Consider the following 55,400-nt stretch of genomic DNA (forward strand, 5'->3'; position numbering starts at 1 on the left):
TAATATAAAATTCAATTAAACAAAAACATTTCCATAATATTAAAATTCATTTAAAAACCACAATAAATATTACAAATTATAAATAAAATTAAAAATTACATAATTAAAATCCTAAAAATAAAAAATTACATAATTAAAATCCTAAAAATTAAAAATTACATAATTAAACTCCTAAAAATTAAAAATTACATAATTAAACTCATAAAAATTGAGATTTAGAGAGTTGTTTAGTATAGTGTCATTTTTTGTGTTTGAAATGAGAGTATTTATAGATGAAAGTATGAATTTTGGGGTAAAAATAATGAAAAAAAAATAAATTAAAAGTGTGGAAAAAATGGATATATTTTATTAGGAAGTGAGAAAATATTTTTTTTATTAATTTTGAATTTTTCAGATTTTTTCGATTTTATTAAAAAAATAATAATAATAAATGATAAATCAACGGGCCAATCAGAAGCTGCCACGTCGCCACCTCGTGCTCTTGCCGCTGGCACGGACGTGCTCTTAGCTAAGAGCACCACCCTGCCAGCGGCAGGGCGCATCAACGGACGAGCTTCGTCCTTGCCAGCGGCAAGGACGGCGGTGAGCATGCTGCTCACCGCTGCGGATGCTCTTACTATGTTTCTACTGGTTTTTTATCAACAATTTATTTGTGCATGTCACTAAACTGTATATACCAAGATTTACATTTCATTCGCAGTCGATCAGGGTAAACAAATCTTATCACTCTCAATAGCTCTGCCCTTTATTCAAAGTTGATTTTTTTAAATTTTATATTGTCATTTAATTTTCATTCAGATATACAGTACATTATAGTTTTTCAATTTGAAAAATTCTTGTTTCATCCTTGTTTTCTTCCAAATAATCTTTTTTCTTGTGGGGTTATTGATTTTTGAACTTACCTTGCATGATGGATGATTTTATTCTAAAACCTGTCATGGTGGTAATTGTTCTAGCTATTCTTCCAGTTGATAATACCCAATTAAAAGGGGTTAGGTTAGTATAATGAATTTCTTTTCATAGAATTATAGTGGAAATTAGTTTATTATAAATACATAATTTCAATACTATTTCTTTGAAAATGATCTTTCTTTACCTTTTTAGACTTTATAATATTTCGTGTATTTCTCTTTGAGATTCTTTTCAACTTTTTGACCCCTTCCGCAAAGATTTTTTTCACTTACCTCTTCCACAATTGTGACTTTATATATTTATAGATTCCTTTCCTCAATTATTGGTTTTTTATAGACCGTGAAGATGTACATTTACGTGTACCAACCCCCACCATATTAAAAATAGAGGGAATATATTCTTTTATAGAAAGTGAAAAAGTACCTTTACGTGTAACAGCCCCACGAAATTAAAAATAGAGGGGATATAATTTTTTAGTAGAACTCTGTAAATTATTATTTTAGGCACTTTGAAAATGATTTAAGCTCTGTCAGCGCCAACTATAAACTAATATCAATCGATTTATTTTCAAAAAAAATTCGGACGAAAATACCCTCAATACCTTGAATGGTATATATTTTTGATAAACTTATCGATACTCATGTTTTTTTTATAAATATCTTTAGTATATATTTTTGATGAATTTTCTACATATAATTTGACCTTCAATATTATCACTTAAATTTGTGACTAGCAAGAAAAGTCCTTCAACTTTTTACAATTAAAAAATTTTAAAATATTTTTGAGGTATGAATACTCGTAAAAATTAATGTCACATCATGCATGTCACAAAATTAAGTGGAGTAATATTGAAGGTCAAATTAAATGTAGAAAATTCGTCAAAAATATAGTATTAAAGATATTTATAAAAAATATGAGTATGTGATAAGTTTATCTAAAATATATATACTCTTCAAGGTATTGAAGGTATTTTCGTCCAAAAAACTTGGAAATAGTAAAAAAATATTTCGATTGATATGAACTCATAATTGATAGACCTCAGATGATATTTTCATAATTCACGAACCTAAAATGATAATTTGACAAAGTTCATAGACCATAAAATATGTTCACAAAACTAGAGGTACTAATAACCTTATTGATTATCCTAAACAGGGACGGATCTAATGTGCAAGCCGGAGGGGCAAATGCCCTCCCTCTAAATTTCATATCTATGTATAAAATATATTGTAGAAAAACATTAATATTAGTTTCTTCTTTAAATGCCCCTCCTCAAATACTTCAAATATCCTCAAGTGTATTTTTTCTCCTTCAATAATTATTTTCTGGATCCGTCCCTGATCCTAAATTACTAATTAATTGATCTTTTCAACTAGTCCTCCTATACCACGCAATATTTTGTTTAGTGTAATAATACATGCTATTTGGTAATAAGTCTTTGTGGCTCGAAAAATCTACTTTTAGTCTTCATTGCAATCCTATTTTACTACTCTATTTTTATTTGATCCCCCACTAAAAGTCGAGAAAAAATTTCATGGTTTAAGTATACCACATTAAAAATATGATTTGATATGTCTCCCTAATATTTCTTTGTCAAATGAAATTATATTAGGTTCCACTTCCAGCTAGCTGGAGCATACATGGCCAAATTGATTTTAAAGGAAAAATGTGATTATTTATGAAAATTTCTATAATTCCCGTATAGTACTAATAGTACCATGTATACAACCATATATTCATATTTTATAACTTCAGTACATATTTATTCGTTTTTTATACTTCACCACATAATTTTGTACTGTATAATCGTATGCATCAAAATTTGGTGTTCATAATTTAATTAATGTATATATCAATAAAAAAATAATCCCATCAAATAAATAAATTTAATTTATGTATATATATAAAATAAAAGCAGTCTCAACAAAAAAAATTGGTGGTAGAATATTATAACCATTTTTAAGATAAATTAATGTTCACGATGAAAAGACGTTACTACATGTTAATGTGTGTATACATGGGTATATATATGAGACGTCTATATATATGCCCAAAAATTTGGGATAGTTTCCATAATACAGGAGATTGCCTCTTTCTTTCTAAATTCTTTATGATTTCAGCTAAAAGTAGGCATTGTGTTGTGTATATATTTTCACGTGACAAAAATTTTTCTCCTAAAAGTCTCACTTCATTTTTATTGTTATTGTTTTTGACAAGTGAATTTTACATTCTATTAACTTATTTTATTTATATAAAAACTTTTTGATAACAATTTCTTAAAATATTAGACCAAAATATCAGTGTTGAGACAACCGAAAAGTCTACGATGTAATAGTTGGTGAAGTAAAGTTTAAACTAAAAATAAGAGGAGCACATCACATTGACTTTTGAGCAACAACTCTTCTCTTTCAAAAGCTCAGCAATCGGAGGAGATTAGATTGAGATGGCGGAGGCGGCAGTGGCATTCCTGCAGGAGCAGATGAGGGAGGTTGTGGTGGCGTACGCAGATCTGATCGCCGGAGCGGAGAGAGAGTTCGATCTGCTGAAACATAACCTTGATTCATTCAAGGACTTCCTCAATCAGATGGCGAAGAACAAGAAGAAGGATGAATCGTTGAAAGCACTGGAGAGGCGGATAAGGGATGCGGTGTACGAGGTGGAGGACAGCATCGACACTTGCTTGACCAAAGCTATGGCGCTCAAGGCTAAAAGCTTCATACGACACCGTATAGGCATTAAAAGTGCCAACCTTGCCAAGGAGGTCAGGGCCATTAGAGAACAAACGGTGCTTCCTTTGGTTGAGGATGTCGCCAAATTTGCTATTGCCGATGGAGCCAAGGGCGGGGATCAACCACCCACTGAGACGCCAAAAAGGGTAACACACTCATTGAATTCCATCCCTTTTTCAATTTTATTTTCAATATTCTATTTGGTTTACTAACAAACAACAATACAGAGATATACTCTATGGTCATATAAAAATTTTTAGTAGATGAGAACTACATACTAGTGGAGTAATATTTTTGTATACATAAATTTGTAAAATCAAACTAATAATACCAACGTGAACTAAAATATTAGTAGTAAATGTGATGGTGTGTTTCTTGATAAAGGTAGAATCACATGTCTCTGTGTATACATGTACAAATGGGGAGGATCACATAAAAATCTTTCTTACTCCACTTTGTTAATTCAAAACTAGATTAGTTCATAAATCTTGATTGATGGATGGTCATAACTGATTTTCAATTAAAATGGTGTTTGTATACATAAATTGTAACTTTTCTGTCTGGATACTTTTCTATTTCCTTATCTAAATTGGTGGTGGCTCTTATAATTACATGCTTTTAACATTCACATAGGTTACACCAATCAGACAAAACAGAGTAATAGGTTTTGATGCGGAGGAAGCTGATATAATTGATCATCTCACGCAAAGTAGAGACAAGCTTGACGTTATGTCCATCGTGGGCATACCTGGTCAGGGGAAGACAACCTTGGCATGGAAGATTTATCAGAACAAGTCCATCTGTACTCATTTTCCCATTCGCATTTGGGTTTCAATCTCTCAAGTGTTCAACAGCAAGGACGTGTTCCTCCAAATCCTCAAGATGTTCAGCCCCTCTCTAGACATCTCGAGTCTCGATGATGACGAGCTGGTCCATACAGTTCGTGATTGCTTGGAATATGAGCGGTTCTTGTTAGTTTTGGATGATGTCTGGAGTGTCGATGCATGGGAAGAGATCCAGAAAGTGCTGCCATTCAACAATGGGGAGGGTAAAGTCCTCATCACCACCCGAGAGAAAGACATTGGAAACAAATCTCGAGTTTATAGAGATCCCCACAATCTCAAGTTCCTAACTCCAGAGGAAAGTTGGGAGCTCCTCCAACATGAGGTGTTCGGAGCTTTGAATACGTGCCCAGATAATTTGAAGGTCATTGGGGAACAAATAGCCAACAAGTGTGGTGGAGTACCACTGATGATAGTTGTGATCGGAGGCATTCTTTATGACCAGCTCCTGGATTCTCCATCGGAAGGTGTGGATGAATGGCGAACAATATCTCAAAGTGTGAGTGAAGCCTTACAGCACAGCGCAAAACATATAACACAAGTGGTGGAGTTGAGCTACCACAGATTGCCCGATGACTTACGAGAGTGCTTTGTTTTCTTGGGTGTATTTCCAGAGGATTATGAGATTCCAGCTAAGATGTTGTGTGGGCTATGGATTTCTGAAGGATTTGTACTGCCCAGAAAAGGGAGAAGCATTGAGGAAAGTGCGGAGGAGAATATGAATGATCTCATCAGCAGGAACTTGCTCAAAGTCGAGAAAACCAATCACATGGGTAAAGTTAAAACATGTCGTGTTCATGATATGATACGTGCGTTCTGCATATCCATAATTAAAGACGAGAATTTATGTGATGAGGTTATACCATCATCTGAGATCGGGGAACTTGAACCTTCAGCTTCTCAGCTACAAAAGTCTCGTCGTCTTTGTTTCCGCTCAGATCTGTCTACCTTCCTGTCTAAAAACCCATCTGGTCCCCATGTTCGTTCGTTTTTGTGTTTCTACGAGAGGTCTGTCAAGCTGGAGTCGAAGCATCTAGAAGTTATACCAGACGGATTCAGAAAGCTTAGGATTCTGGAGTCCAAGTGCATCATATCGGAACAATTCCCTAGAAAGGTTGTCGAGCTAGTCCATCTTAGGTACCTCACCTTATATATTGAAACTCTCGAAACTCTTCCTGAGGCAATCACCCAGCTATGGAACCTACAATCTCTTGTAGTTGAGACCAAGTTTCGTTTAATCACGATGAAAGCAAATTTGTGGAGAATGGTGCGGCTGAGGTATCTCAAGACGAGAGCAGCTATTCTCCTAGATAGTATTAAATCCAATAGCGAAGCAGGGCAGAACCTTCACACGTTGAAGAGATTGGCACCCGAATCTTGCACTGATGTTGTCTCCAAAAAGGCTGTAAACCTCAAGAGCTTGGGGATTTCTGGGAAACTGGACTCCATTTTTGAAAAGAACTTCCTAGAAAAATTGCATCATCTTGAAAAGCTGAAGCTTTATGAACAGCCATCAGAAGATATGTTGCATGGTCTTCCCCTCCGAAGCTGTTTCCCGCCAAATCTCAAGAGGCTGACACTAATGAATACATCCTTCGAATGGAAGCACATCTCCACGTTGGCCATGATCAAGACCCTCGAGGCCCTTAAGCTAAAAGACAACGCATTTGTTGGATTGTCCTGGAATCTAGGTAGTGACACCTTTCAAAATCTCCAACTCCTGTTGATCGAGCAAGCAGATTTAGTTCTTTGGGATGCCACGCCGGGGTCCTTTCCCAATCTCAGGTTTCTCGTGGTTAACATCTGTGAAAACCTCATAGAAATCCCAGTGTGTGTTGGAACGAAACTTGAGAAACTGGAAATAGAGCGTGTTCGCCCTTCTTTAGTTCAGTCTGCCGTGAAGATTGAAGAGCAACGGAAGCAACGGCCCCCTAGCAAATATGAGGTGCCTCTTAAACTCATTGTTGGTCCGGTTGCAGCAGCATTCATGAGGTGAGTTTGAAATTTTGGTATATGTTTGTGTGATGCGTTAAAGAGGTTTGATATTCTATAGATTTCATTGCCAACTACCTGTTCATCCGTGCAGGGGACTAGTCTGAGATCAAGTTCATCAATGCTGATGGTGTGATTGGTCAATTGCACTTAGTTTGAATAAATTAGTTTTCATTTGTGATGAAAAACTTTCAAGACTCATTTGTGACATTTCCATATTTAAACTTTGCATTTTTGTGATGTATCGTTTGTCTAACATCCTGACTTTTCATATCCAGCCTTTTTAATTGATTTTGAAGGGTTTAGCCGAATGTTATACAAGAGCCCGAATTATTTCTTTCGTTTTAAAATTTTCGATTTTGCGATTAATGTGAAAGATGCGAATGGAATAAACGAGATACTATGTTTTATTGATGCTGAAAAAGGAATTTAAAAATGTAGAAAAGAAATCGGGTTTAATTTCTGTTCATTGATCAATTGTAGGGATTTAAACACTTTAGGAAATACATGTATACATGGGAAAGCCTAAATTATGGGATTGCAATATTCTAAATTTCTAAATCTAGGCAAGGTCGATCATTCCCCTAATTAGTCATTCATCTATGTGTTTCTAGGATTTGATTTATTTCTAACACTCTCTCTTGAGTTAGAGCGACAAGATTTATTTAACTTGCCCAATACTTCGTGAAAACTCTTCTAGTTAGTTGCTTTTGTCATAATGTGTGTCAGTTAATCTTCAGATTTGACAAATCTACTACTTTTGTTTCAACCTTTTTCTTGATAAAGTATCGGTCTATTTCCACATGCTTTGTTCGATCATGTTGGACTGAGTTTTATGAGATTCAAATAGCCGCCTTATTGTCACAAAATGGTTTGCTCGTGTTCGCTGACTAAAGTCCTAGCTTAGTCATCAATCTTTTCAACCATAGGATCTCGGTCAAGCTACTCTAAATACCTCGGAATTCGGCTTCTGCACTTAAGAGCTCCACAACGTTCTACTTTTTACTCCTCCATGTCACCATATTTAATCCAAAGAAGGTAAAATATACGGTTGTGGATTTTCTGTCATTTGGATTCCCAGCCTAATCTATGTCAGTATATCCATGTATTTCTAAATGATCATTTTTCTTAAACAGCACTTCATGCCTTGCCGTTCACTTCAAATATCGAACGATCCTCAATGCAGCTTCCCTCTATGGTCAGTCTGTGACCCCTGGATGCCGAAGGCACCCTTGGGGTGATCTCGTAGTTCCTACGGGGTGAAGATGATGGGGTCGGTCCATGGATTTCCAGGGATCCATGCCAAAGTCGATGATGGGCATCTCTCCACTAAGGGCCGCCCGCCGTGGATAGCCCATCCCGTGGTTTGGAGGGGCGGTGACGTCCACTCGCCTCCCATGAGTGGGCGCCGATTTTATGATCGTTCTTTTAAAAAATTTAAAAAATAAAAAAAATTGGAAAAATATAAAAAAATTCACAATTTCCCAAATATAACCGTTTGTCCACATTCGTCCTTATCTAATAGAATCGATGAAATTAGAAATAAAGCATACACCAATTCTAAGGCATAAATCACAAGGGAGTTCTTACAGAATACAGGTACCCCACAAAGGGTATCACAGGAGCAAATAATTGAAGCAAAAAATTTGTTGGGCATCTCACACGGTCGTTCTCAACAAATTTTAATCTCACTAAATGAGGTCTAAATAAAAGGGAATATAAACCTGCATGGTGTTGGACTTAATACTGACGAAAGACAAAAATATCCTCATTCGTATAATTAATGTTAAAAGAGAAGGAGAAAATAATATAAAAGCCTCGAAATAATTAAAAAGTAAAGATCCTTACTAACTATATGTTGTATTTCCCAATTTATTCTACATTTATATTCTGAATACTAAAATTCAAAATCTATATATTATACAAAATCCAAACTATAATATGAACTGTTAGAAAATGTCAATAAATGATAAAATAAAATTAACATAAAATGCCAACACAACGTCAACTGTTGAAACTTACTTGGTTATACTCCCTTTGTCTCATACTCCATCCAATAAAAACTATTTGAAACGACACGAGTTTTAATTTAAAATTGAAAAAAATAAGAAAGAGATGTGGAAAGAAAAAATGTATTAGTGAAAAATAAATTCTAGTAGCTCATTAGATAAAAAGAAGTTTTCTAAAATTGATTTTTTTTTAATAAATGAACTAAAAAAAAAGAAGAAACAGTAGTAGTATATCATTGCAATACAATTGAAAAGTCAACAATCAAGCCTAACCACCATATTATAAAATGCCATCTCTGTATTTCACTAACCACCAATCGCTTTATAATTGCAATTGGTGAAGTTTAGATTAAAATAAGACGACCATATCAAAGTAACAACTCATTTCATCAGTCTCTGGCTGGCTCTCTCTCTCAGTCGGAGGAGATTAGATTGAGATGGCGGAGGCGGCAGTGACATTCCTGCTGGAGCAGCTGAAGGAGGTGGTGGTGGCGTACGCAGATCTGATCGGCGAAGCGGAGAGCGAGTTCGAGCAGCTGAACCACGACCTGGATTTACTAAAGGCCTTCCTGAAGCAGATGGCGAAGAACAAGAAGAAGGATGAAATGTTGAAATTATTGAAGAGGCGGATCAGGGTTGTGGTGTACGAGGTGGAGGACACCATCGACACTTGCCTGACTAAAGCTATCCAACTCAAGGCCAGGAACCACCCCATACTAGGCTGTCTCACTGATACTAATAATAGTGCCGGTCTAGCCCTAGCCAAGGAGGTCAGAGCCCTTATAGAACAAAAACTGGCGCCGTTGTATAAGGATGCTGAGAAGTTTGCTATCATGAGGATTATTGCCGATGGAGCCAGGATTGCGGACGAACCATCCACTGACATGTCAACAAGGGTAACATTTACATATATACTCACTCTCTTCTTTTTTTCTTTTTAATTTTCAATTTTATTCGCAGTCCTCAAATTTGGTGTAGTGAGTATTAGTTTGTGCACAGATTAATTAACAAACAGTGATAAAAAAAAAATATTTTGAACCAAATTCACATTTATCAAAATTGATATTTATTTAAATATAAAACTAATGAATTTGGGTTAGGATTTGAAAATTGGCCTTGTTGGATCTTATTTTAACCAAAAACTCCAGCTCATGTCCAGTTAGTTTCACTGGTTGGGCTAGTCCATATTGTGCTTGGATCAGACTTTTGATGGGCCTAGGATTGAAATTTGGCCCAATTGAAATATACTTTTACCAATAAATTCAGCCAAGGTCATTTTATTAAACTGATAGACTTGAGCTCCAGTTGACAACTCATCACCTCACACATCTCACGGTGTATTAGTTTATATAGTAGTGTAGTATAAACGAATGGAGAAGATCACTATTTTGAAATAAAATTATTAATTTTGTTTAAGAGTTATTGATGTCTAATTTTAAGAAATTTGTTTTTTCATATTAACTTTTGAACTTGACATATAATATTACGAATTTAAATAATTATTGAATTTTTCTCACCACCAGCTACAAAATCCGGCTATATTTCATTTGTGATTACATCACATAAGCACATAAGCACATGGTTACTGCTGTAAAATGATAGCATCGTGATTACAAAGTCCCTTGAAGTTAGATATGATTATTCATCCTATTTTAATGTAGTCAGAAATTGTTAAAAATTCAGCAAATATTTAAATTCGTGATATTATTATATATGTCAAGTTCAAAGTTCGTGGGTAAAAACAAATTTTTGAAAAGTTTCATAATATTAAAGGCGTGGCGCGAATACCCCTTTTTTTAATGTTTAAAATTGTTTTCTTAATGCTTTTCTAGGCACATATCGATTAGCAACTTCTTAATTATATATTTGTTAATGTTTTTCTATCTACATCAATGTTTTTATAGTGACATGGTCGTGCAATCACGCAGGATACACTAATCAGTCAAAACAGAGTAATAGGTTTTGATGCGGAGGAAGCTGAAATAATTGATCATCTCACGCAAAGTAGAGACAAGCTTGACGTTATGTCCATCGTGGGCATACCTGGTCAGGGGAAGACAACCTTGGCATGGAAGATTTATCAGAACAAGTCCATCTGTACTCATTTTCACATTCGCATTTGGGTTTCAATCTCTCAAGTGTTCAACAGCAAGGACGTGTTCCTCCAAATCCTCAAGAAGTTCAGCTCGACTCATGACACCTCGAGTCTCAATGATGACGAGCTGGCTCAAACAGTTCACTCGTGTTTGAAGAATGAGAAGTTCTTGTTAGTGTTGGATGATGTATGGAGTGTTGATGCATGGAAAAAGATCCAGGCAGTTCTTCCATCAGACAATGTGGAGGGTAAAGTCCTCATTACCACCCGAGAGAAAGCCGTTGGCGAAGAATCTAAAGTTTTTACAACTCCACACTATCTCAATCTCCTAGCTTTGGATAAGAGTTGGGAGCTCCTCCAACATGAGGTGTTTGGAGATTTGAATAAGTGTCCAGAAAATTTGAAGGCCATTGGGGAACAAATAGCCAACAAGTGTGATGGAGTGCCACTGATGATAGTTCTCATCGGAGGTATTCTTAAGACCAAACTCCTGAATTATCGATTCACAGTTGAGCAAGAGTGGACGACGATAGCTCAAAGTGTGAGTGAAGCCTTACAGCACAGAGCAAAACATATAACACAAGTGGTGGAGTTGAGCTACCACATATTGCCTGATGACTTGAGAGAGTGCTTTGTTTTCTTGGGTGTATTTCCAGAGGATTATGAGATTCCAGCTAAGATGTTGTGTGGGCTATGGATTTCTGAAGGATTTGTACTGCCCAGAAGAGGGAGAAGCATTGAGGAAAGTGCGGAGGAGAATATGAATGATCTCATCAGCAGGAACTTGCTCAAAGTCGAGAAAACCAATCACATGGGTAAAGTTAAAACATGTCGTGTTCATGATATGATACGTGCATTCTGCATATCCATAATTAAAGACGAGAATTTATGTGATGAGGTTATACCATCATCTGATATTGGGGAACTTGAACCTTCAGGTTCTCAGCTACAAAAGTCTCGCCGTCTTTGTTTCCGCTCAGATCTGTCTACCTTCCTGTCTAAAAACCCATCTGGTCCCCATGTTCGTTCGTTTTTGTGTTTCTACGAGAGGTCTGTCAAGCTGGAGTCGAAGTATCTAGCAGTTATACCAGACGGATTCAGAAAGCTTAGGATTCTGGAGTTTAAGTGCATCGAATTGGAACAGTTTCCTGGAAATGTTGTCAAGCTAGTCCATCTTAGGTACCTCACCTTATATATTGAAACTCTCAAAGCTATTCCCGGGTCAATCACCCAGCTATGGAACCTACAATCTCTTGTAGTTGAGACCAAGTCTCCTTCCATTACGATGAAAGCAGATTTGTGGAGAATGGTGCGGCTGAGGTATCTCAAGACGAGTGCAGCTATTTTCCTAGATAGTACTAAATCTGATGGCGAAGCAGGGCAGAACCTTCATACGTTGAAGAGATTGGCACCCGGATCTTGCACTGATGTTGTCTCCAAAAAGGCTGTAAACCTCAAGAGCTTGGGGATTTCTGGGAAACTGGCCTCCATTTTTGAAAATAACTTCCTACAAAAATTGCATCATCTCCAAAATCTGAAGCTTTATGAACAGCCATCTGAAGATATGTTGTGTGGTCGTCCCCTCCGAAGCCGTTTCCCGCCAAATCTCAAGAGGCTGACACTAATGAATACATCCCTCGAATGGAAGCACATCTCCACGTTGGCCATGATCAAGACCCTCGAGGCCCTTAAGCTAAAAGACAATGCATTTGTTGGAGTGACCTGGAATCTTGGCAGTGACACCTTTCTAAATCTCCAACTCCTGCTGATTGTGCAAGCAGATTTGTTTCGGTGGAAGGCCATGCCCGGGGCTTGTCCTAATCTCAGGTTTCTCGTGGTTAAAAAATGTGAAAACCTCCAAGCAATCCCAGAGTGTCTTGGAACGAATCTGGAGACATTGGAAATAGAGAATGTTCGTTCTGATTTGGTTCAGTCTGCCGTGAAGATTGAAGAGCAACAGAAGCAACCGCGCCCTAGCAAAAATGAGGTGCCTCTTAAACTCATCGTTGGTCCGGTTGCAGCAGCATTGATGAGGTGAGTTTGGAATTTTACTAAAAAAAAACATTTGTCAAATGTCTGGATTTCATTGGAAACGACTTGTTCATCTGTGCAGGCAGGCATGAAGCAGCATGAAATGAAAATCAAGTTCAGCAATACTGATGATGGTGTGATTGGTCTTGCGCTTTGTTCGAATAAATTACTGTATTTTCCAATTCAAGATGAAAGACGTCATTTGTTACATTTCCATATTTAAACAATGCATTTCTGTGGTGTGGTTACTCAAAAACATTCTACTTTCACCGTTAATAATCATCGTTTGTTTGTTTGTTTGTTTGTTTGTTTGTGTCTAATCTGTTTCACTTGCACATTTGCAACTAGTGTGGTCCTCAGTCGTTTTCAAGTCCATTACTAGTATATAGCACAACTGCACAAGAAACAAACGTGTTATACAAATAAGTAATAACTCACTTTGCCTAATTATTCATCTTAGTCTTCTAATGAGCTAATTGTCATTTTAATACTAATTTCTTTTACTTTTAATCATTTCCATAATTTTATAAGTTGGAAAATAAAATTATCTTTCAACAATTGTCCCACATATCAAAACTGATGTGGCACAAAACCACATTATTCGAACAAAATAACTTCATTTTACGTTTACATCAATCATCATATTGGATTTTGTCATAATCCCGGGCCCGTCTAATAAAAACAACACATCTTTAGATGACATGTATTTTAATATATAATTACTAATGTACGAGACACTTATAAAATCATATGATTGAAGTATTTTTACTCATATCACGTTAGATGGAAAAGTACTTACAAAAAATGAAATTATCCATTTATATGAGACTGTACTTTAAAAAAATAATTAAAAGAACATAATCAAAATGAATTGGGAGTGATACAAAGACCTAATAAAATAGGTTTGCAGGACCTAATGAATAAAATGTACTGGACCTCTTAGATTCGTTTTTTCTATTTATTTTTATTTGATTGTTCAAATTGTTCTTTTCATTCATGTATTTGAGTAAAGGGGTAAAAATGAACTTTAGGTAAGTATGCAAAATTAATTATACTAGTAATAATTTTTGTACATATTGTGAACTAAATGCTATGCGGCCGTGTATATAAATGAAAAGAAATGCCATTGTGTACTAAAGATCACATAAAAGTTATCCTTTGCACTCGTATCTTTTTATTAAAGAAAAGCTTTTCATTTTTATGGAATTTGAATTGGAAATATTCTCTTTTGTGAATAGGGTAAATATGTAAATTAAAAAATACAAAAAATGGATTAATATCTAAACTTTGAAAAATTAATAAATATAACAAAATTACCCCATATATACAATTATGTTGATTTATTAATCCATATTGAAAAAATTAAACCATGGCTATTCAAATTAAATACCACTACTACTAGTAATTATTTATGTATCCAATTAGATATGTTGGTTCTATATTTTTGAATTTGTTTAAATAGTGGAGTAGAATATTTAGGAGATTTTAAGATCAGTTAAACCCTAAACCTTCACCACCATTCCGCATTTTGTCGAACTTATACTGCACAAAACTTGTTGCTGTCGATCGACATGGATTTGGACGATCTCGACGACGGCCCGAAGCAGGCCTCGACCCGGGCTTCTCGCTTCGCGCCTAAGGGAGCGAAATTCCAACCCAAACCCAAGCCGAAAGCGGAACCTCCATCTTCATCGGCATCTTTGTCACTGCCGCCGCCCAAGAAGGAAGAACTCGACGTCAAGCCCGATATCAAGCCCTATATAAAGCCCGAACACGACGATAACGGTGCAGCAAAAATGGAGGTGGATGATGAACCAGAGGATACTGAATTCAGAGATGGAGATGAAGATGAAGTTGTTCGAGAATTCGATGTCTATTTTTCTCCTTCGATTGATATCGAGACACAGGTAATTAGCCGTGATTGTTCTTCTTTTTGATGAACTTTGCATTGACGATGGAATTCTAATGATTGTGCATTATCGATTTTTATTCCTTAGTTATATCTGCTTCAATATCCACTTAGGCAGCCATGGAGACCGTATGAATTGGATTTGGATGGTAGATGCCAAGAGGTTTGCAAAACTTTCTATAAATGACTGAATTGGTAATGTTTGTAATATTGCCTAAATTTGTGAAATATTTTAGGTGAGAGTGAAGCAAGCAAGTAGAGAAGTGGAAATTGATTTAGCCATTGATGTTGACTCCGCAAATTATGATAATGATGCTGATCCCCAAATCCAGATGAAGAAACAGGTTTTCTAATTTTATGTTTAAAAGTTTGTCATTGTTATTGCTTTCTTGAGAAAGTTACTGTTTACATCATATCCTTATATTTTCCTCTCTTGCTAGACTATTGCAACATCATGGATTCCACACCGAACTCAAACAAATGGATACACAATTGCTGAGCTTACTGGAAATAAGGCACGTCCCGTTGATTTAATGTTTGTTAATCTGATCTCCTTGAATGCTGGAAGAGTTGCTCATTTGGATTTTTCCTGTTGTGCAGTTACACTTAAATCGTATTCATGCAGCTGTACAGCTTCGACCTTTGATGCATCATATTAGTGTGGTGGAATCTAAGAAGAAGACTGCCGTGTCCAAGAATGTTGAGGATGTGGTGAAGTTAGAAAAACCGCAGGAAGCAAAACCTTCTGGGACGTCAAAGAAACTGGTTACGTTTCTTTCTTTGATATATACATAGTTTATACAGATTACTCATCTTTATCTGCATCTCTTCGTTTTGTCTCTTTTAAGTCATATGATTACAGCGATTGATGATAGGTTTTATACTCATCTTATTTTCGGTTTCTTGTTAAGTTAACATGACAAAATATTGTTGTATACTTGTATTGGTCCAAGCGGAGATCCTTGTGAGATCCTTCTCGTTTTTGTCTATTATTTGTATTCCTAGATTGCTTATGTTACATTTAACTTTTATTGATTTTAGCTACCCACTGAATTGCAGAAAGCTCCGGAGCAGACCAATGGCAGTGTAGAAGAGGTATGCAATTGTTTACCTCCCATTCTCTATAATGATATAAAGCCACCATCCTTGCAGAAGGGTCTGAACATCTGTCTTCTTCAATCAATGCATTAATTCTATAGTTTGTGGCAAGGGCATGCTGAGGAAGTCAAATGGTTTGGAACTGTTTATGCCTACTTTAATAATTGTTCTTTGTTTCCTCGTCAGAGCTGGATTCAGCTGAAGTACCATAACACGATGAGTGACATAACAGCAGGATATCTTCAGAAAATGATGGAACGAAAAGGCTCAGAGATTTCATTATCCATGAGTTTGTATGTTTATGTACCCATTTTTCTTAATGTTTAGGTTCATATATTCACAATTTCATGGTTTCTGATTTCTTTTCGTTGTTTGAAGGGATAATTATCTGAATAGCTTGTGCCCTGGCATTTCTGGTGGCGGTTTGAGGTCCAAAGTTCCTCAAAAAAGGTAGCCTGATCCGTATTTGGTTTTTCTATTGCCGACATACACTTAATCCAATTTGTTAGCATGCCTAAGTCACATAAAGTTCGCTTTATTTCACGTTGCTGAGTTGATTTAGTGAACATACACACATGATGCTCGTGTTCGTCTTACATTGTGACATTGTTGCAGGTCCTTGCTGGCTAAACCACTGAAAGAACAGTTTAAAACTTGGCTTCTTGAGGTCTGTGACCTCTTCTTCCGTTCTGTCCATGATCTTGTACCATCTTCCTTCTTGGAAAACTAGTTTATCTTGGCATCAATTGATTTTGTGATGATTCTTGAACAGGACCCTCATCAGCTTCACAGATTCGGCACTCTGAGGCGCCTAGCTCCGGATGAGCCCATCGAAGAAGTGTTAGCAGTCTTGCAGGAAGTCGCTTTATTAGTTCAAGGACTTTGGATCATTAGAACCTCATTGTGTAGGGAGATAGGTAACAGTGACGTTAGGAATTACGTTCTTTTTCTATTTAGCAAGGACGTGATCATTAGGAATGATCAAATACTGAACAAAAAGGCTGGTTGGAGTGAAGCAGTGAAGCAATTCCTGCGTAACTTGGCCAGAGAGAGACATACCTTTGGACACTGGAAACTTAAAGAGCTTCCAGATTCTAAGTTCATGGAGCTCTATCCTGCCATTGTAAAGAAACAACAAGAACAGTGGGATTGCATGGAGAAGCGTTTTGATCAAGATAAGAAGAGGCATGTTGTGAAGACCCCAAAATCTGGCACTTAGTTAGTTGTTGAGAATTAACATCATTTTCTGTGTTAGATTGATTGGTTAATAAGTACTCCTACATTTCTGAACTAAATATATGCACGTTTTTTTATGGACAAATGAATTAAATTTAAAGACCGCTCCATGACTTGAACTCAGCCAATTCACACACACACACACACACTAAATATATGCTCTTTGTTTTAGAAGCTCCATGGAACTTCAACTTACTATAAGGTTGCATGTGAAGAAATCTCTTGATTTTTTAGTCATAGCAAAAAAAAATTATGAGCAAATGAATATAAATTTTTAAGAGATGAACTTCTTGGCCAAACTCACACATACGGGAATCAATGTTTTAATCTGTTTTATTGTAGCCACTGTTTTGTTTAGAATATAATTAAGTCTCAAATTGTTATTATTTTGCGATTACTAGTTTGATTAGTTAGCATGTACTATAAATTACCTATAATTATATTTAAGGTAATAGTTGAGTAATTATATTTCTTTCCTTTTACAAAGTTTCAATTGATTATATTGTGATGTGAAATAAAATATGAAATCAAGAACGCATGTATAAACCATTTCCATAAATAAAAATAGAGGATTGTGGAGAATACGGGAGATGTCATGTAAAATATTTAAATATACCTTTTTAATTATACTAGAAGTTTCTCTGTCGTCAAATTTGAAATTACTAAAACTTTATTGTGTTAAACTTTTAAGCGTCACTAGAGGGACAATTACACTTAAAAAATATCAACACCTTCTAATTTTAACATTTGTTATAAAATTAAAACATACTAGTCACATCTGGTCGATCCATTAATATTGTCAAAAAACTTTATTAATTATTACTTTAATTTGGATGACAATGACATCCGTCCAAACAACAATAGCGAGTCAACTACGGCTTTCTTCAGCCTACAAATTCCAACTGCACGATTTATGTTTCCTAAACTCATGTCTCCCAAAAATAAATCTAATCCGAAATCCGAATTATGAAATTTGATTTGATCCTTAAAATCCCAAATTGCATAAAAATTAGAAAATTCAATACAAAAAATCTGAAAATTTGAAAATTCAATATCAAATACTATACCAAAATAGGCAAAAATATTCTAATATTTTGCCTATTTCTAATTTCCATGATCATAGTTTGCGATGCCTCCCTCACCTCCGACACATTATGCCCAAATATACATTTTTTCCCATAATAATTGAAAAAAATAATTATTTATTTGACCAAATCTTTCTCTCTCTCAATACTCTCTCTCTGTCTATACATTCTTGTGCATCACGCATATTTGGCATTAATCTCTTATTCATTCTCACTCTGTCACAGGGTTTAACCTTTTTCACCCAAAACCACTCGGAAAACCTCCCCAAGATCTCGTCTCCGCGGCAGTCTGCGTCTCTGCAGATGACTGTGGATGCGGATTTCCTCGTGAGCGGAAAGAGATTCCCTCCAGGGTTCAGATTCCACCCCACCGATGAGGAGCTCGTGCTTTACTATCTCAAGAGGAAGATTTGCTGTAAAATACACCATCCCGACGTCGTCTCTGAGATCGATGTCTACAAGTGCGACCCCGAGGATTTGCCTGGTAGGGGTTTTATCCCTTATTTAGGTGTTTGCTGATTAGAAGCACTTATTTTACTGTTTTTGCTTGTTGATCGATTATTAATCATGTTATCGAGTTGAAATTGATTGCTAGGGTTTTGCCTGGCTTTTTAGGGATTGTTTCAATTCATTGGTTTGCTATGAATTCAGAGCTTAGGGATTATTGTTTTTTTGTTTTTTTCGTTATTTGATTTGTTTTAAATCTGTGATGATTGTGCTGACCTATCGTGTCATTGTGTGTATACTAGTATTCATGTGAATGAGTTTTTTTAGTTTCACTACTAATCTTGATGGCATGATTGCTGACTTTCACTTTCTGATGCACAGTGATGTCGAAACTGCAAACTGGTGATAGACAATGGTTCTTCCTCAGTCCCAGAGACCGGAAACATTTAAAGGGAGCAAGGTCGAACAGGGTGACCGGGTGTGGTTACTGGAAGGTGACGGGGCAGGACCGTGCCATCTCATATGATTCTCGTCTTGTTGGGATAAAGAAGACTCTGGTGTTCTACAGAGGTCGCGCGCCTAAAGGAGAGCGCACGGATTGGGTGATGCACGAATACACCATGGCTGAGGACGAGTTCAAACGATGCCAGGATGCTAAGGAATACTACGTGCTGAACAAAGTCTACAAGAAAAGTGGCCTCGGTCCGAAAAATGGTGAGCAGTATGGCGCACCGTTCAGGGAAGAGGAGTGGGATGATGATCTTGAAGTTCAGTGCTCCATTGAGCCGGAGAAACCAACAAAGAAAGCTCATGAAACTGTTGATTGTCAACATCAGTCCTCATTAGATGATCTTGAGGAAATAGTGGGACGAATAGCAAATGAGCCCGATTCCGTTCAGTTACCGGTTGTTGATTGCGAGTATACTCTGGATCAGTTTCTCGGTGAGGAGGAAACTGAGAGTACATTAGTTCACCATTCTTCTGTTGATGTGTCTGCACCAGTGGTTTATCCAGCTCATTGTGACCTTACTGAGACAACTCGATTACAGTTGCAAGCAGCACCTGAGCTCTCCTATGACACATTCATTAATACGGAAGATCCTAATGTGACCGGGGAGGACTTCCTCAAAGATTATCTTGAAATGGATGATCTAGATTCAGACCCAACCACACAAATTCTTGATAACTGGGGGAATAATTTTGGGAGTCTGCAGTTTGAGGGTTTAGATGATGATTTGAGCATTCTGTATGAAGACGCTTCTTCTTTCCTTTATGAGCCTGTTGAGCCCTGGCATTTTCCCCAGCCATCTTCGAATAACTTTGAGAATGGAGCCATGGACCCGAGTCCAAGCTCATATCAAAGTTATGTGATGCAGCAACAAAATAGCAGTTTAGATGGAGCGAGCTCTCAACTGTGGAGGGGTGAGCCTACTTACAGTGTAGTGTCCACACCGGAAGTTAATCAGGACTTCAATGCACCATCAACTTCAGGTAGGACTTTCCAGTGGAGCAACTCTTGAGCTGCTTCAACTGTATTTATGGTTTTGCGCAATTTTGTGATGATGTGCATGCCAGTTATTCTATGATCTGACCCAATCGGATAGAGCTCTTGTCATATTCAGGGTGGTGAAAAACTCTTGTTCCCCAACTGGAGATGGGGGAGTTTGAACCAGCTTCAAGAGCTCTTCTTATGACGTTGTAACAGCCTGTTTCACTAATGTTGGTGGGTTTTGGCGTGTTTAGGTGCAATGTATCAGAACCAAAACAACGGTTTTGTAAATCATCCTACTGGGGGGAATGAGAAAGGGGAGGGCGAGCAGGGTGATGATATGGAGTCATGGTTCACCTCTGCCGTTTGGTCTTTTGTGGGGTCTATACCGACATCCCCCGCTTCGGCTTCTGAAGGTTTTTTGGTAAATGGGGCGTGTGAGCGACTGTCTATCTTAAGTCGGGTAAGAGTTGATGCCAGAAACACTGCAGCTCCAAGAAATTCTGGCAAATCCAGAATTGGTTTCTTATGGTTTTCTACACTGGGAATAATATGTGGTATTCTATGGCTGCTGACTGGAATCTCAAAGAGAGTTATTGGTTTGTGCTCACACTAGTAGCATACACATGTAATTATTTGCTGTGCCTCATTGAATTGCCGAATTTTTTGGTAAATCAAAAGCAGTTGGAAATACTATGTATATATTAATTTCATGAGATGAGTTGCAAGATCTTTTGTAACAGAAGCAAGCAAAGATCCTTCCCTAACTCAAAAAAATAATCTGGTCTCACACAACTAAACAAAATTTGAACGGACATAAACAAAGAAAAGTAGACTGAGAAAGAAATATATTGAACTTAATTAATATTTTTAGCCTCATATTGGATTATAATCATTATACTAATCACTATTTATTGAGTATGTCAAAAGTGATTAATAAAATGAAAACAAAAGAAAAAGAAAAGTCGGAAAATCTGCAAAAAGCGAAGCTCAGTCAAGAAACAAAGTCAACTGAACCCCACACAGAGCACGGTGCACCTGCCTCGCAGCATATCAAAACTCCGTACCACAAAGCTTCCAAGAAATTTCGACTCTTTTTGATCAACATCTCTCATTTGACTGATCGTTTCCTTCTCCTCCACTCCTCTTTCTCCCCCAATTCTCCCTCTCCTAGGTTTTTTCCCAATCTCAGGAACACACAGAAACATTTCCCCCTCTTTTTCCGGATTATTCGTTGGAAATATGATGGTGAAATCGGATGCCTCCGGCGACCAGGACGTTTTCCCGCCGGGATTCCGATTCCACCCGACTGACGAGGAGCTCGTGCTTTACTATCTGAAGCGGAAGATCTGCTGCAAGCGCCACCTCCTCGACGTGATCGCCGAGACGGATGTTTACCAGTGGCATCCCGAGGAATTGCCTGGTAGGTTTTATCCTTCGAAAGTTTTTTTGTTTTAATTTATTGGATTTTAACGTTGACCGTTTGTTTGCGAGTATGCTGGGTTAGATTATTGTTTTTAGACTGGCTTGGGATGTTTGATTTGGTCAGATATTTGATCAATTGTTGTTGTGGCTAGATATGCTCTCGATTGTTTTGTTTGTTGCGGATTTAGATTTGGTGTTGCTGCTACTCTAATTGAAGTCAACGATATGTGGATTAGCTTGTTTCTAGTTCCAATTGCATTGTTTTGGCCGGCAATTTGTGTAAATCGGAAGTTGTAAATGTTGTGATATGTTCGAACCTGGATATATCTATTTGATTTTGTGAGATTGTAATCTGTGACATAGGGTTGCAAATTGCATGAACTGAGTTGGATAGTTGGTTTCTGTGATCTGATTTTAGTTCCGTTTTGGCAAAATTCAGTTCATTTATTGTGCTTCTTTACTGATTTGTCACATGTCTTAAATGCAGGGCTTTCGAAACTTAAAACTGGTGATCGACAATGGTTCTTCTTCAGTCCAAGAGATAGGAAATACCCTAATGGAGCTAGGTCCAATAGGGGGACAAAGCATGGGTATTGGAAAGCAACTGGGAAGGACCGTGTCATCTCATGTGGTGCTCGCTCTGTTGGTTTAAAGAAGACTCTGGTCTTCCATAAAGGTCGTGCACCTAAAGGAGAGCGCACGGACTGGGTGATGCATGAATACACCATGGATGAGGAAGAGCTGAAAAGATGCCCGGCTGCTAAGGAGTACTATGTGCTGTACAAGGTATACAAGAAAAGTGGGCCTGGTCCCAAAAACGGGGAGCAATATGGCGCACTGTTTAGGGAGGAGGACTGGGCTGATGATGATGTTCGAGAACCATCTCCAATTGTGAAGGGAATCCTACAAAAGCCTGTTAATGAAATCACACCTATCAATAGTAATAACTTAGTTGATTTTCAAGACCTTTCCTCGTTTGATTATCTTGAGGAACTGAACCAAATTTTAAATGAGCCCCTCCTTGATCAGCCACCAGTCCTTGCTCTTGAGTATAACCAGGATCAGTTTGCAGTTGAGGAAACTCATAGTTCGTTGGTTGACAATTCCCCGAGGGAGGTTTCTTTGGCAGCTCCCCAACCATTTTTTCAGCAACCTATTGTAGAAAATAGTTTTGACTTCACACAGTCGGGCGCATTTCAATTCCAGATCGCTGAGGCACCTGAGGTCTCTTCTGCTCCAGTTGCGATTGTGCCAAATTCTCGCGTCATTGATGAGTCCTTCCTCGAAGATTTTCTTGAATTGGATGATTTGGGCCCAGATCCAACTGCAGAAAACCCTGGTGAACTGGTTAATGATACGGATAAATTTTCAATTGATGATTTTGATTGTCTGCATGAGCTCGAGCTGTTTCAAGATGCACCCCTGTTCCTTTGTGATGCGGGGCACATTGAGTCCAGACAGACATCTCAGCCATATGTGCACAATTTCACAAGTGGAGTTATTGATACAATCTCAAGCTCTTGTATGAACAATCTTGAGAACACTACAAGCTACATGCTGCAGCAACAGTTCAACAATTTCGATGGGATCAGCTATCAGATGAGTGCTGATGGCCAAAGTTGCGGTGTTGTAACGGAGGCACACACGAATCAGGGATTCGTTCCTCCATTGACTTCAGGTACTGACATTAGTAGAATCCCTACTGATGCAATTTCTGAGCTGCTACAGAAGCATCAATGGCTTTATACATTTTGATCTGCTAAAGAAATGTCTATGACTACACATTTTTATCTGCTTTAAAAGCATCTATGACTATTCGTTGCGTGCTACTACAAAACAATATACATACCTGTTCATTAAGTTGCTGCAAAAGCATCTATGATTTTGTTTATGTTGTCATGACTTGCACACTGTTTATCACTCCCTATCTTGTTCTATTTAATCTAAGAGTGAGCTCTTGGTCAGATGGATGGTATGGGAAGACCATGTCATCTTCAAGATGGTGAAAACTCTTATGCCCAAGTGGAAAATGGGGGAGTTTGAGCCAGCTTCAAGAGCTCTTCTTGTATTGAAGCTGTTTAGATTGTTTATTAATACTACCAGATTTTGTCATATGTTTAGGTGTTTTACATCAAAACCCAAATTATGGTTTTGTAAATCAAAACGAAAGCGGCAAACAAGATGATGGTGGTACGGACTCATGGTTCTCCTCTGCTCTCTGGTCCTTTGTGGACTCTATACCAACAACCCCGGCTTCAGCTTCTGAAAGTGCTTTGGTGAACAAGGCTTTCGAGCGAATGTCTAGCTTCGGCAGAGTGAGAATGAATGCCGGGAACTTAAATGTTTATGCAGGTAATGGCATGGCAACTTCAAGAAGCTCTGGCAAATCAAGAGCTGGTCTTGTGTTTTTGTCTTTGTTAGGAGTTATGTGTGCTGTGTTATGGATGATGATTGGAACATGACTGAGTGATGGATAACATTATTACGTGGTATTAATGTATGTATAGGGAGATTTCGGTCCGGTGCCTTGCCGGATCATCATTCGAAATATGAAGGCAGTTTTGAAATATTCAACATTTTGCAAATAGCATTTACATGACTGGGAGTGGGGGTGGGGTGCTTCAGATGATCGTAGCATCCATAATTAAGATTGTTTAGTTATATTTTTCTAATTTTACTTATAATATGACATTTTATTGTTCATCTCAATACACCCAAACTATTAACTAAAATGCGATAAGTTAATTTTTAATAGTTACAATTAAATTAGTCGCATGAAATGAATAATATCAGATCAAGTTTTTTAAAAGTAGGTAACCGAACGATATAGATTTTGATTTCATTTTGTTTTACTGTTTAAATAAGGTACCCAACGAAAATTGATCATTTGAGTACGGTGGTATAAACTTTTCTATATCCACTAAATAATTTGTTCAATCATGGAGTAGTAATTTGTTTTAGTGGAAAGTCAAAATTTCATATGCCCCATCATTTAATAAGTTCTCAAATCTGTCGCCACTTACTGCACTGCACGTCTCCTTGGTTCAATAAAGCCAATCATTTTGACTTCATTCGTATTCATTTTTCACTCCAATTCGAAAATCATTACTAAGGTCATTCACAATGCTGTAACGGTACAATCTCTTAACCGTCCCTTAAAACACTATTTATCGGGCCCACTGTACTTTTTTACTCCATTCCTTAACTAAGGGACGGAGCCTGCAACCCCGTTCCTTAACCATCCCTTAAATTACTATTCATTCAATTTCATTTTTTTTTATTTTTTTCCCAACAAATTCAATTAATTAAAAACACACTTCATTAACCATAAAATAAAATTACACCATAAAATAAAATTACAACTTAAAAGTTAAAAAATTAAAAAAACACACAATTAAAATCCTAAAAAAATAAACGTGGCATAATTTAAAATACAAATTTATAGAAAATAAAAAAACTACTCCGCCGGCGAATCATCCCCCGAAGGTGGTGGAGGTGCACTAAAGCCGGTAGGAGGCGGAAGGCCAAGCTGTGCTGCCATAAAGGCAATTCCGTTCCACCAGGCTTGGTACTGGGCAGGCGTAAAGCGGGAAGTGTCCGCCATTGTGGCGGTCATATACATAGCCATAACGGAGTTCGAGCCTCCCCCGAGCCCGAGCCAGCCTGCCTTGATTTTCCTCGGCCCTTCCTCGCTCTAGCCGCCTTGGTCCCTTGCGGCCGACGGCGCCCATGGGAGGATTCCCAGGCATCGCCGGCCGTGCCCTCAACCTCCTGCGAGGCACCCTCTTGTGCGCCGCTGCCCTCACCGGCGTCACCAGACGAGTATTGGCCACTCGTCGTGTGCTTCGTGCTCTTGGAGGTTGAGCCCGAGCTGGAGCGGACACCGCCTGCCCACCTTTCCTCGTCCTTGACGAACTGCCAAACATCAACATTTGAATTGTTTGCCGGTGTCGTCGTGGCAGACGCGCAAAGCCGACCTCAGAATGTCGGCGCCCGTGGATCCGCTTTGGTACTGAGCCGTTTCGTTCGTGTAGATACCGCAGAATCTTTTGACCTCTCTGTCGATTCGGTCAAAGTGAGCGCTAAGTATCTTATATGTGCGGCGGCGGGACCCCTTCGGCTTAATCTGGTGGTAGGCCTCTGAGACCTTTTCCCAGAAACACTTCCGGCTTTGTTGATTCCCGACGATGGGATCGTATGAAACACGGATCCAGGCGTTGTACACCGCCATCGTTTCTTTGTTGCTGTACGGATGTCGGCCTAGATCCTCCTCCTCTTCCTCCTCCTCCGCCTCTGCCCTGGAGCTTACACCGCATCGGCCTCCTCCCGGAGTGGGTTCAACGGAATAATCCTCCCAAATCTGGGATAATCCCTGCGAATACCACGGGGCAGAGGGACTGGCGTATGCATCCACGTCAAAATTGGGTGGTTGGTACCCCCGGCGTCGACGAACCCTGGGTGCCCGACGTCGACGAACCGGAACCACCCAATGTGTTGTACATGCTCGCCCAGTCGCCGAACGCATTGAGTTCCCACCCGCCGGAGTTTCCGTCGCCGGACATTTTGTGCTGAGATGTTAGATGAAAATTGGAGAGGAAATGGAGATGATTTGGGGAGAGAAGATGTGTAGTTGTGTGTGAAATGAGGATGAATTAGAAGTATTTATAGAGTAAAAAAAATGGCTACTTAAACGGTAATATTACCGTTTACAATTTTTATTTTTTTAAAAAAATTTGAATTAAAAAAAAATGATTTATTACGTCAGCGTGACGATGCCCACTCGCGGGCCGGCGAGTGGGCGTCACGCATGGCGCCTGGGCGCGCCACGTCGCCTCGGCGCGTGACGAGACGGCTCGTCACTCGTCACGCCGTGACGGGACGCGGATGGGATCGGGACGGGACGGGACGGCGGCGCGACGCGTGCGGGCCGACGAGTGGGCGTCACGCATGGCGCCTGGGCGCGCCACGTCACCTCGGCGCGTGACGAGACGACTCGTCACTCGTCACGCCGTGACGGGACGCGGGACGGGATCGGGACGGGCTGGGGACGAGACGGGGCGCCGCAACGCGTAGCGCCGCCGTCCCGTCCCTCCGTGACGGAACGCGGGAAACAGTCTCTCAAGTGTGAAGCTCATGCTAGCGTAGCGCCGCCGTCCCGTCCCTCCGTGACGGAACGCGGGAAACAGTCTCTCAAGTGTGAAGCTCATGCTACATGTATATATCCGTCTCGTCCCTCCGTGACGAAACGCGGGAAATAGTCTCTCAAGTGTGAAGCTCATGCTACATGTATATATCTAACATTCGTAGGCTGGTGGTCTTCCTCATCTCCACCGTCAGCACTCCATCTTGATCCCCTCCACCTCATCATTCTCCAGCAGGCGGAATCTCCTCCACCTTCACCACGCTTCCGCCGCCGCTTATATGCAAAAAATTCCCATCCTCCGCCTCCACCTCCACGTTCACTTCTTCTTTCCTCACCCCTAACACCATTCCCAAATCTAACATCAAATACAAGAGAAAGAGATCCATCTCTATCATTAATTATAAACGAATTAGGTAATTAAAGATGTTTGTTAGTGAATAGACCAGGGAGGTGAAGGCGGAAGATGTGGGCGTTCTCGGTTTCACGCCATTCCACGACAAGGGCTTGCTCAAGCTTCCACCCTCCCACGCCCCAATGTCCGAACTCATTTTTTTAAGGATTCATTTGTGTTATACGTATATTTATAGGAAATGCATATGAAAGCTACGTGTCACTTCAGATCTTACATCTCTGCCACGTGGAGATTTGTTGTTCTTTTTTGTTTGTCATCTTATCCGTACGAGAGGCTACTTATTAGATCACTATGGTGTTTGTATGGATTGTGAATCTCTTGACGACTGCGTTTTAAAATTAGATTCTTATTAGTACTAGTCAGATTATTAGTCAAATAACCAATATGTTCCACAATAATGTCTATTACTACGACTCACTCGCCCATGTCTACGATAGCGACTAGTTGATGTTGTGACTCATTATCTCTGCAAAGAAATACTATGAAGTTAGGAAAATCTAGCTAGTCCATTCGAACATGTTGTGACTCATCTATCTCTATAAAGAAATTTCAAGTTAGGATAGCTTATATAATTAGTCCATTCTAACATATTGTAACTCACCTATCTTTGCGAAAAAAATATGAACAACATCAAAGAGAGAGGTTTTGAGAAATGAACATACAACTATAAGAGCATGATGTAAATATAGACTATGAGATCATCCTATATTTGCTCACGTCTAGAAAACAAAAAGTGATCATAACACTTACATCCAACTAGATCTAATTAATATACGAAGAGAACCAACCTATAATTGTTTGGTTAAAGGATTGAATAACTAATTTGTGCTATATAACAAAATGAGTCAAAACGATGGAATAAAAACCCAAAAGGGCTATTTTTTCGTAGGGTTTGACTCAAAACTTGTTTTTTTTGGTAAAATTCAAAATTCCCATTTTGTTAATAAGAAACAAAAACCCAATCCATCAACAATGATTGGCTCCTGTAGGCCATAAATCTTCCACAACCAAATCTGGACCATGTCATCACCGCCGATCAAATTCGGAATCCTGGGCTGCGCCGAGATCGCCCGTAAGGGTGTCCACTATAACATGCCCGCGGCTATAGCCGCGGGTTGGGGCGGTAGGCGGGCTGCCATAGTGGCGGAGGTGTCCGGCGGGGAGGCGGGCGCGGCGAGGGGAGAGGGAGGCGGCGGACGCGGCAGAGCCGCGTGCGGGGCGAGGACGCGGCGGGCTTGGCTATAGCCGCGCCTATAGGCGCGGCTCCTATTGCGGTCGCCAACCGCCGCGGCGGTGGCGGTGGTGGAGGAAAATGGAGGAAAATGTTGAGTTATGAAAATTTTTAATGGAGGAAAATGGAGGAAAATTTGTTTACTGCTGAGTTATGAATTTCGGTAATGGAGGAAAATGGTGATCAGCAGTCAAAGGTGGTCACGTGATCGTTGGTGGGGTCACATGCTCGTCCACGTGTCAGGTTAATTATTTTTAATTCGTATAGTCCACTTCTTCTACGTACGTATAGCCCGATAAATTTGTTCGTAATTACTTGAAACATTTTAAAATGAAAATTGATTATAAAATTTGGGGGCTATTGGGGGCTATTGGAGGTGTCCACTATAGTGGCGGAAATAGAATTTTGGGGCTATGGACAAAAAACTGGGGCTATGGACAAAAAACGGGGGCGGGGCTATTGGGCGTGTCCACTTATAGTGGACACCCTAAGGTCTCCCGCGCGATCTTCCTCTCCCCCAACTCCACCCTCCACGCCGTCGCCAGCCGCTCCCACCAAAAGGCCGCCAAATTCGCCGCCGACAACGCCTTCCCGGCCTCCGCCAAGGTCTACGGCTCCTACGAGGCCTTGCTCGACGACCCGGAGGTGGACGCCGTCTACGTCCCTCTCCCCACGAGCCTGCACATCAAGTGGGCCGTGCTCGCCGCCCAGAAGAAGAAGCACCTCCTCTTGGAGAAGCCCGTCGCCCTCGATGCTAAGGAATTCGATCAGATTATCGCGGCGTGCGAATCCAGTGGGGTGCAGTTAATGGATGGTACCATGTGGATGCACCACCCCCGGACTGCTAAGATGAAGGACTTCCTCTGCGATGCCTCGCGCTTCGGTGACCTCAAAACGGTATGCTTTTTTCTAATTCGTATCGATTTTATGGGTTTGGATTGGAGTTAGTGTGAGACGAAAGAATCAATTTTTTTGGTGTGGGATTTGGAAAATTCAATTTTTTTGGGGGGGAGTTATTTATTTTGTGTTGGTTTCTATTTGGTTGTGTGAATTGTAGTGCAATTGTTGAATTCTTATGTGAAGCTATTCCAACAACGTTGGTTCGATCTGATTAGGAAGTTGATGGCCTCTCATCATAGGGCAAAACTTGAGTCTTGAATTTAGGCAAATTAGTGGTGGATTGTCTTAAATTGTAGTGAAATTGTTGAATTTCTATGCAAAGAACATTGGTTCAAGCTGAGGAAAGGAGAGAGGGAGAAGGGACAGACTGTTTTGGAAGAACAGGGATATTGAATTGAAATGGTAAAGAACAGATTAGGAAGGATGACCTATCAAATTTGAGCATTGAGTTTAGGCAAAACGGTGGTGGAGGAGGTTTTGTCTTGAGTGCTTAACTGTGGTAAGGTGAGTCTCATTCATGTTCGATGTCATATACCTACTCTCAATATTGTCTAGAATTTGGATGAATTCGTCCCTGTGACTTGTGTCTCTCAAATGCGAATGCTAAGAACAACATTAACATTTAGGATTCTCAAAAAATGGGCAAAGGGCTACTTTGGTAGTACAATATATTGCTTAGTGATTAGTTTCATAAGATTAGGAATATTGAATTCAAATGGTAAAGAACAGATTAGGATGCTGATGACCTATCAATTGCTATCATCATAGGCGAAAACTTGAGCCTTGAGTTGAGGCAAAAATATCACTAGGGAAGGTTTTGTCTTGTGTGCTAAATTGTGGTAAGGTGAGTCTCACAAGGGTGAAAAATTCAGGTTCTGTGATCTGTATTGACTAGAATTTCGATGAATTTATCCCGGTGTATCTTGTGCTTCTCAAATGTGCACACTATAAGCAACAATAAGATTTAGGATTCTCGAAAATGGCTAAAGGGCTAGTTTGGTACCTACATTGCTTAGTGGTTCAATCTGACTAAGCTGAGGAAAGAAGAGAGAGGTTTAGCAGAATAAGTTGAACTGAAATGGTAAACAAAAAATCATGACCTATCATTATGGGGGAAAACTTAAGCCTAGAGTTGAGGCAAAAATAGTGGTGGACAAGGCTGTCTTGTGTGTCAAATTGAGGTAATTTGAGTCTCATTCAGGTTTGATGTCAGATACCTACTCTCAGTATTGTCTCGAATTTTGATGAATTCGTCCCGGTGTATCTTGTGTTTCTCAAGTGTGCACACTAAGAACAACAATAGGATTTGGGATTCTCAAAAGTGGCCAAAGGGAACACTTCTTTATTCATGGGAATCACTTTAGTGAGGGAAAGACATATGAGAAGCAACGTAGAAGTGGTAATGGTGAAACGAGTTTCTTAAACAAAACATAAAGATTGTAGAAATTAATTAAGCAAATAAGAGGAAGGATCCTCCATTTTGATTTATTTCTCTTCTATTGTTGATTTAAATAAGGTAATTAGGGAATAATGCCCTTAATCTGAAGGCTCTGCATCGTTTTCGGGTTTTTAATGGTTATATATGAAGTGGACTCTTGTATTATATCGCAGGTGCATTGCTGCTTTACCTTCGCTGCGGAGAAAGATTTCCTAGAGAACGACATCCGCGTGAAGCCGGATCTGGATGCTCTTGGTGCACTTGGTGATGTAGGCTGGTACTGCACCAGGTCGATATTATGGGCTGCTGATTTCGAGCTTCCTAAAACAGCACTCGCATTGCGTGGCACAGTCAAAAGCAGTTCAGGAGTCATCCTAGCGTGCAGCGCTTTTCTGCAATGGGAAGACGGGAAAACGGCCACCTTCCACTGCTCTTTCTTGGCCAATTTGACAATGGATCTAACTGTAGTCGGAACTAACGGCACTTTGAAGTTCCAAGACTTTGTGATCCCGTTCGAGGAGCACAAGGCCTCATTCTCCACAGCTGTGAAGTCCGGATTCACCGAGCTCGTGACCGGATGGGATCCAAAGCCGAGCGAGCACACTGTTATGACGGACCTTCCGCAGGAAGTTCTCATGGTGAAGGAGTTCTCTAGACTGGTTGGAAGCATCAAATACGACGGTGCGAAACCCGAGAAGAAGTGGCCGACGCTTAGCAGGAAGACGCAGCTCGTTCTCGACGCAGTGAAGGCGTCGATTGACAAAGGTTATGAAACTGTTGAAATCATTAGTTAGCTGCATTTTGATGCTTGTGTTTGTCCTAATTTGATGCTTGTGTTTGTCAAGTTATGCATCTGAATGGTAATTGGAATGAAATAACTAAGTACATTGATTGTAATCTTATCCACTTTTCTGTTTTTTCATCACTTTCAACTTCACAAATAGTTTCATACATCTGTAAATCTCAGCTATCGATTGATTGAAAATAGTTTTTGCGAATAATTATTTTTATTTTAAATTCGTTTTTATAATGTACACATTTCAAATCCAGATCACCGTAATTCAGACTAATTTTTTTATTTTATTATTCATCATACTTAAAATATTCTATATCTATTAATTAATTAAATTTGCTAACTAGCTTAACATAATTAATTTCTTTTACCTAAGATAGCTAAGAGTTTTGAAGAACCATTATATATAACGTATATTGAATAAAACCTTGCTCTAAGCATCTATTAAAAGACAGTTATTTAAAGTAACCATATGGACCCTTTTTAATGCTCACCGCTATCTAAGATGATATAGTTATTAGGTTATGAAACCTGAACAAGTCAAAGTAACATATGCTTACTCTGTCCAGAGCCTTTGTCCTAGCGGCAAAGAGTTTAAACATCATTATATAAGGTGCCGAGTTCGAGCTCTCTTGACATCAGTTGTTTAATTTTTAAAAAAATACTCACTCTGTCCTTAAACAAGACAATAGTGTCACAGAAGTAAAAATAAGATAATAATCATTATAAGATATGCGGAGTAATTTAAAATTATGGAAACAGACCAATATATATTGACATGGGCTTGGGCTTGGGCTTAGGCTTAGGTTTTGAGAAAAAAGCAATCAAACTAAAAATAATAAGATTAGAAATAATGTTTAATTACATGATTGTTGTGTACGGAGTATTGAATAGATATCCATCCACCTACTAAAAATGTGGTCCGTTGAAGTTTGTTGGTGTCGTAAAAAAGCACTTGTATCACAAAGTCTGCTTTAACTGTCTATGTCTCCATCAATGATTCAATATGCATCCATCCCACTTCAACAACACTGAAAATTTTCTTCAATCTTGGACGGTGCAAAAGCATTTTCCATCGCTAATTATGGCACTCCTAATAAAAAAAAGGGCTTATGAGAGAAATGTAAAAAACAAAAAGGTGAGAGCCCAAAAAAATGAATGTAGTATGAGAGATGAGAAAATGTAAAAAAGAGAATGAAAAAAAGGTGAATGAAGTATATAAAAGAAAGTTTATCCTATTTTTAAAATGAGATTATTTTTTTTATACATTTAAAATTGGTAAAATGAAACTATTTTTCTTAGACAAAGGAAATATAATAAAATTTTAAAAGTTGTTGTATTAAATACCTGACTTAACTACTTTGAAATAATTGAAAATAAAATATGACTCAATCATTAGAACGAGAGGATCGATGATGCAAACTAGAAGAAAGAAAATTTTAATTATTAGTGATGGATATCATCAATGAAGTTATTTAACACCCAATGTTGGAAAACATAGGCGACTTCTTCGTATTAGTGACGGAGTAATCTGTCACTAATTAATGACTGCCACTTTTCAGTCATTTATCCGTCACTAGTTGTGGAGTTATTGGACGCCATCACTATTTTGCACGCTGTTTGTAGTAATTTATGATTCAATTTAAATTTATAGGGTTTGAAAGCTAGTATCAAATTGATCATAAGGGCACCCACAGTGGGGCGGACGATAGGCCGCCCGATGCCTCGGGCGCGCCATCGTCCGTCACTGTGGGTGCACGGACGATGGTCCTCGCCCGACAGATAGTCCGCAGAGGAAGCGCACGAAAGGGCATCGTCCGCGCCATCGTCCGCCCACTGTGGGCGACGCGGACGATGCAACGCGTTTTTATTTTTTTTTAAATTCAAAAAATTCATTTATATAAATACCTCCTACCCCACCTTCATTTGTAACATTTTCATTCGCATTTGCACTCTCAATTTACACTAAAAAATGGATTCCGGTGATTACTCAAGTCCCAATAGTCCGATGTTTGGAGGTGGTGCACGTTGGCCGGGTACACAACCTGACGAATATCGGTCGTTCGACCCCGACACGCAGTACGATCCCAAATTCAGTACGGATTTGTACGGTCTGTCTGACATGGAGCCGTCTCCAACTCGCCCCGCTTCCCCTTCCCGCCGCGCCGCCGCCGTCCCCGCCAGAAAGAAGCGTTTAAACTAATTAATAAAACAATAGTAAAACCTATAGGGCGCCCTTTAGGGCGCCCCACTGCAGGTGAAAGGGTAGGAGAATAAAATGCTGACGTGGCGATGCATAGGGCGGGCTTTCGGGCATGCCTTATGGCGCCTCACCGCTGATGCCCTAAAAATCAAGAAACAAGATGAGAGAAACTTCATGCTTTTGAAGATAGTTTATCACTCAGAAACTAAATGTATATTTTTTATGATTTATGATTGGAAACTTTTAGTAATATTAGTAATGTTTTTCTTTCAGTTTAGTAGAAGCTTAAAACCGGGATTTAATCATGGTGTCACTGCCAATGCAAAAAACCGTCAATCATGTAAAATTCAAAGATCTTGTTGATTTAATGGTTGAGAATGAATTCTTTCTCAATATTAAATAAATTTTTATTTGAATTTTTTCTACTTCATGGAGGCTATTTTTATACTCTCGATTCTTGAAATAAACAAAGTATGAACTTATGACATATGTCATGTAGAATTCTTTTACAATATCATAGTGACTACAGCCTTTGATTAGATCTGAAAGGAACCGAACTTTCACCACTCACTTTCTTACTCCATCCTCACTAAATATCTCATATTTAATCTATACATATTTTAAATGTCTCATATTTAATCAGTGTATATTTTAAAAAATTATTTTTATTTATAAAAATAAATGGAAGGAAAAAGTTATTGAAATATTAACCCTATTTTTATATATAAAGTAGTTTTATAATAATTGTAAAAGAAAATAAAAAAATACAATGTGAGAAAAATACGGAGTTTAATTACAGATATATACAAATTCGTAGATAATAACCGAAGCTTCAGTGAGAAAAACACAATGTGAAATCACCAGTAAATTTGCAACGTCATTTGGCATGATTACTAACGAACGATATTTATTTTAATTTAATAAAACAATAAATTCACATCTGTATGTAAATTCATGTATATTTATTTTAGTAAAAAATCATATTTACGGAGTGATGCTTTTTAAGGGATAAAGTTGTTTCCTTATCAGGCAAATTTGGGCTTGGAGTAGTACAAAGCTGTAAAATTAATACAATCATTTTATGCAGTGTCATTGGGCTTATTTACCATATTTGGGTTGCTGACTTAGGCCCATTTCAAAATTGGGCTCTCAAAAAACTTATCTAATTAATTAACTATATTTATATAGTACATCTTTCGACCGCTTAAATGTATGCAACTTAATAAATTCATCCTAGCTATCACCAATTTTAATTCAACCCAAATAAGATATTATTAACATAACGACACTACAAAAAAAATAAGCTAAAAATAATTTTTAATACACACCGTCAATGCTTTAAAACGAAATCATGTAAGACACAATAAAAGAATCTAATTGGTAAGATTCATAATAGGTAAATTCACGATGGACAATAGATACTTGAATCTTGAGGTGGTCAATCTTACAAAAAAATTAAAAGCTACGACAAAACAAAGTAAAACTAAGTGCTAAAAGTTGAGAAAATTATGTGTGCAAACCTTACAACATAAGAAGAGATCCTATTACTATATAGATTGGGACGAAAAATAACAATATGAAACTCCGAAAACAATTAGTACTACAACATATATGAAACAATAATAAGAGATGTGATGAATTGTTTATTTTTGTTTTGAGATTTTACGTATTTTTTAATCAAATTGTTTCAAGAAAGCTGGCTGAACAACAATAGGACGACAAATGGATCCACCACACTACATGAGGTTATTATCTATAAAAATACTAGTACTCTTGCAGCCAAATGATAAAAATAAGATTAAATATAATCATACTATAATAGTTGAAAGGTCAAATATGACGAATGGTCAATTAAATGTTTGGCCATCGGCCACAATGTAAGACAAAAAGCTGGAAAAAATGAAAGGATATGAAAAAAGGTGGATAATACAAAAGCTAAAAAGTGTGTAGAATAAAATTGCAATATCAATCTATATACAACGCTATATATTTATTATTTAAATAAAAGATTAAAATACTCAACAACTTGGATGCTAGTTGCTACTAGCTTTTATCTATTATACTTCCAACAACTAAGACAAAAAAATGCAAAGTTCCCACCCATAAAGTAGCAAGTACTAGTAAACAAACTAAAACCAAACATAATCTCATGAACAAGAAATCAAGACTTTTATTCCATTACAAGAATAAAAAAGAAGTTACAAACAAATAGTAAAACCTCAAAACAATAGATCAATACATCATCTTATTTACTACTCATTTCGTTGACTGTGTTTCCAGGTCGTCCCGAAAAAAAGTAAAAATAAAATAAAAATAAATCCCGACTCTGTTAAATCTCGATCAAGATTAGCAGAGTGGCATATCCGGTGGCGGCGGCAGCATCTTCTCGTCCCGCCCCGGCCCGTCCCTCACGATGAACACCATCCCCATTCCCCAGCTCACGTGGCGCTCGAAATGGCAGTGCATGAACCACACTCCTACAAACACATCAACCAATAATTAATCATAATTAATCAATAAAATGCAAAAATAATTAATTAAACACAAACCTGGATTATTAGCCTTGAACCTAATAGCAGTCCATCCATTTCTGGGCACGGCGATGGTCTCCATCAACGGCGGGTCCACGAGGTTGTAGTTGGGAGGGTCCCGGGTCCGGTTGAAATTCCCGAACCCGGATCCGACGACATAGAAGCTGTATCCGTGCAAATGCATGGGGTGATCGATTCCGCCAACGAGATTTGTACCTTGGAACACGAGCTCCACGGTGGCGTTGAAGTCGAGGATGTTGACGGAGGTCCCATTCTGCGGGCGAGCGAGATCTCTAGGAATGGTGGTCTCCTGAGTGTAGTTGAAGGGGAAAGCCGGGTTGTCTGGGAAATCGGTGGTGTAGACGCCATTGATCCTTCTGTAATAAGCCTGAAGGAAGTCCGTCCTCGGCAGCTGGAGCGTCACGTTGTTGACGCTCGCCAACAGCCTCTCCGCGAACGGGCCCTCGCAGGAGTCGTTCGCGCAGGGGCGGAGGTTGATGGAGAGGGTGAACAAGAGGGTGTCGGAGATGTTCTTGGGGACGTCGACCGGGTACTTTTTGTTTGCTAGGCTTCTTAATTGGGTGGTGAAGTTGTGGGACGAGGCGGTGCTGTTGAACGGCGGGAAGGAGGGGAGGGCCGGGGAGGCGGGAGGGGTGTAGTTGCCCGCGTACTCGATGATGGCGGTGGTGGTGGTGTTGTCGAAGTCCCCGCCGCTGGCGTAGGCTCTGGAGGCCATGTAGTAGTGGCTCGGTCGCTGGTTGGCGACGAGGAGGAGGTCCATGGTCTGGCCGGGGGATATCGCGATGTAGTCGCTCGTCAGGCGCTTCGTGTAGGCGGCGTCGGTGCCCACCACGGTCACATTGTGGTTCGCGATTTTGAAGAACATGATGTTGTTCATCACTGCGTTTACGATGCGCAGGAGATACGTCTTTCCGCTCTCCACTCTTAACCTGAACGTATCTGTAACCAACAACAAGCTTCTTAATAAAAGTTGACCAAACAAAAAAAGTTATTCCGATAAAGGAAAAAGCTACTCATTTTTTTTCTATAAACTAACTGCACATCAATTGCAATACACAACTGATATGGGACATGTTTTCTGATCAGACCAAACAGGTGAACTCATCCCAAAAGACTAGCATGTTAGGAGAGAGAGCTCATTTAGTCTATATACCCCACATCATCAGTTGTTCTCACAACCGATGTGAGAATTGAGTTTGTAACATTTTCTTGCACTGAAATTCGTAAATAAAAATCCACCTTGTCTTGAGCACGGATGCAAGTCCCCGGGTTGGCCATTGATGAGGAAAGAATTGGAAACTTCTGGGTCGCTTCCACTACCGAGGAACTCCTCCATAATTTCCTGAATATCGCCATTAAACCAATCTCCTGCATTACACGTTCCAAATTCATAATCAGGTCGGGATAAGTTTCCTTGCATTGAAGTCTGTAACAGAGCGCATACAAACCTAGTAAGATGGGAACTTCCTGATGAGGCTTAGGAAAAGGGTAACTCTCTCTCCTCGGAGGCAGAATAATGAGGGCGCCATAAACAGAATTACGATACCACTCGCTATGAGCGTGCCACCACAGAGTTCCTTCCTCGTCCGACAACACAATCCGCTGGCTAAACCTCATGCCAGGGCTAATAGGGCATTGTGTCACGAACTCCGGGCCATCTGACCATGGATACCTCGGCATTTTGACTCCATGCCTATATCATACACAAAATCAGTACTAGCAAAATATATTTAACGATATAATATGTAAAGAACACGTTACATGAGTTATATTTTTTACCAGTGGATGGTTATATTATGGTCAGCCCTATTAATGACATCGACTATGACCAAATCTCCCCTTCTAGCATATATCGTTGGCCCCGGGAACTGTCCGTTTATCGTTAGCATGGTCTTGTTCGTGCAAAGCCTAGAGTGTGTAGAATTTCTCAGCTGCAACAAGTTAGTTAGAGTTTGATTAGCTTCTAATTAAATAAATATTACTAAAAGAATACTACTTAGTAATTATGATATCTTATACTTACTTCAAACCTATAGCGACGAACTGCGGCATGGCTCGGCGTTACTCCTCCGAGCAGAACAATACCTAACAAACAGAGGAACAAAAGCTTTGAAGCCGACAACATTTCTTCTTTAGTTTTCTTGATGTTTTAATTGTTTTTGTGTGTAATTATCTTCTTGTGTTTGTTGAGATTGGAAGGAAATTGTGATGAGTATTTATAAGGTGGATTCAAAGCTTACATGAATTGACTTGTTCCCAACAAAACAAAAGCGACGGCTGCCCTTTTTATTATTTAATATATCAAGCTAATAATGAGTCGTCGCTGCGGATAGAACATTTGCATGGACTTATGTCCATTCCTAAATTCAAAGCAAATCATGCAAATCATCATTAATTTTAATCAAATTCTAGTTCCTACCATAAATTTAACTTATAACAAATTACGACCATGTATGATCACAATTGTCATATCAGTATACTTTACTGTTTACGAATACAAACTTCATTATTTTTTCAACTAATTCTAAAATTGCATGATGGAATATAATTTTACTAGGCCTTACGATTTTTATCGCTATTTTCCCTTAAATTTAATACTTTCAATCATCCGGCATTTGACTGATTTGCTCACAAAATATTGCAACTTGATAGTGGTGGCATATGTTAATTAATTTATGGTAAAGTGCATTTCTTGTTTGAGAATATGTATTTCATTTTTTATTGTAGGTGGTGTTGTTTTTTTCTAAGTTGTTTCATGTGAATGAATATATGATTGTGGCCAACGAGTAGAGATGATTTTTTATTACTATTATTTGTTTATTCTTGAAATGAACTCAATCATTAAATACACCAAGGCTGGAATATGTTTCCATTTACGGTAGTTAGAGATTTTATTAGTTTTGAATCGTACATTAATGTGTCGTCATGCGTTCCATTATCATACTAGTAGTATTTATTGATCCTATTTGACCACTCAAATTGGTTATGAGTGTTTTAAAAATATGTTTCACATATTTATGAAAAAAATTCACACTATTATTTTACACTTTTATTGACTTTAATAGATGGCGGGAGAGTTTGGACAATTGATTTTTTGAAATAAGAAAATCATTCAATTGTGTTGAAGAGTAGGTACGGTGTGACCGGTTACCGGCTGCTAATGATAAATTGTAGTATTATTGTAAATTAATTTTTTTGGGTCCATTTCTTTCTCTAGCTATTAGTATACTATTGTACTATTATATTATACTTTAATTCAACTATATCTAATTCTTAACATAAAAAAATGGTAAGCACATGTTTTCTGTCTCATTGTATAATAAGAAAGTTCCATTGAAATGTTTTCTAGTTAGGGACAAGGTTAACTAGTTATTTGTCAATCTAAATAATTAGTTAGTTATCTATATTACAAGTGGAGATAATCATGACTCGGAATTTACGTGGAATTCTTTAGCAGCCATTGACGAATAACTAATTCGACCTATTTTGACACGTGTTACTTCGAGGCAGCTTCAAACAGGATTGTTCGATTTGTATGATCTAAGATATTCATTGAAAAAAGAGTGTAAATACCATCATATACATAATAATATTGTTTCACGTAATCTATTTAAAATGTTAAGACTGTGAAAATTGAAAAATTAGATAGGTTTTTTCTCACTTTTATTAGCCTATATAAATGGCCTTTATTGTATTTTGCTTTAATCACTTAGCAAAAATGTAGCCCATTAATCATTTTTCTCCTTCTTTCTATGCATCTCCACAGACGGTTTCCTTTCATTTTTTTTGTAGTTTTCTCTTTTGCTCCAATGGAGATTTCTCAATCCAAATCAATTCTCCATTTTTCATATGGTATCAGAGCGGGCCCAAGTCGATGATGGTTTTCTCTTTATCTCTTATCTACCTCACGAGTGGAAGACCGATGTCCTTTCCGGCCCACATCGATGATGGCTTCTCTTGCATTGCCTACCCACGTGATGGAAGACCGATGTCCTTTCCGGCCCACACGTGAGGGGGCGTGTTAAATTATCTAAAAATTCTGTCCCACATCGACTTGGTGAAGATCCCATCTAATCTATATAAGTGTGGATAACCCTCCCCCTTATGAGGCCTTTTAAGGGGTGAGTGGCCCATTTCTAACATGGTATCAGAGCGCAAATCCGCTGCGCGCCTCTGATTACCTATATCTTCTCTATCCTTTTTTTGATTTTTTCGTTTGCCTCTTTTTCATGGAGCTAGGGTTTGTGATTTCGTGAGAATTTTCTGCTGATTGTCTCGGGAGAGTTCTTCAGGCCAGATATGTTGTTGATTCCCGCCGGAGTTCTGCCGCAAAGTGTGTCAGGTTTTTCTCTTCGGCGGTTTCTGTTTTCGTCGATCTACATTTTTTTTGTTTTGTTCTTCTCACTGAAATTGTTGTGCTTTTCACCAATTGATCGGTGATTTATCCGATTCAAAGTTCGTGTTTGGTTCAATATGTTGAAGTATGGAGTTGTATGCTCCGTTTTTTTTCTCAATCTTTTGTTCATTGGATTTGTATGATCCAAGTTTGTATCTCTCCGATTGTATTCGGTTGAGTGTTTTCGTTTTGAGAATATGTTTTCTCAAATTTGTTGTTGAATCTGAATATGTTTTCAGATTTGTTTCTAATTTTCCGATTGTATGTCGGATGTTTGTTTTGTTGTTCACCAATTGTTCGGTTGGATTTGCTTCAAGCCTGGTTCGTGGATGTTCGATATGTGTTTCTGATCTTCATTGAGAAGTCAGTTTGCTAGATTTGTGTTGGTGGTGAGCATTTTTCTTGGCGGATGCTCTTGTGGAGATTATTAGTAGTAGAGTATGTGGCAGCATCTCTCGGTTGATTATGCTGAAAGATATTTCGAGAGAATTGCAGAGAAGAATGTGGTCGTTTGGAATTCGATGATTGGTGCATTTGCAGTGAATGAGCACTGTTACAAGGCAAAGCCGTTCATGGATATGCGTTGAGAAAAGAGTATCTGTCTCATTTAGGGAGACTGCTCTTGTTGATATGTATGAATTCGAAGGAAAGAGAAGCCATGGAAACTTTTAAAGATTTGCAGCTTGAGCCTTAGCAAAAGAGGTGCTATGTCTTGTTTTGCCAACATGTATGCTGAAGTCGGGAGATGAGAAGATGTGGAATGCGTTAGAAATTTAATGAAGAAACAAGGACTGAAAATAGCCAGCATAAGAAAATTGAAAATTGCGGATGTTCTTGTCAAGATGGTAGCAAATTGTTCCCTTCCATCTTGAGGGAGGCTGTGAAAATTGAAAAATTAGATAGGTTTTTTCTCACTTTTATTAGCCTATATAAATGGCCTTTATTGTATTTTGCTTTAATCACTTAGCAAAAATGTAGCCCATTAATCATTTTTCTCCTTCTTTCTATGCATCTCCACAGACGGTTTCCTTTCATTTTTTTTGTAGTTTTCTCTTTTGCTCCAATGGAGATTTCTCAATCCAAATCAATTCTCCATTTTTCACAAAGACATACGACTATTGAGATTTTAGAACATGGAATCGGTGTAAAAAGATACATTTAATTCTCCCCACGTCGTCCATATTAAATGTTTATAATTTAACATAGCAAAATTAGTTAGTTAGGACACGATTTTAAGGGATCAATAAATAGATCTGCTGAAGGCATGGCTATAATTGTCGGTTATATCATTTCTTGATTTGGGATAGATTTTCTTTTAGAAATTGGAAATATCGAATTATAATTCTTAATTTGACATAAATATCGGATGTTATTTTAATTTAATTTGACCCTCACATACTTTTAGTATAGTTATGTGTCAATCACTTATCAATATATATGACCAAAATTATAATTAAATTATTTTTCCTTATTATAGTAAATCTTTATACGTCTCATATTGCTTTTTCCGTAACGCAACCAATTGCGATTACTTTTTTCCCATTGAATTAACAAAATAATAAGAGCATCCACAGTGGTCAGCGGACAAACAATAGTCTAGCCATAGTCCAGCCATGTCACATCAACAGCACTAAATTCCTCATGCCACATTAGCTGGACAAGCAGCTGGACAAGCAACTGGACAAGCAATAGCACAGCCATAGTCTTGCCACATCATCAGCACTAAAAATAAATAATTAACAATTACACAAAATACGGAATTAAATTCACGCCACATATACGGAAAAATTCGATAATTTCATTTAAATTAAAAAAAGGTACATAATTTAACAAAATTACATAATAAAAAAGGTACATAATAACAAAATTCGATAATTTCATTTCGCGTTGTTGTTGATCTTGTACAGAAATTAAAATAGAGAGAGTACTAGTTAATACAAGCGGTGCGAATGAAAATGTCGTGCAAATGGCGTATATATAGTGTTTCGAAAATTTAAAAAAAAAAAACAATTTGCTCGCCGGTTCCTCGCCGATCGGGAGGCTGCAATAGCGGCGAGCCGATCGGCGAGCGCCCGGGAATCGGCGTAGCCTCGCCGAAATTCTCGCCGATTTGGCGCTCGCCGGTTGCAATAGTTCGGCGAGCGCCAAAAATCGGCGAGTCGCCCGCTCGCCGATTTGCAACACTATCATATGTATATTATTACAAGATACAACAGCTCAATCCTATCCTCCAAAAAAATTCTACTTAGAAAATCTTAGATATAGTAAACATCACTTAAACCCTAAATGAACAAATTAAAGTCTGTGTTTAGAGGAATGAAAAATGAACAAATTAAATGATACTCCCTCCGTCCCGCACTACTCGCACTTATTTCCTTTTTGGGCGTCCCAAGTTACTTGCACTCTTTCCATTTTTAGTAAAAAATTTCACCTACAGCCGTCATTTTTGACTTTCCTATACACTCATTCCTTAATCTCCGAGCCGAAAAGGAAATGAGCGAGTAGCCCGGGACGGAGGGAGTACTATTTTTCATACAAAAGCGATAGTGTGGCGTTTAAATACATATATACATTTGATTTACACAATATATCACCACCTTTCCCATTTTATTGCAGATGACAATAATACCATATAGGTCAAACTTATTTGTTGTTAACACAATATTTAATCTTTGTTAGTTTTATAGATTACCACATTAATTAATTAACTAGTCTATACGTACCTACCATAAGAAATTATTCCTATTGACGCGTGGGCTCAATGAGACATTCCATTAATTATTATAATCTCCCATAATTATTACAGTCTCCCATGTTGTCACTTCACATTGTGAGTGACAGCCAATATTAAATATTTTACTAATCCGCGGATTAGGAATATAGTATATACGAGTAAAATAAAAATGAGTTTTCGTATGTGGCAAGGGATAACTATTCAAACTTAGCTAGTTTTAATATTTCAGTCCGTTTAAAATTTCGTCATGTCTTACATTTAAAAAAAAAAAACTGACAAAGTTCGTAATTTTGTAATCATATATTTTAAACATATATCCTCCTTGTGGATGTGTGTCCATGCAAATCATGCAAAGTATCATTCTTGCATAAGCAAAGTTATCATTCTTGCTGCCGCAAGTTATCATTCTTACACTGGCGGACTATCATTCTTGCGCAAGGAAACTATCATTCTTGAGCAACTCATTCACGTCAAGCTGCTGATTTGATTAAGTGATAGAGCCGTTGGAGCTCGAGGAAGAGATCAAGAAAGGAGCTCGGTTTGGTGAGCTGAAACTAGCCGTTGGGAATCAGCGGTTATAACTGTTTTGTGTGAAATCAGTTGATGGGTTATTTCTTGTTCTTCGCATATATAGCTCGATAGTTTCCAGTTGAAAAATAGAAGAAAGAATACACAATACACATACACAATTAGGAGATTATTGCTCTAGCTTGCGATTAGTTTGGAGTGATTGAATTGTGAGTGTGAGTTCATTGTATTTGAGAGTTGTTCATCAATAAGATTCCGGTCATCTTCACCGTGGACGTAGGTGGTTTATCACCGAACCACGTTACATCGTTGTGTGCTTTATTCTTTCGTTCGTGCGAGTGTGAGATCGGCGGTATCACGACCCAACAAGTGGCGCCGTCTGTGGGAAGATCCCAGAGGTTTTCTTGTTGATTGTTTTTCTGGGTGAGTTAGGGTCCAGAAGCTCTGGTGTCTAAGCCGATCTTGACGATTGTCCACCGTCTGTTCGAAGAAATGTCCACGGCCAAGTTTGAGGTGGAGAAGTTCACCGGCAGAAACGACTTTGGGCTGTGGAGGTTGAAGATGAAGGCTATCTTGATGCAGCAAGGCCTATGGGATATCTTGAAGGATGGCACCGAGGCTAAAGAAAAGCCTGAGGCCGATGAGAAAGAAAAAGGAAGGCTTCAAGATATGCAATATAAGGCTTACAGCACCCTGATCTTGAACTTGACAGATAGGGTGCTGAGGGAAGTTTCCAAAGAGGAGACGGCTGCGGGCGTTTGGACAAAACTTGAGTCATTGTATATGACCAAGTCTCTTGCAAATCGTTTGCATTTGAAGCAGAAACTTCTTGCTTTAAAGTTTTCAGATGGAAAGAGCATTTCTGAACAGCTTGAGGAGTTTGGGAAATGCATAGATGATCTTGAAAACATTGATGAGGTGATTAAGGATGAAGATAAGGCTTTAATGTTGCTCAATTCCCTGCCCAAGAGTTATGAGCACTTCAAGGATGCAGTGCTTCTTGGTAGAGAGGCCAAGGTTACATATGAAGAGATACATTCTGCATTGAAGCTGAAGGAATAGCAGAAGGCTGATGCTAAACAACCTGATCCAGTGGCTGAGAGCCTGCATGTGAAGAACAATCAGAATAAGAAGGGTTCCAAGAAGAAGTTCCAGAAGAAGGAATAAGGTGGGGGGTGGAAGGAGAAAAGGAGCTGTCACTACTGTAAAAAACCCGGCCATTTAAAGAAACATTGTTTTGCTTGGAAGAAAAAACAAGAGCAAGAAAGGGCTGGGAATGCAGAGACCGCTGATCTGGCTCAGGATGTTGAAGATAATGAGGCTTTGAATATCCACTCAGGGGCCAAGATTGAAGAATGCTGGATCATGGATTCAGGTTGCTCCTTTCACATTTGTTCCCACAAGTCTTGGTTCCAAGAATTATCAGATTGGGAAGGATCAGTGATACTAGGGAATGATCAAATGTGTAATGTCAAGGGCATTGGGAATATCAGACTGAGAATGAAGGATGGGAGTGTGAAAACTCTCACAGAGGTCAGATTTATACCTCAAATTAAGAGAAATTTGATATCTCTTGGAATGTTGGAATCAAAGGGGTGCAGGTTTGATTCTGGTAATGGGGTTCTTAGAGTAACTAAAGGCTCCAGAATTGTGATGGAAGCTCAAAGAAAGAACAGCCTATATTACTTGGTTGGTGAGACAGTGGTGGATTCTGTCAATACTGCTCAGTCAGAGAACTTGAATCTTTGGCATGCCAGGTTGGGGCATGTGGATTGAGAAGGGAATCTAGATATTGATGGAGCTTTGCAAGGACAAGGTGGAGATTTGTGGATGTGTGTCCATGCAAATCATGCAAAGTATCATTCTTGCATAAGCAAAGTTATCATTCTTGCTGCCGCAAGTTATCATTCTTACACTGGCGGACTATCATTCTTGCGCAAGGAAACTATCATTCTTGAGCAACTCATTCACGTCAAGCTGCTGATTTGATTAAGTGATAGAGCCGTTGGAGCTCGAGGAAGAGATCAAGAAAGGAGCTCGGTTTGGTGAGCTGAAACTAGCCGTTGGGAATCAGCGGTTATAACTGTTTTGTGTGAAATCAGTTGATGGGTTATTTCTTGTTCTTCGCATATATAACTCGATAGTTTCCAGTTGAAAAATAGAAGAAAGAATACACAATACACATACACAATTAGGAGATTATTGCTCTAGCTTGCGATTAGTTTGGAGTGATTGAATTGTGAGTGTGAGTTCATTGTATTTGAGAGTTGTTCATCAATAAGATTCCGGTCATCTTCACCGTGGACGTAGGTGGTTTATCACCGAACCACGTTACATCGTTGTGTGCTTTATTCTTTCGTTCGTGCGAGTGTGAGATCGGCGGTATCACGACCCAACACTCCTAATTAAGGTAGAGCGTTAACATTCCTAAATTACATTTTCAAATTTCATGTGATCAAAATTAGTTGCCACATGCGTATTTTTGTCGAAAATGAGACTGATGGAATAATTGTGATGCAAACTTCTTGATTTATAGTTCAGTTTTTGAAAGTGTGGAATAAATCAGAATTTGACAATCTTTTATGATTTATTTTACGATTTGCACAATATATATATCATATGAATAAAATGAGTTCAAGAAGTGTGAGATTTACTTATAAAATATAATAAAAATAAAATAAGATATATAACTATAACTTTGAAATAACAGTGGGACATTTAAGTGACAAGTAATACTACATGATAAATCAAATGGAATTCAAACAATTCAATCAAATAAAACACGTACTAGATGAACTCCAACACTAATTCGATACTGAAAAGGTGTATTTATCATTTTTTGAATATGTTAAATATATATTGAACCAAAATTATATTAACTGCGTTGCAGCTACGATCATATTATGCCATTAGTCAATTTACGCGCTACTCTAATCCTACTTTATATTAAAATTACGATTAAAAAGTTATGGTAAATGGTAGTAATAGAAAAAAGAAAATTCCAACGCGTGGAAGACTAAACTACAATTATATAGTAACATTCAAACTGTCACTTTCAATAATATTGATCATATATCAATTGGGTAAATTTAAGGTGCCAATTGGAAGATCTAGATCATTCCACCGCCAAACAAATATTGGATGTATATTAAATACCACTATATTATGCGAAGTAGGTAATTTTCCAATCAGCATAACTTAATATAGTGGGATTGCCTTTTTTGGTAAAATAAACCATGTACACTAAAACTTACTATTTATCAGATTATTCTATACAGAAAGTTAGAAAGAAACTCTATTTAGAAATATATATTTATGATTCCAATTTGGAACAATTATAAATAAGAATATATTTTATATTATTACTCGTATATAATTCATCTTTAGGTCCACTCGTAAAATGTCCATTTTCATTTATTTCAAATCACTTTGTCTAGTTAAAGTTAGTTTAAGTTAATTTAAAATATTTTCTAAGATTGAATTTGACAATAACTTAATTTTCGTTATTGTAAATTTGTAATGATACCCTTTAATTTGTGTGGGGTCAATAGCTTGTTCAATGAGTACATACATAAATATTCACAAATGTTGCATTTTATAGACTTGCAGCCTTCCTGCACAAATACTCCGTACTAAGAGAGTGAAAATATTAGATATGTGAAATGCTTGCATATTAATTATTACAAAAATTAAAAGAGGGTAAAGGTCTGAATAATTACACAAATGGAAGGTGAAGGACAAATCTGTAATGCATAAGATTAAGAGTAAAGGCCAAAATTGGTCCTGAACATATAGCCATTTTACGATTTTGGTCCTAAACATTATCTTTTGAATTTTTTGGTCCTGCACATATGGACATTTGATTATTTTGGTCCTGCACATATGGAAATTTGATCATTTTGGTCCCCCGTCAACATTTTCGTTAAAAACTAACGGTCAACATTATCTTTTGGATTTTTTGGTCCTGCACATATGGATATTTGATCATTTTGGTCCTGCACATATGGAATTTTGATCATTTTGGTCCTCCGTCAACATTTTCGTTAAAAACTAACGGTCAACGGCCGATTTTTGACTAAAACAATGGGTTGGGTCGGGTCGTGTTTGGGTCGGGTTTGGGTTACACGTTAAGAAAAAAAATAATTATTTTTTATTAATTAAAAAATTATAAAACTTTAATTTTTAGTTATTTTTGTGATTAAAAATATTATAACGACTAAAACATGATGTTATTATACGATTTAAACATGATATTACACAATAAAATAAAAAATTACCAAATTAAAATAATAATTTTTTTATCAAAATAATAAAATTAAAGTATATTAATATTAAATCTATATAATAAAATTAAATAATTAAAAAATTATTTTTAATAAAATCTAAGCATAATATTTTCTTCAAATTCATGAAAAAATTAATTAAAAATACTATACTTTAATTTTATTAATTAAAAAATATTAATTAATTTTTTAAGAATATTATGCTTAGATTTTAACGAAAATATTATGCTTAGATTTTAAGAAAATATTATTTTTTTCTTAACGTATAACCCAAACCCGACCCAAACACGACCCGACCCAGCCCATTGTTTTAGTCAAAAATCGGCCGTTGACCGTTAGTTTTTAACGAAAATATTGACGGAGGACCAAAATGATCAAAATTCCATATGTGCAGGACCAAAATGATCAAATGTCCATATGTGCAGGACCAAAAAATCCAAAAGATAATGTTGACCGTTAGTTTTTAACGGAAATATTGACGGATGACCAAAATGATCAAATGTCCATATGTGCAGGACCAAAAAATCCAAAAGATAATGTTTAGGACCAAAATCGTAAAATGGCTATATGTTCAGGACCAATTTTGGCCTTTACTCTAAGATTAATTAATGGCAATAGAAATTCAAGAAGCAGTCCTAGTCTCACAAGTCACAACACAGATGCATAAGAGCATTCAATGCAGATGTTATTCCCGATTCCAAATGGATACTATTAGAGCATATTCAGAGTGGGGCGGACGAAAGTCCGTCCGATGACTATCATCCACTACTGTAGCTATGCGGACGATGACACATCCATCGTCTGTGCCCTATTCATCGTCCGCGGACGATGAGCCTTCGACCACGCATCGTCCGCTCCAATACGGGCGACGCGGACGATGCAACGCGTTTTCCTTTTTTATTTTTTAATTCTTCAAAAAATATATATATATACACCATTTTATACTTTCTTTCACTCTTCCATTCACTCTTATTCTCTATCTCATTCTATATTCTCTATCTCACTCTTCCATACACCACAATGAATCCCGGTGATTACCCAAGTCGGAATAGTCCGATGTTCGGTGGTGGTGCACGGTGGCTGGGTACAGACCCTGATGAATACCGACCCTTCGACTCCAACACCCAATACGATCCCGATTTCAGCACGGATTCGTACGGGCTGTCAGACATGGAGCCGTCTCCCACCTGCACCCCCGCCCCACCCCACCGCGCCTCAGGCTCCGCCGCCGCCAGCGCCGCCTCAGGCTCCGCCACCAAGAAGAAGCGGAACATGCAAAGGGCCCAGAAGTTGCCGCTTCCGGAGAATAATGAAGAGTTCACCTCAGGGAGGACGAACTACAACCCGGATGAAACCATCGTCTTGACGAGGTGTTGGATTGATATTTCAGAGGACCCAGTGTTTGCCAACAACCAAAAGCAAATCGCGTACTAGGAGCCCATCGCTGATCGCTAAAACGAGGCCAAGCCGCCAGCCGCCTACAAGCGCCACAGGGAGTAGCTTCGCAAGCACTGAGATCAAGTGAAGAAGCAGGTCAATTTGTTCTCGTCAGAGTACGAGAAGTACTTGAGGGAGAAGGGCAGCGGTGAGAGTTTGACGGATGTCCGCGATAAAACGGTTGCATCGTACATTTCATTGTACGGCAATTTCAAGCATTACAAAAATCAGAATACCGGAAAAAAAATATACTACAAACAGAAAGATAGTGAATGGAATCAAAGAAATAGACTATGAAGTTAAGAGTTAAAACTGTGATGTGAGTAACAGAAGATTTTCAATATCCCAATTCCCATGAAAAGAGACTTTACCTTTCTTTTGCATTCCAATTAGCTCATGACATATTGGGGAAAGCTCCTATATAAGAGAAGTGTATCTCTGTATATGAGAGTATGATTCCAATGTCCTCCGCGGTGGTACCTTCTCATAAAAGGAAAGAAAAAAAGTTTAGGAAAGAAGGAAATAAAACTATTTACACCTATGCACTAAACACATCCATGTAATAACACTATGTCTCCCCGGCAACGGCGCCATTTTGGTGGGATGGAGTTAGATGCGATGATTGGATCAAGCTATATGGAAGATAACCGAACCGAGTGGATCAGTTAGCAAATGTCGTTGCCATTTGATCAAGGCGTTCTCTCTCGCTCCATCGAAAGAAATATTTATAACTCCCAAACTTGCACTACTTTAACAGTAAAGCGGCAAGTACGGGGTCGATCCCACAGAGAAACCGGTGCATTGAGTGTGTGAGTAGTGAACAGGGGTCGGTTGTTGCCACGCTTTAAGTTAGGAGTTTAAAACTACTGGGTTATGCTATACGAAATGTAAACTAACTACTGGATCAAGTAACTCATCATGCTGGAAAAGGACTTAACTACCTAGGCTTGCTACGGAAACACAAAACACTTTGTCATTCATCATGTTAAACACTGGATCAAAGACTTTAAAGCAGGGCTAAACTGGAATAGTAAACAAGTTGACGAAAACAAAATAACTCCGATTTTTATACTCAATGCTTAAAACAGAACTGTGATCATGCGGAATACAAAACAAGAACTATTCTTTAACTACGAAACAACGAAGAATTGAACTTAAGCAGCTAAAACTGGAAAGTAGGAAAGCGAATCCAGCTGAGAAACTCTTGGTCGGAAACTTGAGACGGCGCCGAACAGATATTGACGACTCTGTCGCGCTCCCTTCGGTCGCTCTCTTTCTAACTGACCATCTCTCTAACTAAGCTATCTTTGGAACTGGAAAACCAAACTAGAAACAAGGAAAGGAAAAAACTAAACTAGAAGCGGAAAGAAAAGAAGATCCGATTCTTTTAATGGCGCTGCATCATCTATTTATAAGCTCCTCGCAGCAATATCCAGCTAGGATAACAATTTTGGCAGCGAATATTCGTCCTTGCTGGGATTGAGCGTCTCATCGATTGATACGTGCCCTTCTTCTAGAATGCAGCGGTTCTTCAATAACGGAATGGGGATTCGGCTTCGTCCTTGCGTCTTACGCATCAACACGTGTCCCATTCTAGAATATCGTCCTTGATAACCGATTGATGATCGTCATCCAGCGCATCAGCCTCACGTGTCTTTCTTCTAGAACGAAGTGGTCCTGCGGCTAACTGCTTGATTACTCCTTTGATCAATCCACCCGATTTTTTGGCCTTTTTCGCCATCTGTACCAGCTTGATCAGCTTGGTCTTGTTGCTCTTAGTCAAGCTGCATTCCTGCACAATTAACACTCGCTTTGCGCACTGATCAAGTAGCATACATTTTACCCCTAAATCGATGCATGAAATAGGCTTTATCACTCTTGTAGCTTGTGTAGTTTTGTAATGCTGAGCTTTTCGGGAAACATACCTTCACACAATTCTTCCATTGTTGACCCTTGGTCAATCTTCCGTCATGCATCGTCCCATTGTGGCCCACGAGGCACCACCACTGCTTCGTGATGGACCATTGTGTTCAACAAATACCGGTAGAATCTCGAGATGACACAGTACCCTAGGAAGGAGAAGCTTTGGTAGGAGACACAATGCAAAGTAACATTAAGATCGGAGTAAAGGAAAACACTAGTACCGATATTAATATCCTGAGGTCCACGACAAAGGAGGTATTTAGGGTTTGAGGGAATCTTCTCGAATGTGCAGTTGTCATATGCTGATGGGTGACGGCCGCCCCCGATAATTATTAAGCACGTAATTGTTGTGAAGATTATTAAACCACTATCGCCTAATAGTGTAACAATAACGAGGATACATAAGGAATTAATACATATGGAAATATATTTGCAAATTCCTTTTACAAAAGATACAACCGTATATACTTTTGTTTTTGCACATTCTGTTGGTATGTTTGACAAGGAAATTTTTTCTCTTATGGAAAACATACACCCAAAGAAAATCGAGCAACTAATTAACAAACAAATTAAAATACTGTTTTATGTTTTATGTTTTTGGACATGTTAATTTACTGCGTTTTATTTAACAGATATTTAATCAATGTCATTTCTAGCATCAAGAGTCTGTTCTAATAAACTGATTGGACAATGTTTATGTATTTAAGTACATTATTAAAATATCTAATTCAAACAGTGCACCTCACATAAAAAAATCACCAAAGAAATAGTAAAATGTGTTGTCAAGTTTTTAAATTTATGACACCAATATTTTGTGCATTTTACAAAAGAATAAACTAGGGAATAAGTTACAAACTGAACATAGATCCTGATCAGTATTCCAAAGGCAAACTGTGATACCAAAAAACAAACAATAAAAAAAAAACAGTTAAAAGAAAATTTGGAGAGAGAGAGAGAATGCAGCCTAAATATTGCTGGTTGGAAATTTCCAATGTTTCCTTCTTAAAAACATGATTATGCTTCATCCTCGGAGAGCTGCAAATTGTAACCTTGCTTCATGTCTGCATAATTTTAAAGGAATGATTTCAGTTGATTTTAAAGGAATGATTTCAGTTTTCAAAAGGATGGGAACAACTATATGTACATGTCAAGCCTGCGGTACTGAGTGTTGAGATCGAGAAGAGGTGTCGATTGATGACATTTCAGATACAATGAACATGAGAATAAACTCGAATTCAAGGATGTAAATCAGATGGATACTTGCTCTATTTTCCATGTTTAATCACTTGCAGTTCCAGCCAACCAAAACAAACACTAAGAATTGTTTATACGCTAAAAAAACTTCGCACGCTCGTTAAAAGATCCATCTGACCATCATGAAACAAGGAAAGAGACCATTGTATAAGACAATAAGCAAATTAGGACCTAAAAGAAAACAAGACGAGAGATGCACGGCATTACTATCACATAAAAAGTGCTCCCTATTTTGTTAATCCCTACTCGGCTTAGGCTTTAGGCAAGTGTTTGGAGTTAGGTACCCGCATATGCATGAGTTATTTAGACCACATCACTTTCCACTTTGAATAAACTAACAAACATTGATCTCAAATTATGTAGGCAAGTGTTGGAGTTAGGTACCTTTCTTTGAAGCTTTAGTGAGTCTATCTTTTCTCCTGTTTTCGCTCTTCAGATTGTCAGCCAATCTGACCTTTTCACCATCTCCCATATCGCTTTCGCTTGCTGTTTCCCATTCGGAATCATCAGTCTCTTGGTTGCAAACATCACTTGCACCACCTTCACAGTGGACACCCCCATGTTTAGCAGCAGCATCTTTAAATAACCAGGCAGCACGTATTTGTTTCTTAACAAATCGCTCAGCATACTCAGGAACCTTATTTTGTCTTGAGGCTGCATCATGATCAGTCGACTGAGAGCACTCATTTATGTACAGAATAGCATCCAACAAGCTCTCTTTTGCAAATCCAAGCATGTCATAGGCCTGCGCTCGTCTCCACAAGCTTTTCGCGTGAAGGTTTACTGGATTCTGAAGACAGAGCGCTCGGGTGGCATCACTTATAGCAGCCATGGGTTGCTGCAGTAAGAGATTGCACTGGGCTCGATTACTGTACAAGACTATCCTTTCCTTTTTAGACCGGACCGGGCACAAAGCCAATGCTTCTGAATACTTCAAAGCAGCACCGGAAATATCACCAGATGAAAACAATGAATTTCCTTCCAATTTAACCACTAAGGCAGCTGCCTGTTTGATGTGGAGATCCTCTTTTGGCATACTTTTTTCCCATTTCAATTGTTCTCGTGAATTTAGCAACTCCTCAGCCTGTTCTTTTGCACGACTACTGATTGAATTGCGTCCTATTCCGTGTGTCTGGATACATTCCTGAAGCACATTAACAATTGAATCTCCAAGCTTTTTGTGCTCCCCTAATGTAGTTATTTCCGCGAGGTCAAGTAGTGCAGGCAGGGCTGTATCAATCACCTGCAAAATAGTATTGCGAAATAAACACATCTGTGACTTGCTTCTAATTTTTTTTCCCGTTCTTTCTGTAGCCGAGCAAAATAGATTATGTGGTTTGACATTTTCTGTTCATAAGTGTGGAAAAGTTGAGATGGCAATAGATAAACTTCCATCAAGAAACTGATAGTAAATCAACTATACAGTTGAAACATTGCTACGTTTGGACTACCAATGGCAATAACTTGGCACAAACTTCACATCAGTTGAAATCAGCACATTATGTTTAAGCTTCTTGTATATTTAGTTACTAAATTGTTTTAGAAAGAAAAAGATGTATAGCCATCCAAATCAATCATAGAACATAGATCTATATTGAAGTAGTAGTAGTAGTAGTAGTAGTATCTAGTTACTAAACAGCTGCAATAGCGTGAAGACATTGCAAAAGAAGTAGTTCGTGAAGAAATACTATACATTTGCAAAATAATCATAGCGAAGTAGCAGTATCAAAAAAAGAACAATTACCTTAAGGCAGGTACTTGGATCCTGAAGCAACGCAACTATACAGTCGATCGCCATATACTGCCAATCATCTGATGATCGTGCTATATTACACAGGGCCTCTATAATACTAGGACAGCTAGCCACCGGGCCCCTACCCAATTTATGATGACAGATTGTTCGCAATAACCCAATTCCAGCAGGAGAGTTTTCGTTAACTAGTCCTCCCCACATTTCAGGAAGCTTTACTAAAAATTCCGGTTTGCATATAGTAGGAAGAAATTCATGTTTAAAGGCAAAGCAATTGATCAGCTGAAGAGACCAGCACTGCAGCTGACTAGCCCATTCTTCAGCCTTCCGTGACTCCATTTCAACGCCACCCATGCCACGTGTAAGAAGATCACAGTGATAACTAAGCCTTCTGTCGACATACTGGTAAAAGTGAGTATACACGATTTCTAGTGAACTTGCTGCTAGCTGCATAGCAAGCTCCAGGATCTCCCCGTGGCTTGCTAGAGCAGGGAAGGTGCTGGTGTACGTAGCTAAGTGACCTAGAGCTCGTACTGCTACTCTCTGCTCGACCCAAGTTAACCTTCCTCTCAGAAGTTCAACCAATGCTGGGATAACCCCCGCGTGCACAGCCATTTCAGCAAACTCTTCCATGTTCATAGTGTACGATCCAATTATGTGCGCTGCATAGTAAGGTATGTATATATTCTGGTCTTGAGACAGCCAACGGCGATTCTTAAGGCCCTTCCAGATGAGTGCTGTCATGCATTCGAAAATACCAAGCTCGATAAACTCAGAATCATTAGGATGTGCCATTGCCGTGTTCCAAAGGCCACTGATGGGAAGGACTTGACTATCGTCATCCTGTGAAGGAAGTTCTCGGAAGAATTTTAGCACGCTGGCTCTGCGCTTGCTTGGGTTTCCTTCCTTCATTACACAAAAGAAGCATCCAGGATATGGACAGTCGGCAGTTAATTTATCCATGCTCGTAAGTTTAACTATTTTCCCCAAACCTTGCAACTAACTAAGTCCTCATAAAGCTACTACCTGCGACAAATATGCATAACTAGACGAGTGAGTCAGGATCATATGAGATGAGATACATATCCAATCACGAAATACAATGAAAATGTCATCAGATGGGA

General features: G+C 38.4%; 8 protein-coding genes across 11 annotated transcripts in view; 6 read left to right on the forward strand and 2 right to left on the reverse strand.

Moving 5' to 3' along the window:
• The first annotated feature begins 3,255 nt into the window (after positions 1 to 3,255).
• Positions 3,256 to 6,791, forward strand: LOC121808491 (putative late blight resistance protein homolog R1A-10). The gene is made up of 3 exons (XM_042209018.1): positions 3,256 to 3,787; positions 4,275 to 6,475; positions 6,570 to 6,791. Exons 1-3 carry the CDS (start codon positions 3,356 to 3,358, stop codon positions 6,580 to 6,582), a joined length of 2,646 nt encoding a protein of 881 aa, XP_042064952.1. The 5' UTR covers positions 3,256 to 3,355; the 3' UTR covers positions 6,583 to 6,791.
• A 1,993-nt stretch (positions 6,792 to 8,784) lies between these two features.
• On the forward strand, positions 8,785 to 12,909 carry LOC121807209 (putative late blight resistance protein homolog R1A-10). 3 transcript variants are annotated; one of them, XM_042207425.1, is made up of 4 exons: positions 8,785 to 9,380; positions 10,413 to 11,394; positions 11,518 to 12,613; positions 12,697 to 12,909. In XM_042207425.1, the coding sequence occupies exons 1-4, from the start codon at positions 8,922 to 8,924 to the stop codon at positions 12,710 to 12,712; spliced, it is 2,553 nt and encodes an 850-aa protein (XP_042063359.1). In that variant the 5' UTR covers positions 8,785 to 8,921; the 3' UTR covers positions 12,713 to 12,909. The 3 variants fall into 3 exon arrangements, with proteins under 3 accessions (XP_042063359.1, XP_042063358.1, XP_042063357.1); XM_042207424.1 differs by having other exon boundaries at positions 8,786 to 9,380; positions 10,413 to 12,613; positions 12,693 to 12,909; XM_042207423.1 differs by having other exon boundaries at positions 8,786 to 9,380; positions 10,413 to 12,613.
• A 1,209-nt stretch (positions 12,910 to 14,118) lies between these two features.
• Positions 14,119 to 16,963, forward strand: LOC121809734 (DNA-directed RNA polymerase III subunit RPC5-like). Its single transcript, XM_042210507.1, has 10 exons — positions 14,119 to 14,517; positions 14,608 to 14,682; positions 14,756 to 14,863; positions 14,960 to 15,034; positions 15,120 to 15,284; positions 15,579 to 15,614; positions 15,804 to 15,910; positions 15,996 to 16,067; positions 16,233 to 16,284; positions 16,390 to 16,963. The coding sequence occupies exons 1-10, from the start codon at positions 14,182 to 14,184 to the stop codon at positions 16,834 to 16,836; spliced, it is 1,473 nt and encodes a 490-aa protein (XP_042066441.1). The 5' UTR covers positions 14,119 to 14,181; the 3' UTR covers positions 16,837 to 16,963.
• A 1,143-nt stretch (positions 16,964 to 18,106) lies between these two features.
• LOC121809733 (NAC domain-containing protein 17-like) lies at positions 18,107 to 20,565 on the forward strand. Of its 2 annotated transcripts, none has more exons than XM_042210505.1 (3): positions 18,107 to 18,422; positions 18,767 to 19,876; positions 20,129 to 20,565. In XM_042210505.1, the coding sequence occupies exons 1-3, from the start codon at positions 18,242 to 18,244 to the stop codon at positions 20,488 to 20,490; spliced, it is 1,653 nt and encodes a 550-aa protein (XP_042066439.1). In that variant the 5' UTR covers positions 18,107 to 18,241; the 3' UTR covers positions 20,491 to 20,565. The 2 variants fall into 2 exon arrangements, with proteins under 2 accessions (XP_042066439.1, XP_042066440.1); XM_042210506.1 differs by having other exon boundaries at positions 18,108 to 18,422; positions 19,990 to 20,269.
• Positions 20,566 to 20,972: 407 nt separating this feature from the next.
• On the forward strand, positions 20,973 to 23,868 carry LOC121808351 (NAC domain-containing protein 17-like). The gene is made up of 3 exons (XM_042208779.1): positions 20,973 to 21,297; positions 21,787 to 22,977; positions 23,421 to 23,868. Exons 1-3 carry the CDS (start codon positions 21,117 to 21,119, stop codon positions 23,759 to 23,761), a joined length of 1,713 nt encoding a protein of 570 aa, XP_042064713.1. The 5' UTR covers positions 20,973 to 21,116; the 3' UTR covers positions 23,762 to 23,868.
• A 4,393-nt stretch (positions 23,869 to 28,261) lies between these two features.
• Positions 28,262 to 31,348, forward strand: LOC121807920 (uncharacterized oxidoreductase At4g09670-like). Its single transcript, XM_042208255.1, has 3 exons — positions 28,262 to 28,328; positions 28,459 to 28,982; positions 30,597 to 31,348. Exons 1-3 carry the CDS (start codon positions 28,262 to 28,264, stop codon positions 31,215 to 31,217), a joined length of 1,212 nt encoding a protein of 403 aa, XP_042064189.1. The 3' UTR covers positions 31,218 to 31,348.
• Positions 31,349 to 35,569: 4,221 nt separating this feature from the next.
• On the reverse strand, positions 35,570 to 38,150 carry LOC121807847 (laccase-14-like). Its single transcript, XM_042208188.1, has 6 exons — positions 37,995 to 38,150; positions 37,751 to 37,902; positions 37,420 to 37,664; positions 37,211 to 37,339; positions 35,969 to 36,910; positions 35,570 to 35,896 (listed from the first exon to the last, which is right to left on the reverse strand). The coding sequence occupies exons 1-6, from the start codon at positions 38,094 to 38,096 to the stop codon at positions 35,766 to 35,768; spliced, it is 1,701 nt and encodes a 566-aa protein (XP_042064122.1). The 5' UTR covers positions 38,097 to 38,150; the 3' UTR covers positions 35,570 to 35,765.
• Positions 38,151 to 52,039: 13,889 nt separating this feature from the next.
• Positions 52,040 to 55,400, reverse strand: part of LOC121806551 — a 4,120-nt gene continuing 759 nt past the window's right edge. The window contains exons 2-4 of the mRNA XM_042206640.1: positions 54,271 to 55,302; positions 52,911 to 53,769; positions 52,040 to 52,333 (exon numbers count right to left, since the gene is read on the reverse strand). Of these exons, the coding sequence (XP_042062574.1) occupies positions 52,287 to 52,333; positions 52,911 to 53,769; positions 54,271 to 55,239 (1,875 nt within the window). The 5' untranslated portion in view covers positions 55,240 to 55,302 and the 3' untranslated portion in view covers positions 52,040 to 52,286. The remainder of the gene's footprint in view (positions 52,334 to 52,910; positions 53,770 to 54,270; positions 55,303 to 55,400) is intronic.

Source organism: Salvia splendens, chromosome 6, assembly GCF_004379255.2.
Source record: "Salvia splendens isolate huo1 chromosome 6, SspV2, whole genome shotgun sequence".
In the NCBI taxonomy this organism is placed as follows: domain Eukaryota; kingdom Viridiplantae; phylum Streptophyta; class Magnoliopsida; order Lamiales; family Lamiaceae; genus Salvia; species Salvia splendens.

Bases quoted from the DNA above. Each gene is read 5' to 3' on its own strand.
- LOC121808351 (XM_042208779.1), top strand. From the start codon at position 21,117: ATGATGGTGAAATCGGATGCCTCCGGCGACCAGGACGTTTTCCCGCCG. The intron at 21,298-21,786 runs GTAGGTTTTATC...TCTTAAATGCAG, and splicing joins GCATCCCGAGGAATTGCCTG to GGCTTTCGAAACTTAAAACT. The intron at 22,978-23,420 runs GTACTGACATTA...TCATATGTTTAG, and splicing joins CGTTCCTCCATTGACTTCAG to GTGTTTTACATCAAAACCCA.
- LOC121807920 (XM_042208255.1), top strand. From the start codon at position 28,262: ATGGTGATCAGCAGTCAAAGGTGGTCACGTGATCGTTGGTGGGGTCAC. The intron at 28,329-28,458 runs GTTAATTATTTT...TGGGGGCTATTG, and splicing joins CATGCTCGTCCACGTGTCAG to GAGGTGTCCACTATAGTGGC. The intron at 28,983-30,596 runs GTATGCTTTTTT...ATTATATCGCAG, and splicing joins GCTTCGGTGACCTCAAAACG to GTGCATTGCTGCTTTACCTT.
- LOC121809733 (XM_042210505.1), top strand. From the start codon at position 18,242: ATGACTGTGGATGCGGATTTCCTCGTGAGCGGAAAGAGATTCCCTCCA. The intron at 18,423-18,766 runs GTAGGGGTTTTA...TCTGATGCACAG, and splicing joins CGACCCCGAGGATTTGCCTG to TGATGTCGAAACTGCAAACT. The intron at 19,877-20,128 runs GTAGGACTTTCC...TGGCGTGTTTAG, and splicing joins CAATGCACCATCAACTTCAG to GTGCAATGTATCAGAACCAA.
- LOC121807209 (XM_042207423.1), top strand. From the start codon at position 8,922: ATGGCGGAGGCGGCAGTGACATTCCTGCTGGAGCAGCTGAAGGAGGTG. The intron at 9,381-10,412 runs GTAACATTTACA...GCAATCACGCAG, and splicing joins CCACTGACATGTCAACAAGG to GATACACTAATCAGTCAAAA.
- LOC121807847 (XM_042208188.1), bottom strand. From the start codon at position 38,096: ATGTTGTCGGCTTCAAAGCTTTTGTTCCTCTGTTTGTTAGGTATTGTT. The intron at 37,903-37,994 runs GTAAGTATAAGA...AACTTGTTGCAG, and splicing joins TTCGTCGCTATAGGTTTGAA to CTGAGAAATTCTACACACTC. The intron at 35,897-35,968 runs GTTTGTGTTTAA...ATGTGTTTGTAG, and splicing joins GTTCAAGGCTAATAATCCAG to GAGTGTGGTTCATGCACTGC.
- LOC121808491 (XM_042209018.1), top strand. From the start codon at position 3,356: ATGGCGGAGGCGGCAGTGGCATTCCTGCAGGAGCAGATGAGGGAGGTT. The intron at 3,788-4,274 runs GTAACACACTCA...ACATTCACATAG, and splicing joins CCACTGAGACGCCAAAAAGG to GTTACACCAATCAGACAAAA.
- LOC121809734 (XM_042210507.1), top strand. From the start codon at position 14,182: ATGGATTTGGACGATCTCGACGACGGCCCGAAGCAGGCCTCGACCCGG. The intron at 15,911-15,995 runs GTATGTTTATGT...CGTTGTTTGAAG, and splicing joins ATTTCATTATCCATGAGTTT to GGATAATTATCTGAATAGCT. The intron at 16,285-16,389 runs GTCTGTGACCTC...ATTCTTGAACAG, and splicing joins TTAAAACTTGGCTTCTTGAG to GACCCTCATCAGCTTCACAG.